Consider the following 72,089-nt stretch of genomic DNA (forward strand, 5'->3'; position numbering starts at 1 on the left):
TTTTAACATTCATGGCCACTGAACGTCTCAATTCGACCGTTGACGGTCTCAAAATACTTTTTTTAAAAAAATTAATGATATTCTAAACACTTTTAATTCTTGAAATTTTTTGTTTTGAGGTAAGTGTTGTTTGGTTAGGAAAGGGAGGAAATTTTTAGAGAGAGAAAGCTAAAAAATAGTGATTTTGGAAAATAAAAAATTTGTTTTCATGATAAAACGTCGTTCCGAACAACTTTAATTCTTGAATGTTTTCATTTTGAGGAGTTAGTTAAAGTTTAATGGCATCGGGTATTAAAAAATGTAAAATTCAGTGGTTTTTATAAGGATAAAATTAACTCATTTCCCTTTGATTTTTTTTAACACCGTTAGTCAATTTGACATGTATTCACTAACGAAATGAATCTGAAGGTATCATTTTGTAAAATTTTAAACCATAAGGATGCTGATCGAAAACAGATAAAATCTATTTTCTGCTTTAGCGGGGTAGTAAATATAGCTACTTGAAGCAGTGGTGGATTATCACTAGAATTAGTGAAATGGAGTATATAAATAGAGAAAAGTAATTGGATAAAAAATACCCTTTAACTTTAACAATATTATTACACAAAATTATTTATTTTTGTTAATATCGAAATTACATATATTTGTTACAAAAGTTTACAAGTTTCAAAGTCAAAGTGCAAAACCACATGAATTTTTTGTTTTGAACTTTTCCCTTCATTAAATAATATTCATATTATATTAAAAAATCAAAAATAATTTCTACCAGCACATTCCAGTGTGTATAATTAGAAATTTTAATTTTTGATTTTGAATAAGAAGAAGAATAAGAAAGAAAACGAAAAAGAAGAAAGAAAAAGGAAGAAAAAGAAAGAGAAGCAAGAGGAGGAAGAGAAAGACAAGAAGAAATGAGAGGAAAGAATAAAAATAAAATAAATTATATTTCATTTGTTTCATACTATATGTTTTTCTAAAGCGTTGCATAGAAATTAAGAATATTAGAAAAAAGATTTTGCTGCTTCTTATTTATTTTTATTGATTCAACTATTTATTTATTTTATAATAAGTCTATTATTTTAATTACTTTTCATAAACTCATATTTTATAGCATAATAAGGTGACTTAATGTACATTGATCGAATTAGAATGACATTTATTATGAACGAAAAAAAATCTTTAGAAAAACATGTAATATTAAACAAGGAAATATTATATAAAAGTATATTTTTGACATTTGATAAGTGAAAAAGAGAGATAAAAAAAATATTTGGATAAAAATGCCCCTTGTTACATTAGCAAATTTGATGGTTATGTGATTTTGCTAAGAAGAACGAAGGTCTTAGTCATCTTAAAAAAAAAATAAAAATTTATTTGTGAAAATGTGAAACCACATGAGTTATTTTTTAAATTAATTTTTTAAAATGACCCGACAATCAAAATATATTTATTTATTGGTAATGAAAAGTAAAACTTAAAAGTATATATTTGACATATTAATATAAAAACATATAAACTGTGATGACGAATGTGAATATTTAAGCTTCAAATTAGACATGTAGATTTGATTTAGACAATGATTAACTGAATCCTCCGACTTAGATTGAACATCCAATTCATCTTTTGTAGAAGTGTGCGTCTTTCTGAATAGAGCATCTTAATGCTAGTCTAATTTGGAGTCCTTAGAGGACATAGATAACTCTTAAATCCATGAAATTATGCATTATTAGGATTCTTTCCTATATAGAACAAAATCAATTTATTCTTTTTCTAAATAGGACTCTGCATTTCTATATAAATGGTCTTTAGTCCCTCAAACGGTACATCCTTACACATTACACGATATTACTCACTGCTTTAGCTTTCTTGAGCTTAGAATTGACTGGAACGTTGGAGAGTCCTTCATTGGGATCTTACCAATCTTTATTTGATAGGAACACTCAAAGGGCATTGAACTGGAGCTTCCAAGAAAAATTCGAGGATCCTTTAGTGATATTTAACACCAACGTTATCATTGTGTAGTGAGGGTGGACTTAAGAAATCACGGTGAATTCATCAATTCTCTTTTTGGAAATGGACACTACTTAAGAAACAAAGAGTAATTGAATGACAATGGTATATAGTTATGACATTTTGGGAATTAGAGTGAGAAAATGTGGTTGGGAACTTATGAGAATGATTTTGGTATCCATCAATAGTAATCTGAATAAGTTTATTATTATTCTTAAATATTATATTCATTAAGGAATATGACATGTGTATGTATACACAATTGAAAGACTTATCATGTATGACAGAGAAGTGTTGGCTAAGACTGGAGGTGTGCATCGGTTCAGTTTAATCCGTATACTGAATCAAAGCGATTGAATTCGTTTTTTTTGATATTTCGGTTTGGCATCGGTTTTAATTTAAAGTGTATTTCGGTATTCGGTTCGGTTTGCAAAAAAAAATGTAAAAAACCCAAACCACAATGAATTACATATATTTTACATTCTTTTATATATATATATATATATATGATTTTACAAATTTAATTTTTTTTAATATTGTTGATATAATAATCGAATATAAATATATTTTGAAAGTATTTCAATTTTTTTGAAGTAAATTTAATGAGAAAATATAGTGGTTTTTATTTGTTTGTTCGGTTTAAACCGAACCGAATATTTCGGTTCGGTTTTATTTCGATTTTACCTATTATTTGGTTCGATGTCAATTAGTTTGATCATTTCAGTATTTGATTTTTTTTGTTTGGTTTAGTTTTGCATCGATGCACACCCCTAGCTAAGATCATGCATGATTAGACAAAGTTTTGAGATATCTCGAATGTAATTGTGATTGTGAAAATGATATGAAATGGGAGAAACTCTTTGATGAATACAAAATTTCTTAAGTATATGATTTATGGATTGGTTTGATAAAACGTATATTTCAAGTTTATAATTTTATATTGATGGCTTTTCATTTATATGTAGCTATTTTGAGTATAATTGATTATTGAGATGGGTTTGCGCGAGAAGCCTCGACACATGTTAAAACTGCGACATGCCGTGTCCAAGAGTGTCGAACGCCCTCCAATGATCTCGATACGATGTGTCAGTGTACCCACCATGCCTTGACATCGCCCAGTGAGCCTCAACATCGCGGATGAATGCCTCAACACGCCATGTTCACATTGTGACACAAAGTGTCAACTAATTTTAAGGATTTGCTAGCTTTGAATTGAATATAATTCAATTACTATTTTACCCCTACAATATTTTTTTCTATATAAATTCACTTAGAATCCATTTCTAAGTATTCATATTTTTAGATTTTGTATTTCCCCCAAAGCTAGTCGTTACTTCATCCATCGACCACTCCATTGAAGAAGTTTCTATCATTCATATTCTAATAAGCGAATGGTCCTCCTACATTCATGTCGATGGAGTACTAGTACCAGGTTAGCAAGTGCTCTAAGGAAATAATTCTATTTATTTTTAGCATTTGGTTGAATCTAGATAGTACGGTTATTAACCATTCAGATGTCGTGTTTAATCGATATAATTTCACATTTTGATTTAAATACTTGTTTATTCTTTTTGTTTCTTACTTTGATTATCATGCTTGCTTTCCCTTAGTCTAATTGTATCTAATCACTTACTATGTTTATTCAAGTTTATTTTAGCCTACGACCTTCAAAAATCATAGGATTGACAACCTTCCGAGTACTTACGGGTCCTTAGTCCCGAGCTTAGGTTCGACCATTCCCTAGTGGGGTAAAAATGGTTGATTAACACTAGAAAGAGATTGACATGATTAGACTAAGACCGTTGCTTACATGAAACTAAGTTAAGGCATTTGAACACATCTTGTTGAATCAATCTTAACGCACTTCATCTTATTCGTGCTAGTTGGAAAAAAAAAACGTACTAAAAGCTTGTCTCACATAGAATAAGAGTAAGAGTAGAATTAAAATCTATTGCACTTCAACCATTCCCCGTTTATCACGTTTTGAAACATGAGACTAGGTTTGAAAATAATCGAAATCACGTGCCACAGGTTTATCAATGATGATATTTGTAGTATTTCTCACTTGCGTTTTTCTTGACTTTTCTAAACTTTTCTCCTCCCCCTTCTTTTTTGTTTGTTCTCCTTCCTCTTCTTTTGTTCAAACACTCATTTTTCGTTTATTAATATTTTGCGGGTTTGTCAGTTCTTGGGCCACGGGTGCTCACCCCGCCCAAGTTCTGTCTTGTCCCAATTTCTATAAAAAAAAAATCAAAATCACGTGATTCATTTTTATACTTTTCTCTAAAATAAAATATATATAAAGTAATGATCGGTAAGATTTATCATTGTAACATTTGAATTTTTTTTTAACTTCATCCCCACCCCTTGCGGATTCCCAGGAGTGATAGGAATACCACCCAAAAAAATATTATTTATTAATAATTATAAACAATATTATTAACTGTTTCTCTATTAACTTACTTAGGGCCTGTTTGTTTTACCTACTGTTTGTTGTTACAGTTTGCTGTTTGTTGTTGCTGTTTGCTATTGCTATTTGTTTTTGCTGTTACGATTTGCTGTTTGCTGTTGGAAAAAGCTGATTTTCCAAAAAGTAAAGATTATCTTCTCTGCTTTTCGAGTGTAAAAGGCAAATAGGAGGTCACTAACCAAACATGGAATGCTGCTTTTGAGATGTAAAAAACAAACAGGAGGTCACTAACCAAACACCCCCTCATACTTTATACAAATACAAATAAATAACCTATTAGATATATTCTTTCAAAGAAGTTGTTTATATATATATTAATCTTATGCTACTAGATTTTGAAACCTGTAATTTATCTAAACTAATGTATATTAGAAACAATCTATAATAACTCTTTTTTATATATGTAATGTACATTCCTTTAATATATCTAATCCATAAGTTACTATACTGACAGCAAACTAATATCATTTAGCTAAATTAATATCTATAGAAATATCATCAGGCAAACTAGAAAAGGGATTCCCATGTTGAATGCTTGAAAGGTACTCCATTCAATATTTAATGCAAATTAAATAGATGTGTAGCTGATCATATATGAAAACATGGATTCCAGAAAAGGAAAAAACTAGAACTAGTAGAGTGAAAATTTAAATGTACTAGCTAGCCCAACTGGAAAAGAAAAGTCCCATAAATACCAATATCCTCTCTTATTGTTATATCCAGGATAATCCGATATATCAAAACTCTCTTCCCCAATGAAATTACGCAGTCCAACTTCCTCTGCCAGGTCTTCTATCTCCCACAAGCTAAATGGTCTAGCAGTTTTGTGTGTCACGTGCACTTCTCCTTTTGCAGACAGCATCTCACGTGCATTCCTCATATAACCCCTCACTAATTTTTGATGTTCTCTGTGAATAGAAAAATATATTCGATGAAATTAAACAGAAAGTAAGAAGAAATGAAATAATTAAAGAGATGAAGGAAATTACAGAATTTGAAGCGGATTACTATCTTTCCATATAAGAGGGGCATAAGGGAAGTTAAAGACAATTCTGTCAAAAGTTGTGTGGAGAAGAAGAGGATGAATTCTCATTGTGTGAACATCCACTTGATGTATAATGGTACATCCCTTTTCTTTTAGCTCTTTCAGATTCTCTTCAGCTTTTGAATACCTTGTAATCACTTCATCTATAGAACAGCTAGGTAAAGACATATTATATATTTATCAAAACATGAAAAAATTGATAAGATTAATACGTACCTTGAGAATCAAGAGAGGTGGCAACAATGTTGGAAGCAGTAGCCAAGGAAAGAGCGAAAGAGAAGTCTCCTTCACCAACCAGAAGTATTTTGTGTATGTTACTATAATGCTTTATCCATTTTTCTGGTTCTACACTGCCACTGCCAGTGCTGCTATTTTCTCCCATTAATTCTTTTATGATTGTACTTTCAACTTCTCCATCATTATTGTTGTTAGGTTAGAATATATATAACACTTTCCTTCATGCCAATTAATTTTGATTCATTCAATTACGTACCTTTTATCAGCCCTTTCATCAAATGTCTCCTAGTTTTCTGTCTCACTTTGCCTCTTCATTTTCTATTCTTTTCTTTAACAAAAAAATAATAATACTAATGTACTAGAGATATGCAATTGACATCCGTTATTTGCTGAATACCTTGCTTATTTTAATTCTAATAATGCATCAAATGAACTATAATCTATTACAAAAAAAAAAAAAAAAAAAAACTATAATCTCTTGATTTGTCCCTATATCAATTTTCCTTCTATAAAATCGTAGGAAATTTGGCATATATAGGCCAAATACACCATCCATAAAAGATATAGAGTGAATTAGGATAATTGGTTTAGGTTCACCCATTAACTTAAGTATATAAATATACTTAAGTCTAAACCCTACAAGAAATTGGGCTATTTGTGACAATAAATATTGTCACAGAACCATTAAAAGTTGTTACATAAAAGTTTATGTGACAATAAGTAGTTATCACGGGTGTTGTCACGTAAAAGTCCGTTGCTAAAACTTTTTGATAAATGTGATTATAAAATGTTGTCACAAAAATTATTATTATTTATGATAATAAATATGTTGTCACACTACTTTCACTTGTTACAACTTTTATTGTAATTGAAAAGTAAAATGTTGTCACAAATATATAGGCTTTGTTTGGTAAAGAGCGTTTTGGGATAAAAAGAGCGGTTTTGACCAACTTTAGCGGTTTGACCACTGAAACCTCTGATTGGAGTGTTTAGTGGAGAGAGGTTTGGAAGAGAGTTTTGGGATGAAAACGCTAATTTAGAAAAAACTCATTTTAAGAGCTTTTTCAATTAGAGTTTTGCAATATTAAAATTAATGGACTTCTTTAACCCTACTTTTAGTTTGCAGGTCCTAAAATTAAAAAAAGAAATGCCCTTATTCGTCTTTTTGCACAAACCGCTATTATCAATCAGCTAATTTTTACCAAACAGGTCTACACAAACAGCTAGTCAAATCAGCTAATGTAATCAGCTAACAGCTAACAGCTAATTCCCAAACAGGGTCATAATGTTGTCACACATTATCTTTTAATTTCAACTAAAATTGTGTGATAACTTTAGTTAGATGTCACTAAAAAAAATATTTATCACAATTATTATTGTCACATGTAAATGGTTATATCTAAAATTCGGTATCCATTTTCACTGGATATTTAAAAACTATTTCCGTGATCAAATTTTCAATCAGAAACTTGGTTAACATTTGCATAGTTCAAATGATACATTACTGATACTAGGGGATAATAATTTCATCAGTAATTTAATGGGTTATTTTAACTATTGTAATTTTTTTTTTGACTCATTGTAAATTATTATTATTAATTAAATTTATTGATCATTGTATGAAATCATATTGAATTAAATAATGCAAAAAACTAATTAAACAAAAACACATTACTTACCAATTCAAAATATCCAAAAGTAAATACAAACAAAAAATGTTAAGCCTAAAAGATACAATGCCATGGACATAATCCAACTGAAAAACTTTAAAGAAATCAAAATACTATCTCAAGTGAAACTGCTCCGACTCCACCGCTACTCCTCATACCCCCATAACCTCTAATGTTTCAGTCAGTTCTGACTCTGAAACTGCTCTTGCTCATCCTTCTAATTAGCGCCTACTAGTACTCTTGGTGCTTCTGGTAAACTAAAACAATATCAAGCATAAAACGTGAGTGCTCAAACTCAAAAATGGAAAAGCTATAATAAGAAAAATATTCCCAGTTAGTTAGGATTTTCCAATTTTGAATAATCACCAAACCATCACTGAATAGTAGACGAATAAATCCAAAATTAAATAGGAAACAATAGAAAATAAAGAATAAGGGGAAACAACATGAACATAAGAGTGGTTGTAGAAGAAAGAAAGAAGATCATGAAATTGAGAATAAAGAAGTTTTGAGGGAGTAAATGGTTGGTTAGGCGAGATCCTTTAACAAACTTATAGTTAGTTGTAGATAATGGGAGTGAATGGATTGGTTAAGTGGAGAGTGAGAATAATTAAAAATAATAATTAAATTATGTATATAATACACATACCATAAAGTTTGACCTAATTATAACTAAAATAGAATTCTCAGTCTTTCCAAAAAAAAAACCTTTGTAGTTATACTGATTTGTATATGAAGTGTGTTTTTTTTTCCCAAAAGGAGGACTATATGATTGTCACGATTAACAAATCAAGGACTTTGACCTAACACAATAAAAAATGATGACATATAAAATGGCATTTTCGTTCAATTTTTTTTACCTCTTTCGACTTTTCAAAATTCAGAAATAATTTTTTTATTAATTTTTTTCTCACTCGCTCTCTCTTTCCTTTCTTCTTCATCTTCTTTTTCCTTCTCCAACCGAATTGAGGAGGACAAACGACACCAACTCTTTTGTACTCGTTGTCTTGTGCAATGAGTGAAGTGAAATGTGATCATTGATAGTGGGAGTCAAGAGAACATCATTAGTGATGTTGCGGCTCAGAAGTTTGGCTTGGTTATGGAAGTGCACTCGAACCCTTATAGTGTGGGATGGATTAAGAGCGTGGGAGAGCTGAAAGTGACTCAACGGTGCAAAGTGCCTCTTGTTATAAGGGAATATTGTGATGAGGTGTATTGTGACATGGATGCATATCACTTGCTTTTGGGCCGGCCATGGCAATTTGACTGAGATACTACACATGCGAGGAGGAGGAACATGTATCAGTTTGTGAAGGATGATGTTCGGTATGTGCACACAACTATAGTGGGGGAACCAAAAGCTAAAAAGAAGGCTTTATTAGTTGTTTGTCCAACTCACAAAGCGTTTATCAATGAGTGTGAGGAAAGCCAAATAGTTTATGTAGTTAATGGTCAAGGCGAGTGGGAAGTCACATAGTGAAGAAGAGCATAGAGAGTTTTCGGAAGAAGTGGGCCAGATCCTAGAAGAGTATAACGATCTATTTTCGGAGGAACTACCTCATGGGCTACCACCCCTAAGGGATATTCAGCACCATATTGATCTAGTGTCGTGAGCTAGTCTACCTAGTCTCCCTTATTATCAGATGAGTCCCAAAGAGAGTTAGGTGGTAAGAGAAAAGGTAGAGGAGTTGGTGAAGATGGGGTACATGAGAGAGAGTATGAGCCCTCACGTGGTCCCAGCTTTACTAAAGCCAAAGAAGGATGGTTCATGGCGAATGTGTGTGAATAGTAGGGCTATTAACAAGATCGATATCCGATACAAGTTTCTGATTCGGAAGACTTGATGACATGTTAGACCAACTCAGCAGTTCGACGTTTTTTCCAAGATTGATTTGAGGAGTGGATATAACCAAAACAGAATTAGAGTTGGAGATGAGTGGAAGTCGGAGTTTAAGACGCGGAATGAGTTGTATAAGTGGTTAGTGATGCCATTCGGGATGACTGATGCACCTAGCAACTTTATCCGGCTCATGAACTAGGTACTTCACCCCGTGATTGGGAAGTTTGTTGTGGTTTACTTCGATGCCATACTCATCCATAACAAGACTTTGGAAGACCATGTAGAGAACTTGAAGGTGGTGTTGGATTTGTTGAGAGAAAATAAGTTGTATGTCATGAAGGAAAATAGGCAAACGTTTGGCAGCGGAAATATAAATTTTTTAACCTATTTCCTTAAACCAAGATCCGTTAATCGTTATTTCATATAAAGAGTGATAGAACGAAATACCTTTATTGACGATCTATCTACAGTTGCAAACGAAGTGCCCACAACTCTTAATCCCGAGTTTCACGAACACAGTCAAAACAAACAATCAAACAAGTAAACGATTAGAATACAACCAATGAATAGCAACCAAAATAAATTGCCTCTAACAAATCAACATAAGATCAAAGATAAAGAGAAAGAGAAGAAATCAATAGAATGGAAGCGAGCGGAGCAATTTCTTCTTCTACAATAAACTGGTCGAAATTCTCTCTCTATTCGGGATTAACCAAGTACACCTATAAGGGGGGATATATATAGCCTCTTGTATCTAAACTCTAGTTAGATAGAATTAGGTTACTTCTTTTGAGTTTTATTCTAAAATAAAACTTCATAAATATTATCTATGGTTTTTAGATAACTTCTTTATAGTTTTATTCCAAAATAAAAACTTCATAAATATTATCTATAGTTTTAGATAACTTCTTTATAGTTTTATTCTAAAATAAAACTTCATAAATATTATCTAAAGTTATATCTAAATATAAAGATAACATTAGGTTGTTTGGTAGAATAATATTTAGAAGTAATTTAATCACTTTAAACCTTCTAACTTAATTATTCTATATTTAATTTATCCACAATTATAATCTAATCATAATTGACTAAAATAAATTAATTCTCACATGTATATATATAATACATGTATTTTCCCCTTTTTATTATTTGGGCCTTTATATTGGGCTTCCATCTATTAACTAACATCCATTCCTCTTTTGGTTCCAAGTCTTATGTGTGACCCATTAGGTTCTTATTGCTTCTAGCTGTATACAACCATTAAATTAATTTCTCAAAATTACATTCAATCTTTGTATGACGGAATGAGTGCGCGAACTGTGATTGGAAGATCCGAAACATTCCCCCAGAGCTATAAGAAGACAGGTTGATTCCGTCGTTGACCTTTCCGTATTAGTTACAGTATAATTCGATCCTTTATCAACTACATCCTTGAACAAAATCTTATGACTATGGATTATGTCAAGTCACATATAGCGAGACGTTCGTTTTACATGTACAGGCCGAGTTAACTCCAATTAGATAGGTTAAGTGAAATCTTCATTTCAAATCTTAAGCTATCACCTTGCAAGGATTTAGAGTCAAGTCTTCCACAAGCGATCCTTGGACGTATCAGAGAAAACGTGATATCGCCGCCGCTGCTTCGCCATCGTCTCTCTCGACTGAATACCGTTGGGTAACTGCCGCCGCCTGTGCTAACCTGGCCGCATCGTCGCCGATCGATGGTCTCCGGTGAGAGTGGTCCTTCCAATTTCAGTGAAGGTTAGTCTCTGGGTGGGAGAGCTGTGTTGTTTTTGTTGAAATTTGTGATTCCGTTTTTAGATTCGGCTTGGCTTTGAGGCGATCTCGTTTTTTCTGGACCTTGATTCAGTATTGATGTTTAGCCTCTGATTTTGGATGACCTATGCTGCTATGTGATTTCTGGTTTTACGTTTTGGTTGTGTCTTGTGCTTTGAGGCGTTTTCTGGTTTTGTGTTGTCTGTGTGGTTTTCGATTTAGATTCTGATTTGGGCTTGAGGTGATTTTGTCTTTCTTGATCTTGATATCACTGCTCAGGGGCAGAGATTTTTCTTGAGCCGGATTGCGTGGCTCAGGGGCAGAGATTTTCTTTGAGGAGCTTTGGGGTTTCTGGAATTCAAAAATTGGGGATTCTCCCTGGTTTGGTTTTAATTGAGACAGCTGTTGTTGGGGGTATTCAGAAATGGAAGGGGAATTGGAGAGGCTCAGAATAGAAGGAGATGAGGGAGGTCATCTTGACTTGATTACACCGTCGGCTCCAGTGGTGGTGTTTGATACAGGGCTCCGATTCTTAGGAAGATTTGTGGCGGACAGACCACTCAACTTCTTGAGTATGAAAAACAGGATGGCGGTTCTATGGAGACCAATGAGAGGGATCGAAATTCAAGAGGTAAGCACTAACCTCTACTCTTTTGAATTTTTTCATCCGATGGATAGGGATAGGGTGATTGCTGGAGGTCCGTGGTCATTTGACAATTACATATTGATTATGAATGTATGGAGTTGGGGTGTGCATATAGATGATGTGAATTTATTGAATTACTCTATTTGGGTGCAAATTTATGTCTGAAATAGTTGGTAAACAACTGGGAAATTTCTTAGGGACCTTTGAGGAGTATGATATAAACAATAATTCTGGTATCCACAGACAGTTTATGCGTATCAGAGTCAGTCTAAATAGTGACCGTCCGTTGAAAAGGTTTAAAAAACTAAGAAGTACTAGAAATGTATGGGCCTTAGCTACGTTCAAATATGAGCGGCTAGGGATTTTCTGCTATGTTTGTGGTTGTCTGGGGCATACAGAATGTTTCTGTGAGAGAGTTTTCAATATGCAGGGGGGTGAGATCCAGAGAGAGTGGGGGGAATGGCTTAAAGCCCCAGTAAGAAGAGGGGGAGATAACAGTGGGGCAAAATGGCTAATAGATAGAAGTGTGGTAGGGGGGATGAGGGGTTTGGGAAGTGGAAGGGGAGGGGGACCGGGAGCTTTGAGGGATATAACTAACACAGGGGGAGGGAAGGGAGTGAGGGGGACGACCAAGCAAGTAAGAGATGGGGAGAGAGAAATTATGATTTGTCCTTTCACAGGGCCTCTCTTTAAGCCTCTAGCGAATGATGAGGGTAAGGAAAAAGGGGGTGAGGAGGAGGGAGATAAGGGGGAAGATACTAAGATGGAAATAAATGATATTAGAAAGAGAAGAAGGGAGGATAAGGGGAAGGGAATGGAGGGGGAGGGAGAGGATAGGCAGGAAGGGGAAGTCTCTGTTCTTGGAAAGGATAAGGGGAGTTCCACAGATATTGGTTCGGCGAGCCCTAAAGAACAAGGCCGCCGGGGGGAATGAGTTGCTTAAGCTGGAACTGTCGTGGCCTGGAAAACCACCGGGCAGTTCGCTCCTTAAAGGAGCTTGTTTCGTCCCAATGCCCTAACATTGTATTTTTGATGGAAACACTGGTAGAGGATCAGAGAGTAAGTTTGCTAAAACAACAGTTAAAGTTTGAGGGAGCATTCCCCGTCAGTAGAAGAGGTCGTAGTGGAGGGTTAGCTTTGTTGTGGAAAGCAGGGACTCAGGTGGTGATCAAAAGTTTTTCTGATCATCATATTGAGGCAATTATCACTAATTCTCCTCAGGGGGATTAGAGATTGGTGGGCTTCTATAGGTTTGCTGATCGTAGCAGGCATGTCGAGTCGTGGGAATTACTGAGAAGATTAGCCAGGGATGATTCTGTCCCCTGGGTAGTGATTGGAGATTTTAATTGTATTCTGAACTCTGATGAAAAGATGGGTGGAGCAGTATACCCTAACCCCTTAATGCAGGAGTTTGCTAAAACAATTGAGGAGTGTGGTCTGAGCGAACTGATTCTGAACGGTAACCGTTTTACTTGGGAAAGAGGTAGAGGGTCCGAACTCTGGGTTAGAGAAAAACTGGACAGGGGTTTTGCTTCGGCTGAGTGGCTGAATTGATTTGACAACCATTACCTCAAAACTTGTATGACTGGGTATTCAGATCACCTTCCGCTCCTTCTCCATCTGGAAAGGGAGAGAAGTAGAAGTAGAGAAAGGAGATTTCATTTTGAGGAGGCTTGGCTTAAAGAGCAGGATTTCAATAATCTGGTTAGAGGTCACTGGAGAAGCCAGAGGGGCAAACCAGTTCAGGAAAATTTGGAGGAGTGTGTGCAGAAAATGGCAGTGTGGGGAAAAAGTTTCAATATGCGATTCAAAAGCCAAATTAGAAAATGGAGGACCCAAATGAAAAGATTTCATGGCTGTAGAAACAGGGATTCCATTGCTGCCTATTTCCTAGCCAAAAGAAAACTTAATGATACCCTGGAAGCTGAGGAGAGTTATTGGAGGCAGAGGGCAAAGGTTTTCTGGCTCACAGAAGGGGGACAGAAACACACAGTTTTTCCATGCCAGTGTCAAAACTAGACGTCAACAGAATTCAATTACCTCTTTGACAGATGAGAATGGGGTTGTGATTGATAACCAAGCCGAATTATTGGACCTTGCACAGAGCTACTTTCAGGATGTTTTCTCGGCTACGAATTTGAGTAGGGGTGACACTGTGCAGGTAATTAACACGTGTATCAGTCCTGACATGAACGAATCACTTGTTGCTCCTTTTAACCAGGAAGAGTTTAAACAAGCTCTATTTTCTATGAGTCCTAACAAATCCCCTGGTCCTGATGGGCTAAATCCGGGCTTCTTTCAAGCATTTTGGGACACATTGGGAGCAGATGTGGGAGCAGCCTGCGCAAAGTGGCTTAGTGAGGGGGAATTTCCAAGTGGAATAAACAATACCACAATTGTTCTGATTCCAAAGGTTGACAATCCTAGAATGTTGAAGGATTTTCGCTATATCGCCCTGTGCAATGTCATCTACAAGATAATTGCTAAGGCCTTAGATAATCGTCTGAAAAGGGTTCTCCCTAAGATTATTGGTGAAACTCAATCTTCTTTTGTTCCTGGAAGGTTTATAATTGACAATGTGCAGGTGGCTTTTGAAAGCATACATTATATGAAGAGATTGAATAGAGGGAAGAATGGGCAGGTTGCCTTAAAAATTGATATCAGCAAGGCCTATGATAGAGTGGATTGGGACTTCCTCAAAGCAGTTATGGGCAGAATGGGATTTCATGAAACCTGGATTGGATGGATGATGGCATAACAACTGTGAAATACAAGGTGGCAGTGAATGGGGAGTGCTCTGACCAAGTTGTCCCTGGTAGAGGATTGAGGCAAGGGGATCCCCTATCTCCCTACCTTTTTATCCTGTGTGCTGAAGTCTTATCTAAACTTATCAGAAAGGCTGAAGAAGAAGGGCTTATTTCAGGGTGTAAGATCTGCAGAAGGGCTCCGGCAGTAACACACCTCTTTTTTGCTGATGACAGCTTTTTGTTCTTTGGGGCAACTATCGATGAGACTAGAAAGGTCATGAACATCCTGTCTGATTATGAAGTGGCTTCGGGTCAGGCAGTAAACTTGAGCAAATCAGGGGTTTTCTTCAGTCTAAATGTGTCTGAACCTTTGCGATTACAGATCAAAGCATTATTGGGGGTGTGCACCCCTCTCGACACAGGCAGGTACCTGGGTTTACCATCACTCATTGGGCGTTCCAAACGCAGGATTTTTGCTTTCCTGATTGACAAGCTTCGCAAGAAATTTGGTGCGTGGGGTCTCAAATTCCTGTCCCAGGCTGGGAAAGAGGTGCTTCTTAAGTCTGTGGCTCAAGCCTTGCCAACCTTTTGTATGAGTACGTTCCTTTTACCTTTATCTACCTGTGATGAGCTGCAAAAAATAATGAATTCTTTTTGGTGGGGTATGAAACCTGAGGGTAGAAGAAACATTCATTGGTTTGATTGGGGTAAATTGTGTAGATCTAAAGATTCAGGTGGGATGGGTTTTAAGGATCTACATGTGTTTAACCTAGCAATGTTAGGTAAACAGGGATGGAAATTACTAAAATTCCCAAATACTTTAGTGAGTCAAATGTTCAAAGCTAAATATTACCCTAGGGAGGACTTACTTATCTCCAAATTAGGCAATAATCCTAGTATGGTTTGGAGAAGCATATGGGAAGGCATTAGTATATTGAAAACAGGGGTTAGATGGAGAGTGGAAGATGGTAGATCAATCAGAGTGTGGGAGGATGAGTGGGTTCCTAATCTATAGGGTTTTTGCATAAATTCCTTTTTGGTCCCTGGAATGGAAAATTTGATGGTAGCAGACTTGCTCCTTGAAAATGGGAGAGGATGGGATATGCAGAGACTAAACGGCTGCTTTAGCGAAGTGGAAGTGCAGGCCATTTGTGATATTATCTTGCCATACAATGCAGGGGAAGATATGAGGATCTGGCATTGGTCAAGGGATGGACATTACAATGTTCACTCAGGCTACTTGTCAGGTATGGGGCTAGTAGAAGCTAGCAGAGCCCAGGAGGGTTGGAAGAGGTTGTGGAAGCTGATGATTCTTCCTAAGCTGAAACAGTTTATTTGGCGTCTGTGTTCAAAGTGCTTACCCACTAGAGCTCGGTTGGCCCAAAGAAGAGTCCCCATTTCAACTGAATGCCCAGTATGTGTCGAGCAAGAAGAGACGGATAACCATTTATTTGTTGATTGTTGTTTCGCAGGTGACATTTGGCGTGTAGCAGGTGTTCCTGTGCCAAGAGTGGATAACAGATACCTTGACGAGTGGCTTCTCCAAATCTTGAGCAACTCGAATCTGGAAGAAATAGTTAGAATCTGCTGTGCACTCAAAGCAATCTGGGACCACAGAAACAAAGTCATGTGGCACATGAGATGGTGGCCGGCAGACACGGCGTGGCGAATTAGTTTGGAGGTTGTTCAGGATTGGAAAGCCTATCAACAGAAGGCGCCAGTTCAGGGCAATCGACACACGCTAACAACGCACATACAGACGGCCCCGCAGACGGCCGCCCAACCACTACCGCGTACACAGAACACACAGATGAGAGGTAACCACTTTTCGCCAAATCCTCAACATAGATGGATCAAGCCTAGCCTCGGCTTTATCAAATGGAATATCGACGGGGCCATTTTCAACGAATTAGAGAGCAGCGGCATGGGAGCGGTTATTAGGGACGAAAGGGGAGCACTCCTCTTTTGTAGTAGCAGTCTTATCCCAAGCATTAAGGAACCACGTGTCATTGAAGCTCTTGCAATCCGTATGAGTTTGTTATGGATTGCTAATATGGGTTATTCTGCTGTTATTTTTGAATCTGATGCTAAGGCTGTGGTAGATGCTATTCTCTCTGAAAAGCAGGATATTTCTGAATTTGGTATGATTGTGGAAGATTGTCGAGTCCTGCTAAGATCCACCCCATCTTTTAAATTAGCTTTTATTTCTCGTTTAGCGAACAGTGCGGCTCATTTGGTAGCTAGGCTTGCCTGTTCCAATGCTAGCGATTTCTTTTCAACTATTGTGCGAGACTGGCTTGTGAACACTATTCATATGGATGCAAATCCATCATCTATTTAAGTTTCACTTTCGGGTTCAAAAAAAATCTATGGTTTTTAGATAACTTCTTTATAGTTTTATTCCAAAATAAAAACTTCATAAATATTATCTATAGTTTTAGATAACTTTTTTATAGTTTTATTCTAAAATAAAACTTCATAAATATTATCTAAAGTTATATCTAAATATAAAGATAACATTAGGTTGTTTGGTAGAATAATATTTAGAAGCAATTTAATCACTTTAAACCTTCTAACTTAATTATTCCATATTTAATTTATCCACAATTATAATCTAATCATAATTGACTAAAATAAATTTATTCTCACATGTATATATATATAATACATGCATTTCCCCCTTTTTATTATTTGGGCCTTTATATTGGGCTTCCATCTATTAAATAACATCCATTCCTCTTTTGGTTCCAAGTCTTATGTGTGACCCATTAGGTTTTTATTGCTTCTAGTCGTATATAACCATTAAATTAATTTCTCAAAATTACATTCAATCTTTGTATGACGGAATGAGTGCGCGAACTGTGATTGGAAGATCCGAAACATTCCCCAAGAGCTATAAGAAGACAGGTTGATTCCGTCGTTGACCTTTCTGTATTAGTTACAGTATAATTCAATCCTTTATCAACTACATCCTTGAACAGAATCTTATGACTATGGATTATGTCAAGTCACATATAGCGAGACGTTCGTTTTACTTGTACAGGCCGAGTTAACTCCAATTAGATAGGTTAAGTGAAATCTTCATTTCAAGTCTTAAGCTATCACTTGCAAGGATTTTGAGTCAAGTCTTCCACAAGCGATCATTGGATGTATCTCCCATTTATCAAGAGTGACAAATGCTCAATCCAATGTTAACTATCCTGCAATTACTTCTTGTGATACCCAACAGCTGCCGTACACACCCTAGAGTCATCCCTATTATGGATCGTGTTACAACAGGATCAAAGCATCACATTCCATAATCCAGAATCACTAATTAACATTCTTTTGAGTCTGAGGATTACTTATACCTATTAATACCAATGAGATGAACAGGTGACAAGGATAAATCTATCCATCCTGTTATCTCAAGTCGGGTCCCTAATCCTAATGAACTCTTTCACTGGATTCATGTAACTGTCCAGATATCTGCATATCTGAAGCTTGTGAGATCAGCTCTCTGTCTTGACAGAAAATATTGTTACATGCAAGTCTCAACAGTATTATGTCAATCCCTATTCAAAATATATTACTTGACTTGGAGTGGTTTTAAGTTTATTAGTTTATTATAATGTTTTGTCTCACTTCATGCTTGTATGAACACTTTATAATCACTTTAAATAAACTTAGGGATTTCCTTTTATTTAGACTTATTTAGTTCTTAAAAAGTAATTGCCTTTATACAGTTATGAAACCATATCTTATTAAAACAAATGACATAAAGAAAAATTCATTTACAACTGGTTTATATCCTAGAAAAATTGTCTATAGGACACTAAACCCCAACATGCCAATGCCAAAAAAAATGTGATTTTGTCATCGAAAGCTTGGTATTTCTTGGGTACGCAGTGAGCGGAAATGGTATTTGAGTTGATAAAGAGAATGTGAGAGTTGTCTAGGAGTGGCCGACTCCGAGGAATGTGGGTGACATTAGGAGCTTTCATGGATTGGCTACCTTATATAGACGGTTCATACAAAACTTTAATGCCATCATGGCACCTCTAATTGAATGTTTGAAGAAGCGAAAATGCTTCAAATGGGAAGATGAACAAGAGGGTAGTTTTGCATTGATAAAAGAAAAGTTAAGCACGGCTCCAGTGTTAGCTTTTCCGAACTTTGATAAGTTATTTGAAGTGGAGTGTGATGCAAGTGGGGTAGGAATTGTGGGTGTTTTGATGCAAGAAAATAGCCTCGTTGCATATTTCGACGAGAAATTTTGTGAATCAAGACAAAAATGGGCCACCTATGATAAAGAATTCTTTGTGGTGGTCCAGACTTTGAAGATGTGGGAACATTACCTCGTGTGCAAGGAGTTCATTCTCTATACTGACCATCAAGCTCTCAAGTATTTGGGAAGCCAAATACAGCTCTGAAGTTCTATACATGCAAGGTGGGCCACTTTCGTGGACAATTTTCCTTATAAGCTTCTCCACAAGGCGGGACATCAAAACAAAGTGGTGGATGCTCTAAGTCGGAGAGTAGCACTCCTAAAAACAGTGGCCCTCGAGCTAGATTGCTTTGAGCATATCAAAGGGGATTATCAGGAGGATCTGGATTTTGAAGTTATTTGGCAGAAGTGCAAAGATCAGTCCGGGGATGAATTTTTCTGCGTTTATCATATTGTTTATTATCGATTTCAATGGCAAAAGGCGAAAAGAAAGTAAGTATTTACTGTATTTCTGTGATGTCAATGTGTAACATCCCATCCCAATACCATGTAGATATTGTCCGCTTTGGTCAATATCCTACACCTTAGGCCTCATGGCTTTAAAATGTGTCTGCATGTATTGGATTCCCATCTTACTAATAATCCCCAATCACTCCCTCTCCATTTTCGATGTGGGATTCAGTTCATTCTTGCCCCCATCGCCATCCCTTAGGGTCGTTCCTTGCTCAGGCCTTCTATCCCGGCGTCAGCCACTCCGGATCGGGTCATTACACAATGTTTTTAGGGGTTTATATTTTCGTGTTATCTGTCTGTGCGATTTTGGTTTACGATTAGTTGTGCTTTTTGTTTTTTTAGCTATATTTTATGGAATGGAACTTAGAGATAGTTCAAAATGATAGTATGTAGGTCGTTTTTTCAGAAACGACTTCACAGAATGAGTTTGCTTCGCGGTTTGCAAAAACTGTGAAACAAACTCATATTTGTCGGGTTGTATTTACCTTCGCAGGCTTCGCAATTTTGCTTACAGCGAAACGTTTCTTTCATTATTTCCCTAAAATGACTAATTTTTTTGTGAAGGTTGAATATAAAGGCATCAAATTCAAGTATCTGTTTAGCTTGAATACAAAGGCATCCATCACACTAAGGGGTGATTGGGATGTGATGAAGAAAATGAAGACCAAATTAACTAGAGACCAAATGTTGACTTTTTGGGTTTAGGATAGTAAATTGGTGCTCATGCCATTGCTGGAAGGCATACCTCTGTACATTCACTAATCAGCTACAAACTTCCTTCAATGAGCCTCGTCTACTTATTGATCCAAGAACTGATAACCTGGGAAGTACTTAGTTGAGGGTTTAGGGTTTAATTGTATTCCAAACGACAGTGATGCGACTCTTGTTGCAATGTTGTTATAAATTTTTATAATATTTTGTTTTGATGTCGTTTGATTATACATGGTTTAGGGTTTAGTTATATTCCAAATGACGCAACTCTTGTTGAATTATTAGTGCAATCTTGTTGTAAATTTTGATAATGTTTTGTTTTGATGTCGTTTGGCTATACATATTGTATACTTATGTATATTTTAGGCAAATAACAAAAGATACTAGTTTGCATTTTTCGCATACTGCGAAGGAAAATACTACTTCGCAGAATGAGTTTGTTTCGGAGTTTCACAAACTGCGAAGCAAACTCATGTACTTGAAACTGCGAAGCAAACTCATGTACTTGAGTAGTATTTCCCTCCGCATTTTTGCTCAGGCTTCGCAGTTTGTGAAAAATGCAAAGCAAAATCATATACGCAAAGTATTATCCTGGGCAAAACGTACAACATAGTATATAAATCCCATAACCTTAAAGACAATCGAAAGAAATAGCAAAAATACAATAGATACACAAATATGATTTTTAGCGGTGCCTTCGAGTTCGCAAACGAAGAAAGATACGAAGAGAGAAAAACGAAAGAGTAAGAAACTTCTAAGTTGTTATATATATAATTGAAGAGTATTTTGGGAAAATCATAAATAATATAGTCTAGATATGTAATGTGTTGTGTAATTTGTTTAAATATGTAAATGAGCCCCCAATTTGATCCAATTTTATAATTTTCCCTAATAAAAGTGAAAAGTACAAAAATAAATCATGTGTTTTGGATCATTTTCAAACATAAATGACGTGGTTTAAAAATTTGCAAACTGGTACATTGTGGTTCTTTCCGTTAGCAGATGCAGTCCAAACTGACTAATGGTGTTAAAAAAGGTAAAAGTCAAATGGTAAAGAGCTATTTTAATCTTTATATTTATTTATTTTATAAATTAACCTCTTATTATCTAATTATAAAAAAAATTAAAACAAAAACAAAATATCAAATTCACATCTCCTCTTTCTCCCACATCCTTTTTAGTTTATTTTATTTCACTTTCTAAACACACCCACTCTCCATCTCTATTTTGCTCGTATCCAAATCGGTTCGGGTAAGAATGCTCCAATCAAGAATAACCATACAAGATTCCTGTACATTCCACCTGGTCCAAACAATCGTTCTGGTCCTATTATAAGAAAAAGCATTTTCAGGGAATACAGTAAACACAAATGAGCTGTTCTAATTGGTCGCTTCTATCCTTGAGGATTTATTTGAATGTCGGTGTACCATTTTTATGTAGACTTTTAATTTATCGCAGCTGAAAGACTTGTTGATCTAAAAGGTCATATTGATTGCTAATTTATGTAGTTCATCCATATTGATGCAGAGCTGCGAAAGATAGACGGTGCGAGAGATTGGCCGTGTAAAAAGTGGGAGGATACCGAAGACCTTGTGCTTTGATGCTATGACTTCACAAACCAGAGGAGTCTTTGTTGTGAGGTTCACAAAGTCTGCAACTTACTTGAGGTTAGAATTTCCTTCTGATGTTGCAAAATTATTGAGTTATTAGGGAGCTGGGTTTGATTCCTGGTAGTTTGAGAATAAAAAATTATTAGAAGAGATTTGATTGAATTTATTCAAAGTGTGAGAGTTTAATTGATTTGTAAAAAGCAATGGCAGTGAACAGTTATTTTTCGTTAATTAAAGAGAGAGAGAATAGGAGGAGAGTAAATGTGTTTAGAGAGAGAAAATAAAGAGGGAGATGGAGTGTTTTGGAAGAGAATGAAAATAAATAGATAATAAATAGGTTTAGAGAGACGTGAAAGAAGAGGAGATAGTCAATTTGATATTTTGTTTTTGTTTTGAGATTTTTTTGTATTAATTAGATAATAAATAGGTTAATTTATAAAACAAATAAATATAAAGATCAAAATAACTTTTTACCATTTGATTTTTTGAGCTTTTCTTTAATATCGTTAGTCATTTTGAACTGTCTTTGATAATGGAATGAGCCACAGGATTACAGGGTACCAATTTGCAAACTTTTAAATCACGTAGCTTATGTTTGAAAATGACCCAAAAGGTTTATTTTCTATATTTTTTCCAAAAATAAAATTAACTTTTTTTTTTCTATAAGAGTATGTATTGAAGATCTTTATATATATATAATTGATAAATGGCAATTGTTTAGGGAAATAACCATTAGCTGATTAACAACTAATTACCTTCTTGGCTAGCTGATTTGACAAACCGTATAAACTTGTTTGATAAAATTTAGCTAATTGCTAATAGCTGTTTATGTAAAATGACAAATAAGGACATAATAAAGCTTTTTTGGGGGTTAAAATGTAATAATTAGGGATAAAAATGACATTCAAAAGAAATAAATCAATGAACTAATTGAAAAAGCTTATAAAACCAGTTTTTTCAAAATTAGTTTGTTGGACACAATAAACTATTTCAAACCCCACTCCACCAAACACTATTAAAAGTTTGACTAGTGAAGACCTAAGTGGCTCAAACCTCTAATTTTACCCAAAAAAAACTATTTATATCATTCTCAATGTGAGTGAAAGAGTGCTTTATGAGATGAAATGTCCTTGGAATAACGTCTCCATTAAAGTAACAATGGTTGCTTAGTTTTTTTATGGCAATATTGCCACTTTTTGGTACTTCTTAGCACATTTACTTTTATCTTTTTTATTGGTATATTTTTATAACAATATTTATTATTAAAATAAATAATACATAAAATAATGATTTATAAGATTACAGTGGGACTTTTAAAGTTGATTAATGTTGAAGCATTTTTTTTTAAGTTGTAAAATGGTTTGAATGCAAGAAAAAAAAATAATATATTTTAAGATGATATATTAATGGCCCATTTGTTTTACCTACTGTTTGCTGTTGCTGTTTGTTGTTTACTGTTACGGTTTGCTGTTGCCGTTTACTGTTGCTCTTTGTTGTTTGCTGTTGGAAAATGCTGCTTTTCCAAAAAGCTGAGATTATCTGTTTTTGTAAAAGGGTGCTTTTCAGGTGTGAAAGGCAAACTGGAGGTCACTAACTAAACATCTAATGCTGCTTTTCAGATTTAAGGCAAACATGAGGTCACTAACCAAACACCCAAAACTCTCCTTTTCGAAATGAAAAGGCAAACAAGAGCATGAAAATGAGTAACCAAACGCACCCTAAGTTTTTACAAGTTTTGAAATTGATTGCATGCTCCAACCAAACAGGTGCCAATATGTTAGTATGTATTTGAATAATCTTGTGGAGTACTTAAAAAGGCATGCAAAGAGAATACTCAATCAAATGGATATAAATCTCAAACGGAATTTTATTTCCTATTTTATGCCATTAATAGGCAAATACTTGATTGTGCTATGATTTTGTAGTTGCAATTATTTAGAATGCATCATATCCTTACATATTATGCACAAGATAAACAGTCGTTTTTGACATTTGACATTTGAAATTTGAACATTTGGAATATTATATTATATATATCATCAAAACTCAATTGAGATCACTACTCTACTGCACCAATTTTTACATGGATAGTTAAATTTGATTGATTGAAAATCATAGATAGATCAGCAGTTATCTTGATTATATCAAAAAATCCATCCCTGCCCCCAGCCCATGGCAATTGCAGTAGTGTACTAGTAAGGTGCAAATTTGAATGTAGAACATCTTCCAACAGGAAACGACTCGTCGTATCTCCCATATCCTCTCTTATTCTGATATCCAGGATACTGCCACATTTCAAAACCCTCTTTCCCGATAAAATTATGCAGCCCAACTGCTTCTGCCAGTCTTTCTATCTCCCAATTGCAAAATGGATAAGCATCCTTGTGTGTCACGTGCACTTCTCCTCTTACAGACAGCATCTCACGTGCATTCCTCATGAAACCCCTCACAAATTCTTGATGAAGTCTATAAAACAAAAACATTACAAAATGTAGTGATTATTTAAAAATCTGAAATGAAAAAACCCATCATATTTAATGAAACATTACCCAATTTGAAGAAGATCATGCTCCCTCCATATTAGAGAAGCATGTGGGAAATTGAAGACAATTCTGTCAAAAGTTGCAAGGAGAAGAAGAGGATGTTTGTTCATTGTGTGAACGTCCACTTGATGTATAATGGTACATCCCTTTTCTTTTAGCTCTTTCAGGTTCCTTTCAGCCCTTGAATACTTTGCAATCACTTCAACTATATATTGTAAAATGGAAATTCATATAATATGCATAGATAGGTAAAAACAAATATGTAAGTAAGTTTTTAGGTACCTTGAGAATCAAGAGAGGTTGCAACAATATTAGAAGCAGAGCCAAAAGCAGTAGCCAAGGAAAGAGCAAAAGAGAAGTCACCTTCACCAACTAAAAGTATTTTATGGAAATCACTGTAATGCTTTATCCATTTATGTTGTTTTGGTGCAGCAGCAGTGGCAGTGCTGCTAATATCTCCCATTTTTACGTTGAAACACAGTCAATGTTTTCTCACTCTCTTCTTATGATTGTTTCAACTTCTACATTAGTTTCATGTAATATACTAGTCCAGTTTTGTTTGATTCAAGATTATTAATGGCGCAGGCATGCATGAACAATTTACTGCCTCTCATTTAATTCTTACTTACTGCCTTTTCATTTTCTCTCATTATATTAAATACTATGAATTTGAACTTCTCACAAAATTTCAATTGTTTTCCAACTTCGATTTGTAACATGAGATAAAAACACTTGTTCAGTTCAGCCATGGTTTCCAATCTTTTAAGAACAAAAGCAAGCTATTCACAAGAAATTTGAAGATATGACAAGAGAGTTGAGGAGAACCTTCATTGAGAGAATTTTTAAAAAAAAAAAAATATCAATCCTTAAGGATGGAGATATGATGTACTACATTGCAAATTAATGACTCAAAGAAGATAAATTTTTGTGATGGTTTTCATCGAATGCACTCTATCATATATTACGAGGATGGTTGGTTGCTCATTTTCCACGTGAAGTTTGCGTTTTCACTTTAAAAATGAGAGTTTTAAGTGTTTAGTTAGAAATCTACTATTTGACTTTTGTAGCTAAAAATTAATTTTTTTTTTATCAAAACATAAATCAGTACAGGTAAACTAAACGGGCCATATGTACAATAAGCATATGATACCTTTGTATAAAAAGAAGGGATAAGGTAATAAAGTAGACCTGTAGTTTTTGGAGAAGTATCAATTTAGGTTTCACGTGCAAACAAAGTGACATCAATATAGGCTTAACATTTAAAAAAAAAGTATCAATTTAGATATCAATAACCGAACGAGACACGTCATTGATATTACTTCATTAAATTCTGATAGCAATAAACGAAATTTACATAGAGATTATCGTCCTTCCTATATTTGTACAATATATTATAATACAAATAAATTTTTGAACATATTATTGGTTTCAATTATTGTTCTTTTCAAAATAATTTAATATTTTTTAAAAGTATATGTTTTACACTGTTATAGAAATAAAAAAATCAAAGATTAAACCAAATAAATAGTCAATTTTCAATTTCAATTTGGATTTCGATTCCATTACATTTGGATTCTAATTCTAAAATTTAAACCAAGGAGGCTCTCTCAAATTGTATATATAATTTTTCAAGCAAATTAACCGGGTTGTCTAGAGAAGGCTTAAAGCATTGTTTGGTCCCTGACCTATCCAAAATTGTGTCATTTGGCCCCTAACCTATTATTTGGTAACATTTGGCTATTGACCTATTCCATTTGGTGAAATTTCACCCAATTTGTATTGATATTTAATGGAATAGTTATCTAATTGATAAGTAATGATATTTTGACACTTAAACTTGAAACATGATATTTCTTAAAGTTTTTTTTCTATATTATATGGAAATAATTAATTAGATTAAAAAAACAAAAAACAAAAAACAAATCATAAACTAAAATCTATTAAGTTCAAGTGTCAAAATATCGTTACTTATCAATGAGATAATGATTCGGTTAAGTTTGAATCCAAATTGGGTGAGAGTTCACCAATTTGGGATAGATCAAGGCCAAATGTGACCAAATAATAGATCAAATGATAAAATTTTGAATAGACCAAGACCAAGTAGTGCTTTAAGCCTGTAGAGAACTACTATCCCATTTTATATATATGGCCTACTTATGTACAAAATAAATTGCATTATTTTCAAAATCTCAATACATGATAAATTTATGAAGTATAAAGAGCCTTTATATCTTGTACAAACTTATCAATACAAGCATTAATAAAACCATGAGCTTCCAACATTTCTCTCCACATGCTATGATTCTGTTTCACCATTAAACCAATTTCACTATCTCTATCCATAACAGATTTAACAACACTACACAGATGTTCTTTAGAATACCATCCTGTTATATCTCTCTTCACTTCAACTCCTACTTTCAATTCTTCAACCAACAATCTTGTGTTCAATATTTGATCTCCTAATTCAGGCACCATTACTAGCTGACATTTGCTCATTAAACCTTCCCATATTGCTCCAAACCCACCATGACTTATATAACACCCTATTGATGGGTGTTCCAAGATTGTCTTTTGTTCAATCCATCCACCCCAAACCATTCCTACACCACTAACCCTGTCCCGGAACCCTTCCGGCATTCCTTCTTCCACCGTTGATGCCCCGATTGGCGGCTTTAACGCCACTAAAAATGGCAGCCCTGTTAATTCTAGCCCTAATAACAATTCTTGAAACTGATCAAGTTCAAGATTTATTTGCATTCCGAATTCACAAAATATTACGGATTCATCTTCGAATGCGCTTAACCAGTAACTCCACTGATCTTCTAGCTCTTCTTTATGCTCCGACAACAACGGACCGGTTAACAAAACCGGCTTCCCGTATTGATCCCCGAGGTAATCACAGAACTTACTTTCAATTTCGGGGAAAGTTCTAATAGCTAAAGCATCGCTTTCTTTCATTGATGTACATATTCTTTCATAGAAAGTAATGCTCTCCCCAAAAGGCTCCCCTACGAATAACAATGCGCGGACTTCGTGGCCGCGAAGAACAAGCGTGGAGGAAGGATATCCGGCGGGTGGCTCCACCAGTTTTTCCTCTTGGAGGAGTTCATTTTTGATGATATTTCGAGCCGGAACCAATACTATTGAAACTGAAGCAACGCAGACAACGGTGTAGTGTATGGCTTTAATGCCAAGAGGCTTGGTTATTTGGGGGATCCAATGAGCCAAATCGTAGATTACGAAATCTGGTTGGATGTTGTTGATTAGAATCTCAACCTGGTCCCGAGTACGGTCTAGGGCAATGGAGAGTAAAGGGGTGAGGTTAAGGGAGATTTCGGAGACGGTTTCGACACCGAAAGGGAGGCCGTTGACGTGAGGGATGTGGAGAGGATGTAAAGTGATCCGATGAGGATTAGCATTCAAGTATCGGAATTGTTTTGAAGCTTTATTTGGGAGAAGTAGAGAGATTGTGAAACCTCTCTCTGCTAGTTTGTTAGAGAGATAGAAGAATGGAGTAATATGACCACTGCAAAACCATGGAAACATTAGTATATGGAACTGCCTATCAGATTCTGGCTCTGCCATTGCTGAGAGCTTTCGCATGTAATTCAAGAAATGGTTATGTGTTGCGTTGCTATAGAAGAAATTATCTCAAGAATTGGTCAACTACTAATATTTCATTGGTGGAAGGAATTGGAAGGCAAGCCAAGAGATGGCGTAGGTTGCGGCAGATTTTAGAATAGGCTTAATACTTTATTTCCCTAATATAAAAAAGTTTGATTGATCATCTTTAGTACCTTCAACTTGTTTACAAAGTTTTGATAACTCCCCAGTAAATTACATTCGGAAGATGTGCTGTACACGTCTGAGAATGTTATTATATAATTCACAGAATAAATTAAAACATATTAAAAATATGTTCTTATTTGCTCAACTGTAAAAAATGTTCTCTCTGATATTAGAACTGCATACCCCGATCTTGGTCGTTTTACTTTTTTAAAGTACATGCAATACACCTTTCATATGTAACTTAATTTTTTACAACCGAGTGATTAATTCGCTACATTTTATGCAAAGTTAAGAGGACTAAATAGACATTTTACGCAAATTGAGGAGGTTATCCAGATATTTTGAAACTTAAGTCCATCAAAAAATTTGGATAATTTTATTGGGTAAATGATGTATTAAACCTTTAGAATATTTATAAAATCAAATAAACAATATATGTTGTGGATTTTTGAGTGATTAATACAAATGTATAAGTTGCTCCTTATGAGAGCGTTTACTTCCTCAGTAATTTTCACATGCACTTTAATGAGCAAGTGAATTTTCTCATTCACCGTTAGATATAGGCTTATTAAATCTAAGCATCGGGATGCTTTGAATCTCCACCTTAAGATTCTAATAAGCCTAGATCTAACGGTGAATGAGCAAGTTCTACATGCTCATTAAAGTATCACTATGTCATTTTCCCTTTCACATGACACAAGATACATGACAGACATTTGTTTTCGTGTCGTCTGAATATTTTTCGTGACAGTATTTTAACTGTATGTCATTTTAAGGCGAAATAAAAAATGCTCTCGATTCTCAAATGACATTACGATTACAGAATCCTATCATCCAAAGAAAACGCGCGTTTTCGTTAAATTTGATGCGCTCAACAGATGACACTTCTAATAAATGAATGTCATTGTATGCCGAAAACAAAAAAGCGGCAAATGAAATTTCACTTACGCGGCCATACCAAATTTTAGGCGCTCTATATCATTTTGACTGAAATTTCAGCTGATATATAAACCCTCTCTCAATCCCAAACCCCAGTTTAGGTTACGCAAGCTTCATCCCTCTCATCCCTCTCTATCTCCATGGTTGATTTGAACATGCAATCACTGGGTGAGCTCGAAACACGGTACTGGTAAGCCATATTTTCTTCGTTCCTAGATGTATCATTGTTCCTTACTCTATCTTTTCCTCATCTGATTTACTTTTGTGTATGTCGATTTCAGCAGCTGGTATAAGGATCTTGTGATTTCCAGACCTATCATTGAAAGGTTTAGATCTCTCGCTTAGCTACACTGATTTTATTGTATTTAGATTCACTGCTGTAAAGCTTGAGTCTTTATCTTTTTTAATCTAGGGCAAGACAGTGCCTGATACAGTAGATGGTATGAACTCATCTGATTCCTTTTTATTTGAACACTATTTGCAGGGATAGTAAGAATGCTTCAGTACATGGAAAGGCTGACTGAAGAGATTGTCAATCGGTTCATGCCTTTAGCATATGGGAAGATTTCTTTAACTTACTGAATATATGTTAATGTTATGTTGGTTTGAACTGATTGGTCATGCCTTTAGAAGTGATTGTGTATGTTTGATGTACTGTTTTGGAACCTAGAACTCATTGATTTAGGAAACTAGCCTGATTTAGTATATATATTGTTATGTGGGTTTGAACTGAACGATTACATATATGTATGATGTTTTGGGTGATGATGAAATGATTGGTATGAACTGATTGGTTAGATATAACTGTTTAGGAAGCTAGGACTCATAGAGTTTATGTATGAATGATCATTAAGCATGTGGCTGATTAGGCATACTCTAAAGCTTTGAATGTTCATTGAGATTGGCACTACTCTTACACCTATGAGTTATACTGCTAGAAGTGATTGAGTATGTGTATGTGTATGAAACATGCTTATGTATGATGTTTTGTTGATGTTTATGTTTGAGGTTCTGTATGAGTATGTGTACGATTGTTCATTTGGGCATATAGCTTATTAATCATGCATCAAGTATTAGAGGAACATTGATGAATGATCATTAAGCATGTTTTGAAATTGAGCATGACCTATGATGATAAGTAAGGAATAAGTTGTCTTGAATAAGTAAGGAATAGACATGCACGAATAAGTTGTCTACTTGTTATAGCATGTTCACTTGAATATATATGTCTACTTGAATAAGTTGTCTACTTGTTATAGCATGTTAGGCATACTCTTTAAGCTGAAAATGTTATGAACTCAACTGGCTCATTTTTATTTGAAATGATAAGTAAGGGTTCTGAATGCAATTCATTTATGAAGCATGTATGAAGCATGTATTAAAGGGTACATTTAGCCTAATTGCATGTACTGATATGGCTTGCAAATGATAAGATATATTTTGATTAGATAGAATATACATATACATACGAACTGAATAACAAGTTCTACATAAAGGGTTATGTATGTGCATTGGCCATACTCTTACTATGTTCCTTTCCACTCGGTTTGATATCGTAACAACAACATTAAACATGGTGATAGGTTTATGATGCATTCAGCACAAACAGAGTCCCTTGTTTTGACAACATCATAAACCTCATTACCAAGTTTAGAGTACCACGAGTACAACCCAAGTGGAATGAGCATTGTAAAAGGGTCAGTTTAGTCTACTTGCACATACATACAAACTGAATAGCAAAGCTCTACTTTATATTACAAAAGGGGGGATGAGTGTTGCCTTTCGGTTGTAATTGACAGTCCAAAGTTCCTTAGCTGTTCTGACTAGTGAAAGGAAATTTGGAATTGGAATGAGAACCACATTTGGATATCACATTGCCTTTCAATTCTCCTTTCACTTAGTCAAGACAGCTTAGGAGATTTGAACACCTTTCATATTCAGCACAAACAGAGTCCCTTGTGGTGACAGCATCATAACCCTCATTACCAAGTGGAAGAAGCATTATAAAAGGGTCAGTTTAGGAGCACAAAGCTCTACGTTATATATTACAAAAGCGGGGAATTAAAGGTCCAAAGCTCCTTAACTATTTTGACTAAAGAAAGGAAATTTGGAATTGGAATGAGAACCACATTTGGAGCTCACATTGCCTTCCGATTCTCCTTTCTCTTAGACAATATAGTTTAGTAGATTTGGACACCCCATATGCTCTTTGCATACTCCTCAGTCCATATCCGAGCGATCCCCTCATACTCTTCCATGTTGCTGCGGTATTGCTCAGCAACTTCTTCTTGCCTAGGAAATGGCTCCTCACTGTGGGGCTGTAGAAGTAGATCATATATGTGCCACAGACACTACAAAATGCATAGAATAATTAGAACAAAAATATGATGTTGTATGTTTATCAAATGAAATAGATAAATGGTTGCATTATACCGTGGCAGTGGAAAAGCGATGGTTATTAAAGATACGGGGAAGATGAATCGACCCCTGAGGAGCCGCGTTATGATGATATATCCTATTTCGGAAACAAAACTGAGAATAAGAGGAGAGATGTATTAGTGTATGTTTCATATAGGTGATTATATCTTACTGATCTGAGTTAATATTACTTTTGCAGGTCTGTTTGGGAAATTCGAAGGGTAGCTGATTCTGATTTCAAATACACCCCTTTCATATGGGGTGTATTGGGGGCCTTTCATCCTGATCGACCATGTGAAGAAGTTACCATTGAGAGGACCTGTACGTTATCATCCAAGAAGAATCATTAAAAATACACAGAAGAAACCAGGAAGGGTTACAGAATAACTATAGATTGACATACGTACCATTGATGGTTAGAAGCCACCCTGGGTTCGCATCGTACAACTTATTCAAGTCAGCAATTATGTCTCCTGGAGTTTCAACAAGGGGATCCATTGTTGGTAAGTTTTCTGGTTGTTGAATGTATGATTCTGAATTATGATGCATATATTTATAGTGATATGATTGTGGTAAGTGAAAGGCCGTGAAAGGGAAAGGGTCACCTAAATTACTACTGAGTTTAGGGTTGTGTGTAATATTAATGACATGCTTGGCTTTTGCAGATACCAATACCTTTGGGATTATAGGCCTAATTATTACTCCAAGATATGGATTGACTTATGGAAGATATTGGTTATTATTTTTGTGTTTTAATTCAGAAATGTATTGGTTATTCAAGATATGGATTGACGTTAGGCACAAATGTAAACATATTATGAGTATTGGTAAACAATAAAATTGAAACCATTGTTATACAGAATTTAATCTTCATATTTTAGAATGTTTCTGTATTCAGGTATAAAAACCAGAAATTCAAATGAAGAAGAAGGCATAAAGTAACATTTTAATTTTGAAAAATGTCATCTAAACAGCAATAAAAAGACATTAAAAAAATGTTTCTATCATATGAAAAAACTCCTTTGACATGGTTGATTAAGACCTGTGCCATCTAAACAGGCTATAACGGCAGAATTTATTATACAAACTATCATCTCAAATTAAATATGTCAATTTCCCACACGCTAACCTGACGGTTTTAATTGTCATAATGTCATGTGATTACATTAAAGGTGACGGCAGTAATAAATAAGCTGCATCGTAACAAGGGAAAGATGACGGTAAGAAAATAAGCTAATGTCATGTGTGATGATGAAACATGACAGAACCTGACCGTCGTCCGAAGGTGTAATAGACGGCAGCGAGCCCTGTGACAGATTTATATCTCGCACCGTCGTCTGAAGAGGGTTTTGGCGTAGTGTGGATGTGATCAAGACCGCTACTTCCTATAGGGGTTTTTACGGTTTTGTGACTAGGGTTTGATTTTGTCTCAAAGATTGTCAAGCAATGGAGGATCAATTCCTAAATCTCTCATTAGTGGATGGGGGCTTAGAGTTCACTGGCTTAGGGGTGAAACAAACGGAGAGAATTTTGATTTGTGTTTAATCGGTACCCTAATCATTGACCAATTGTATAACTTCTCTATTCTTAAACATCGAATAGCTAGTAACTGGTGTTTGGGTTGTCGTTTAACAGTCAAAGAGTTATAGGGGATAAACTGTTGCTTTTTTATTTTTTATTATCTTCGTCATGATATTCACTAGATGGTGGAGGGAAGCCCATGGACCTTTGATAATCACTTACTTGCGTTGCAAGAAAAAAATGTAGCAATTATCAGCTAGCAGATCTATTTAGGATTTACATTTAAATATTTACTTTTTATTTTTTATTTTTGTGGTAAATAAAACAACGTAGTTCTAATTAAATAAAATGACGTCGTTTTGCTTTAAAACAGAATTAAAAAAATAAAAAGAAAATATTAAATTTAAAACCATTCTTCATCCTCAATTATAGAATCAGTAAATCCTAAACCTTCATTGATGAGGGAGGGCAAAACTCTAAAACTTCAAAATTAATACCTGGGTTTTTAAAAAAATACAAATGTCAGTGGGGACAACTACCCCCAGTGCCTCCATACTGGATTCGCCCATGTACTCAACCATAAGTTCCTCAATAGTCTTTGCTTTCTTAATTATTTGTGGTGAATCCACATAATCCCCTTCGTACTCATCCCATGAGATCTCTGAATTGTTATCCCAATCAGAGTATATTGAGTTGAAGATAAGGAAACGAATGTATTGTTGGTCCCGTGTAATATAATAGGATTAGTTCCAATGGGGGGGTTAGGAACTAATGTAACTTTTTCGCTTAATTATGCTGACTTAATTTAATTCTTTAAATAACTTCACTCAGTTTTGGTCAGCAAGGCTGAGCGTGATGTAAGACAGCTTTAGTCAGATGCTGACTAGAACTATTTCACTTGTGAGTTGGGAAATAACACTTAAGGTTAGCTTCCAACTCAGCACTCTGATTACTCAGCGTCGGCTTATACAAATTATATACTGAGTAATTTAAGCAAGCAACACATACATATATATATCAAGAGAATGGTTAGAGATTACTCAGCAGTCTTATCCTGGTTCGGCCTCACCGCCTATGTCCAGTCCACAGAATCCTTCCGGGTTTTTTCAATCCACTACTGAGCTCTTTAAAGGTAGAGCACAAACCGTTTACAAAGCAATTGAGTATGCAAGAGTACCGTCCTCTATTCATCTACTCAATCCTACTGAGCGCTATAACCAAACACTCAGATTTTCTCTACCGCTGAGTACTAAAACCGAGTACTCCGCTTCACTCTCTCAACCTTTATAATTGATACAAGATTTGTTCTCTCTAAACGAAAAACACTTTAGATGAATACAAATTCACTCTAGACTTTTACACAGAGATTGGATTTGGGTGTAAGAACTTGTTTTTTCTATTTAGACAGCTTCTATTTTGGATTTTCACTCTTGTGAAGATTTGCTTTTCTGTCTGTGCTTTGTTGTATTTCGGCAAAGGATCCAAGTGATGAACTTATCCTTTTATAGCAATTTCTGAAGCTCCAATGATTTGAATTCGGACATATCCATTGAATTCAAATGGTCTTCTTTCGTCATTGATAGGTCAGCGTTCAGTAATTGCAGGCCAATCCTATCGTCTGAATTTAGCAGGCGCCAGGCTTGCCAGTTTCGTCTTCTTGTGCCAGGTTTCGTCTTCTAGCGCCAGGTTTGTCTTCTTGCCAAATGTCAGGTGATCTATGCGTCTCGAAAAGGTCTCTTGGCGTAATTCTGAGGCTTCTGAATTGGTGTAGACCTTTGTCGGACTTTGTCTTCTAGTTAACGGATCATTAGTGCTGTCCTGACGAACACTCAGCATGACTTAATTGACGTTGCCTTCGATCTTTATCTTTATCGGAGACTGAGTAACATTCTATTCAGTGTCTTCGGTCAACTTCGTCTTCAAGCGTTTGTTCTGAAGAAGACTTTTCTTTTATGATGCTGAGTTGTGTTCTACTCAACTTCTATGGCTCATGCTGACTTCGTTCTGTCTTGCTTTTTTATTTCTGTTCTCATTTATTAATATACTCAACATTGAACAAACACATTAGTACAATTAAATCAAAGCACTTAAATTTAATTATCTTAATCATGGTATTAACTTAAATAATTTTGTCAAATCAAAATCATGTGCAAAGGTGTTTCAACATGTATTTCCCATGAAACCATTTAAATCCATCTCCTTATAAAAAAAGAAAAACATCAAAAATAAATATTAACAAAAATAAAATGCTTAAATTAACAGAAATCTTTTAGATCAATATCAGATTGTACTAGTCCCCGGCAACGATGCTAAAAACTTGATGCTCGGAAAGATATAACATTATTCATAGAGAGCAAGTGCACTCTATCGCATCTTGTAATATAGTTTGAACAAGCAAGATAAAAGAATTAATCGATGTGTTGAGTCTTTGACTGGGTGGAAATCTTCTTGATTCTTTTGACAATTTTTGATTCAATTACTAAATTGTCATCAATCCATTTCTTTAACTGAAATTCAAAATTAAAATTTTCATTAATTATATTCCATTTTAAATCAACAATTAAAGATTTTACCATTTATTAAAACAAAAATCAAATTAATAAAATAATAACTAATATCTAAGAATTAAGACTAACTATTAATCATATTAAATCTTTAACCTAAACATTCAAATTCAATTAATAAGCATCTAAATCACCAACATAATGACAATTAAATTTTAAAAGGTTAAACAAGTTTGAAATGCAAAACTAAATGCAATCCTAACAAATTAAAAATCATAAGATTAATTCAAATAAATCTAATTTTATCGAATCTCTTTATCCATTTGAATTATACATGCTCTCTATTATTTTGTTATTTATATCTTTTTGGGTTTTAGCAAGAGTAGAAACAATTTATTTTGTTTGTGGATCAATAAATCTACGTGGTTGCAACAATAAAATTGACTCAGATCCAAATGTTCAGAATGGCATAAATGATGAAGATTCGATTGCAGCAGCTTTTCTACGGATTTGAATTTTCATGAAGTATATGTTTTTTTTGTATGTGTTTTATACTTTTTATGGGGGATTGCTCATTGTAGTCGTTTTCGTCCTTTTGTGGATTTGAGAGTTTTTTTCCTTAACTGTTTCTTGTTGTACTTGTTATTTCCCATCTAATGAAGATTAAGCATTTTCATAAAAAAAAAAACAAATCAATTAACTATAATTAACAAACTAATTTGTGATAAATTAAGCTAATTAATCAAAAATCAATTAATTAATTTAAATTAGTTAGGCCTAAATGTCTTTTAATTATAAAATTCGTCCTAATTAATTTTTTATATTATGGTGAAACGTTTATTTAGTGATTAGATAATGTTTTTATTTTCTTTGTATAATGTAACATATTATCAGTTTCATCTATACTATAATATATATATAAAAGTCAAGCAGGAAGAAAATACAAAAATAATTCTATAAAAGTTTTTAGATGAAGTGCCAATTAGTAAAATTTAATTTTTTTTTAATTCTAGATTTATGACAATTTATGACAATTTTCTTTTCATCTTCCTTACTGAAACCTCTTCATTTATCATTAATATTTCTTTCTTCAACACTTCATTTATTTGAAAACAACAATCAACCTATCTTAATTTATTACAATTTTACTTTCCCATAGGAACCGTACTCAAATTATAGAATTCTCTTTTAGTTCAAATCTCAAAGAACCGTCTCATCAAGATCGTGAAGTTGTTTATTCTTTAGAATTTTGACAATCTGTTCCAAAGTCTTTGGATACGTTGATGTCTTTCTAATATCTCATTTATAAACGTGTCTTCAGTACAGGTTTGTTCATTGCATGCCTAATCTTGATTAAATATTGAATAGCATATTTGAATTTCTTTTGCTATAAAAGTAAGTTTTTGTAATTCGATCAATTTTCCAAATTCAATTCTCTATTTTCGTTTTTTCCTCACTCATCAATTATTCTCACTAAATATTCTACTAAACCATTTCTTTGTACACATATTTGATGCTTTTTTTCATAGTTTTTTTATTATTTATTTTTTAATGTTGAATGTTTGAAAATAAGTTATGTATCTTATTATATAGGGTAATTAATTTATTAGTCCTTATATTTTGACAAAACACACTGTTTAGTCCCTGTATTTTCAAAAACACATGATAAAGTCTCTAACCTTTTTCTCGATGAACTGTTTAGTCCCTAATGTTTTTCTCAGTGAACTGTTTCGTCCCTGCCGTTAGACTCTCATGAAAATTTTGTTAGTCAATTTGGATTTGTGTTATTCTTTTCCTTTATTTTCCTTTCCTTTAAACTCTAATGCATCTGAAATCAACTTTGAGTGTTCTTCTTCTTGATTTTCTTCTTAATCGTTCAAAATCGTAAGCATTGGGTCTGTTCTTTTTTTGTTCTCCATACAAACGACTTCTTTTTCTAAATTGAATTTCCTCTTCTAAAGTTTGAGGGTAAATAGTAAAGGATAATTTAGTCATTTCCGAAGTCATAAACGTTAAAAAATCTAACAAACAGACAGAAAGACTAAACAGTTCACTGAGAAAAAAGTTAGGGACCTTACCATGTGTTTTTGAAAATACAGGGACTAAACAGTGTGTTTTGTCAAAATATAGGGACTAATAAATTAATTACCCTATTATATATCCTTTTTTTTTCTAATCTTAATTGTTATTTGTTTTTGTATTAAGATCTCCTCTTGATTATATCTTTTATTATTCTAAATCTTTTTATTTTATTTTCTCAATTTTAGCATACTTAACTATTAAAATGACATTCTATTTAAATTTATTGTATCTACGCTTTAGAGATTAAAACCAGGATGAAAGAATGTATAAAGATGAGAAAGATGAACAAATATGAGAAGCAGAGGTGGAACTATACTAAGAAAGGAAAATTGTCAGTCTTTTATGTGCTAAAAATCAAATGAGAAACATAGGTGATTCATAAAGGATAAATTGATATTTTTATATATTGTTGGATCTGAATATACTATGTACATCTACGTGATAATGCATAGATAATTGCATCATTCATATACTTTTTTCTAAATTATTTTTTTATTCTTTACTTCCTATTTTTAGAATGTATAAAAGTGAAACTTATATTCTATAAAAAGTGAAACTTGCACTTTTACTTTCCTTTCACAAATTTTAATTAATAGAAATTATCTTTATTTAGTTATAGTTTCTCTAATTAATGAAATTTTTATTGAAATTTTTCATTTAAATATCATAATGACCAAATTAAATGAAATACTGATGAGAAAAATAAACAAATATAATCAATTAGTTATTAATAAATTATAGATCTTATAAAAAAAATAAACTTATTTGAGTATTATGAATTTGAGTTCTTAATCTCAATTTCATGGGGTAAATTACACTCATGGCCACTGAACTTTATCCATTAACATTGTGGTCCCTGAACTTCAACTCTTAACGGTATGGTCAATGAACTTTACACTTTTTAACATGTGTGGCCACTCAACGCCTCAAAGCGACCGTTGACGGTCTCAAAATAAATATTTCGAAGAGTTAATGATATTCTAAGGAACTTTAATTCTTGAAAATTTTCGTTTTGAGGTGATTTAGGTGTTGTTTGGTTAGGCGAGAGAGAGTGTGAATTTTTAGAGAGAGAAAGCTTCAGAAAAGGTAATTTTGGAAATAAAAAACGTGGTTTCATGATCAATATTGTTCTGAACAATTTTAATTCTTGAATATTTTTATTTTCGATGTCGTTAACGGTCATTTTGAGGAGTTAGTTAAAGTTCAGTGACCATACCATTAAGAATTGAAGTACAATGGCCATAATGTTAAAATAGGTAAAGTTTCGTGGTCATGGGTGTAAGTTACCCCAAATTTCATGACATATAGATATTTAAAATAAAATTGTATCTCCGAAATAAAATATTTAGGAGCAAAACTTTTAATGGAGAAAATTGAAAATAAATTTTCATTCTTGATAATTAGTCTTGTAAAATTAATAATATAAACAAAATAGTTATTGAACACAACTAAAATTGGATTTTGTTGTTACAAAAATATATAAATTCTTAAAATTCTCATTACACCGTAGCTTCTAAAAAAAACTCTTTAAAATCTCTTAGGACCCGTTTGTTTTAGCTATTATTTACTTGTTGTTGTTGTTTGACGTTACAGTTTGCGGTTAGAAAAATCAGTTTTTCGAAAAAAGCAGGAAATCCTTGTTTTTATAAAATGCTAGAGCAACCAAACACGTCTTAGTTTATTATTCTAAAAATATTTATAAATATTAAGAACACTCGTGCATGTGCGGGCCATGCAATTATTGATAGATATAGTAATTTGTTAAAATTAATTATAATATTTTATTTAAATATTATTCATAAAATAATAAAAATATATAGATAAGGACTTCATTAAAAATCGTTAAGAATCCTATTAGGATAAGAATTACAAAATATGAAATCTCTGAATTCGTATAAGCACTTGATAGAAATCAGAACTCAATCCAAAACAAATTTACCTAATCCTTACAGAATTCATTGGTATAGGTATTAAAAAAATATTGAATTCGATTAATCTTAAGAAATTTAAAAAGAGAACCGAATAATTCTGAAGATATTGAAGGTAAAAGGTATATTTGTATTGTCTGTCTTATAGTGCCCAATTTTGTTTGCCTGGTTCATAGGAAATTTTAATTTCATGGAATTATGCAGCCTCTTAGCTTAATTTTATGATCTTGAGTATAAAATATAGATATAGCTGTCACATAATATAAAAGGTCAAAACGCAAAGAAAACATTGCAGAAAGAATGGTTTGTTTTGGTTGATCACATGGGCAGTTTGCTGTCATGAGATGGTCTTGCTGCTACTAATCAATTTTATTAGTTGTTGGAATTCAATTCACTCATATCATATATCTCTCCTACAAATAAAAATAATAATAATAATAATGAAGCATTTTTATGTCATTAGTGTTATTTATGGAATAAAATGAGCAAAAGGCACATGGAGTCCTACCCCACATATACTACCTCTTCCATTATTAGATAACAACAACAGAATACGAAAGAAAAACAAAGTCTTTTTCTGTTCTGATTACTATCTCTTTCTTTCCTTCCTTTCTTCCTTCTTTTTTTTTGTTATACAGATATGGATTCTTCTGATGATGACCCTTTTCACCCTTCCCCATTATCTTCTACTAAAGGGAGTGTCCAAGATTTACTAGAAGATGCCTGGTTCTTTGGGAAAGTTCTCTCCACCAAACCAGCAGGCATGTCCAGGTGCTACTCTGATCCTTCCCCAAACATTGATCAACGACTTTTGACAGACAATCCAACCACCATCACAACAACTTCTTCATCCAACAATCTTGCTGCTGCCAAGATTCGCATTATAGGAAGGAGAGAAGAGGTTGTTGAAGACAGAGAAACCAGCAGGAGCAGTAGTAAGATGAGCAAACTGAATAGGCAATTGTCAGATTTAAGTTTGGTTCAAAAATCCAGCAAGGAGCAAGGGTTTATACCGAATGTTTCGTGTAAAGATTGTAGCTTTCCAAGGCAGAAAGTGATGAGAGGCCAACCATCAAAGCACAAGTTACTTAGAACACCATCTCTGCCGTCCCCGTGTATTGGAATGGGAGAAGAAGAAGTTGCTGAAGAAGATGAGTCTGACATTACAATGAGCAGATTGATTCGGGAAGCAACGGTGCTTTCATCTGAAGTCTTGCCTCCTCGCTCTCATTCTTCAAAGGTAACAAAACTAACTATTCATTCTTTACTATGATCATCAATTGTGGAGATTTGGATTCGGATTGGGATGTGTATGTCTTGATATAAAATTGGTGTTATTGAACACCCTTTTGAATTTTATGACGACCATTTAGTACTAATTTGTATAAGGGGAATTTTGTTCATTGAGGAATTAATACGAACATTTAGAGTGCATTGCAGGGGATGAGCATGCAGAAGAACAGGTCAGCGAGGAACTTGAAGGAATTGGGATACCCTAAGCAAAGGAAATTGAAGAAAAACCTAAGTTTTGTTGAACCCAAAGAAGAACAAGGGTTTAAGGAATTAGGATTGACATTTAAGCAAAGAGAAAATGAAGAAAAGGTGAAAAGGGCATATCTTTTAGAGGCATGGTATGCAAAAACATGTGCTCCGCCTCCAATTCCCATATGGGGCAATAAAAGTTCAGCAGAAGACATGAAATTGCAGATCAAGTATTGGGCAAGAGCAGTTGCATCTAAGGCCAGATAAAAGGTTTGATTTGAAGAAAGTGTACAAAGATTGATTCAATTGATAGGAGATAATATTCTTTGTTTTGTTTTCTTTTGTTTAGTTGCAGTTGCTGACTTTTCTTTTTTTGTGAAAGAAACAAAAGTTTTGAGTATATTTGTGTATGCTTATCCAAATAATGAATAGCATATACCACACAGAAACAGATCAAGAATTGGTGGAATGGAGGATTAAACAAATAATGACAATAACAGTTGTTCATGATTTCATATCTTTGTCCTATTCTATTTATACGTAGTAAAAGCTCCTCTTTTTTTTAAATGTTATTTTCACTCCTGTAGTTCCACTTCCAATAATTTAGTAACTGCATGTGCTCTCATTTTACTCTCTTTCTTTTTTTTTTTAATTAATGATGCAACATATGTTTTTATTTAGCCCGCAAACAGCTATTAGCTTATTATCTTTTTGTTAAGTGATTTAGAATCTGTTTGGTTTAGCTGTTAGCTAATAGCGGTAAAATTATATTGAATTGTTGCTTTTCGGATTTAAAATGTTTAAAATGGACATGTTTTAAATTAATCAAAGATGAAATTATAAAAGGGAAAATGTGAAAAAAATGCTCATAACGTTTACAACTTGGAATAATTTTACTCTTAACGTCTAAAATGGTGCAATTGTTAGGAGTAAAATTGTTTTTGGCTGCCAACATTAGGGGTATAATTGCATAATTTTAGACGTTAAGGGTAAAATTGTTCCTGACTATAAATATTAGAAGTATTTTTGCACCTTATTCTAATATAAAATAAAATAAATGTGTTATACAAATTAATAAAAATAATTTATATAAAAATAAAAAATTTATTGAACGCAACAAAATCTTGTTCTTCCGGTAATAATATTGTAAAAATATAAATAATGTTAAAAAATAAACATATTTTGTGGAAATAAGAAGGATGATTTTGTCAATAATAAATAACTACAAATAGTTGTTTATTTTTTTTTTTTTTGGTAAACATGAAAAGAAAACACACAAAAAAAGACTAAGGCAAAATCATCCTCGGGAAGCTAACACTCAAAAGGTCGTCTAACAGCAGTAGGGATGGCAACGGGTAGGGTACCCGCGGGTAGTGTCAATCTCAAACTCTTACCCTTTTATTTTTTAACTACCCGTACCCTTCCCATTACCCTAACGGATATATGTTTTGCATTCCATACCCTTCGCATTTAATTCACGAGTACCCGCGGGCACCCTTACCCGTTAAGAATCAATAAATAAAATAAAAAATATTACAAATTTAGCAAAGTATAAATTTAATAAATCATCGATTTAAAAATTGAACAAATTGAACCTTAATCAATAAAAATAAAATAGTTTAGTGGTATCACTTAATGGTTACAGAACAAAAGTTAAGTATTCAAATCTCACATCTTACATCTAAAACACAATAATATTTTTTAATATATAAAAAATTTAAGACGGGTAACGGGTACCGGGTACCCTAGGGGGTCTTCCCATACCCGTCCCATACCCTTTTATACAGGGTACAGGTAGTTCCATTAGGGTCGGGTAGTCTCGGGTACCCGCGGGTAGAGTACCCGTTGCCATCCCTAAACAGCAGCTTTCGAACCTCATTTGGCGGGACAGAAAGAACAGAGACTTCGAAGTCAAAATCATGAGCCAGACCAGCCAAAAAATCAGCAACCCGATTCTGCTCCTGGAAAACATGACGAACCCGAACACCCTCAAAATTTCCGATAAGATGCTTAATACCTTTAAAAAGATTACGAACAATGCAACCAGCAACGCCATCTCCATTAAGAGCATCCACAATCTTAGAATTATCTGATTCAATCTCAATCAAACAGTTGTTTATGAAAAGCTCCAAATAGGAGCTTTTCGTGAAACGCTCCAAAACGTTGCAGTTTCCAGAGAAAATGATAAACGTTGCGGTTATATAAACCTAACCAAACGCTATATTTCCTGCGGTTTGGAATGAAATGCTAAACGCTCCTCCGAAAAGCTGAAACAAACACCCTCTTAGTTAGTTAGTGGTATAAATTGTTGGTCCCGTGTGATTAGTTCCAATGGGGGGTTAGGAACTAATATAACTTTTTCGTTTAATTACGCTGACTTAATCAATTCTTTGAATTACTTAACTCAGTTTTGGTCAGAACGGCCGAGAGACGTAAGACAGCTTTAGTCAGAGACTGACTAGAACCGTTTTACTTGTGAGTTGGAAGTAACACTTAAGGTCAGCTTCCAACTCAGCACTCTGATTACTCAGCGTCAGCTTATACAATTTATATCCTGAGTAATTTAAGCAAACAACACATACATATATATTGAGAGAAAAGGTTAGAAATTACTCAGCAAGATTTATCCTGGTTCGGCCTCACTGCCTACGTCCAGTCCCCAGAGTCCTTCCGGGCTTTTTCAATCCAATACTGAGCTCTTTAAAGATAGAGCATAAACCATTTACAAGGCAGTTGAATATGCAAGAGTACCTTCCTCTATTTGTCTACTCAACTCCTACTGAGCGCTATAACCAAACACTCAGATTTTCTCTACCGCTGAGTACTTAAAACCGAGTACTCAGCACCACTCTCTCAATCTTTTACATTTGATACAAATCTGTTCTTTCTAGATGAAGAATACTTTAGATGAATACAAATTCAATCTAGCTTTTACACAGAAATAGAAATTTGGTGTAAGATCTTCTTTCTTGTTTGAATGTGCTTTGTATGTATGCTCTTTTTCTTTTTCTATATAGACAAAGGATCCAAGAGATGGTCTTGTCCTTTTATAGTTGATTCTGAAGCTCTAATCATTTGAATCTGGAAGTATCCGTTGGATTCAAACGGCTCTCTTGCGTCACACGCTTGGTCAGCATTCAGAATTCACAGGCCAATCCTGTCATCTGAATTTAGCAGGCGTCAGGCTTGTCTTCTTCCTACAGGTTCGTCTTCTAGCGCTAGTTTCGTCTTTTAGCCAAATGCCAGTTGACCCATGCGTCTCGAAATTGACTCTATGCGTAATTCCAAGGCTTCTGTATTGGCGCAGACGTTGTCGGATCTTGTCTTTTAGTAAACGGATCATTAACGCTGTCCTAATGAACACTCAGCTTGACTTTGATAGACGTTGCCTTTGATCTTTGTCTCTGGTGAGGCTAAGTCACGTTCTACTCAGCTTCTTTGGTCAGCTTCATCTTCAAGCGTTTGTTCTGAAGAAGACTTATCTTATATAATGCTGAGTTACACTCCACTCAGCTTATGTTGTGTTCTCATGCTGACTTCGTCATGTCTTACTTTTTATTTCTGTTTTCATTTATACTTATACTCAACATTGAACAAACACATTAGTACAATTAAATCAAAGCACTTAAATTTAATTGTCTCTTAATCATGGATTAACTTAAATAATTTTGTCAAATCAAAATCATGTGGAAAGGTGTTTCAACAAACTCCCCCATTTTGATGTTGGAAAAAATATTTAATTGTGGAACTCAGCATCGAGATTCCCCATGATTGATTTACCTTTTATTCTTCTGAAGTTACTCCCCCGTAAGGGTTGCATCTATTGACTTAAATTAACTCTAAACCTTCTAAGATTTAATCGAGTAAAAATAAGACATGCTTATACTGACTTAGTTCAATTCTATACCTTCCAAGATCTAATTCAGATGAGCCTATGTCAGCTTTCAGAAGATTGTCAATACTTGGAACATATGTTTACTCAGTTTGATACATAGTCAGTTCAGGTATCAGAGTTATGAAAAGATGTATCAGAGCTAATGTGTACTGAGTATATTCCTTTTTAATTTTGTTTGTTTGTTCATTTAAGACAGATCAGCACAAAACACAACAAGTAAGTAAGCATCACATAAAGTTTGTCAGTTTGAATAAAGGATTCATAAATATATATAGATGGTCAGCATTAACAAAATAGAACATGCCAGATAAAACTACAAGTCAAGAACTAAGACTATTCAATCTATTTCTTCCTGTTGACTTGAGCTTGGTTAGCTATTCCTTTGCCTTTGGCGGTTCTTTGTTGCTGACCCTGATTCCCCGGCTTGAGCTGAGTTCCAGAACCAGATGCTTCTCCCGTTTTCTGTTGAGTTCCAGCAGCTTGCTTTTCATTTTTCTCCCCCGTTTTGCCAGCATCCGGTGATGGAGGAGTAAAGGTATCGTAAAGAACAGCACGAGTCAGTTTTGATGAGTACGCTTGGAGTTGACTCGTACTCTCCCGAAGACCGTCGAAGACTGCCATGCCATCGTCCAGAGTGGAAGCGGGTATCCTAATGGTGGCACTGAGCATACTGAGAAGATACTCTTGAGATTTCCCGATCCAAGTTACAGTGTCAGTCATCTTGGCATATGATTGATGATACATTTTGAGCAAAGCAGCATCATAGAACTGACGTTGAGCATTGGTATGCCGGACATGTTTAAATGTGGCTTGAGAGTACTGCAGAATCTCATTTGTCTTTACTTGGTCAGTGTCCATTTCTTCTTTACTCAAGTTGAGTAGACGAATGGCTTCACCAATTTGCTCGATAGAACCCTGGAAGGAGGAGGAGATTAGTTCACGAGCCCCGGTCAGCTCAGAGGTTAGATGGGTGAAAAGCTGATTAACCTCAGCAGAGGTTGCATAGATTGAGTTCGCAGCTGACAAGGTATTAAGTTGACCTTGAATGGAGTTCATATGATTTACCATGGTCAGCTGGAGTTCAGCCAGCTTCACTATAGATTCTTGCTTGGGCTGTTGAGAAGCAAAGGATGTCACGACACTCATCAAGTCTTTGAGACCCTTTATTTTAGTTAGAAGTTGAGTGACAGAGGAGATATGTGTTGGCTCAACATTAGCAGACCCAGCAGCATCGGCATTAGTCTGATGAATATCCTGAAGTAAGGCTTGAGCTGAGCCGATGATTCTTCGTCCAGACTCAGTGGCATGCAGGTAAGCATGGGATTCATCATTATGTGGTTCAGAAACCGGAATTGGAATAGCACCGGATGGAGGAGGTGTTTGGTGCTGTCCAGAATTAGATATGCCAGCATGGTCAGCAGCTGGACTTTTATTTAGGTCAGCATGAGGAGCTGACTGATTAGTATTCTGCGTTGAAGGATTTGGAGGAGGAGGATCAGCAGAATTGTTGACTTGCTTAGGGTCAGTCTGAAACTGAGTATTGTCAGAAGGTTGAGGTAGTTCAGAACTGATATGAGCATGATTTTCCTTTGCTAACACTTGGTTCTGAGCAGCAGGAACTTCGAGTGCTTGCTCGGCAGAAACTTGACCCTCAGGAGCTTTGGGATCGGCTTGTTCCTCAGCTTGAGAAACAGAGGCTTGCTTTTTCTTGAGTTGGTCTGGAGTTGGCTCAGTCACCATGGAGAAGAATTGAAACTGGAGTGTGGTGAGGTCAGTGATTGGTTCCCTTAGGGGAGAATCGTCCAGAAGGTCAATGATTGGAGATTTTTGAGCCTTTCGTTTGAGTCGTTTGCCTATGTTGTTCTTATTTATTGGATGAGAGGGATCAGCAGCAATGGAGTCAAGGGACTCAGAAGAGGAGTTCAGCCTAAGGTAAGTATTGAGGTCTTTCACAGCTTTGTCTTTCGCTGTGGACTCAACATCAACTGTCTTACTTTGCTCAGTTGGATTCACAGTTTGCTTAGCAGCAACTTTAACACACGGCTCGGCAGAACCTGTCTTATCAGCATCAAACTGACCTCCAATATTACCCAGTTCTTCCTCCTGGTCAGTAGGAGTCTTCTCAAGGTCAATATCTTGACTTCGTGCAAAGTGAGATTCAGGAGTGACGACGAAGTCAAGTGGGTTGGCTCCGATTGGTGTCAGCCCAGAGCTCTTCTTCTTATTTTTTAGAGGCATTTCAGGTGCATCCTCACTTTCTTCTTCAGGCTCAACTGGCCTTTTCTGTTTTTCTGCTGACTTAGGTTCCTCCTGACCTTGCTCAGCATCAGCTTTCTTCGCACTTGATACAAACCGAATCTTCTTCGGAGCTGAGTTAATATCTTTGGAAGAGGTTTGGGCAGCTTTCCTCTTTTTATCCTGTCTAGTGCGATTAGTAGGTTCCTTGTTTACCACCACTTTCTTTCCTTTCTTGGTCGGCATAGCTTGTGCTCCTTCCTCAGCATTAACTTCTTCCTTATTTTCTTCAATAACCCCCTTTCCTTTCTTAGACTTGATGGGTTGGCCGTATGCTAATCCGAACAGCAGTGCCGCTGTGATTTCCGTACCCCAAGTCTCAACTTCTTCGACCGTGCTTACTTGATGGTCCTGAAGAATTTTCGTGATGAGGGATGTTGGGGTTTAGTGTCCTATAGACAATTGTTCTAGGATACAAACTTAACATGAATGAATTGTTCTTTATATCATTTATTTTAATGAGATATATGTTTTATAACTATATAAAGGCAATCCCTTTTAAGCACTAAATAAAGTCTAATAAAAGGAAATCCGTAAGTTTGTTTAAAGTGATTATAAAGTGTTCATACAAGCATGAAGTGGGAAAAAACTTTATAATAAACTAATAAACTTAAAACCACCCCAAGTCAAGTGATATGTTTAGGATTGATATGTCACTGTTGAGACTTGTATGTAACAATGTCTTCTGTCCGACAGAAAGCTGATCTCACAAGCTTCATATATAAAGATATCTGGACAGATACATAGATCCGATGAAAAGTTGTTCATTAGGATTGGGGATCCGATTTAAGATAACAGGATGGGTAGATTCGTCCTTGTCACCTGTTCATCTCATTGGTATTAATAGGTATATCTAATCCTCAGACTCAAAGGAATATTAATTGGTTCTAGATTACGGAATGTGACGCTTTGACTCTGGTGTAACACGATCCTTAACAGAGATGACTTTGGGGTGTGAACAGTAGACGTTGGGTATCACAGGAAGTGATTGCGGGATCGTTATATATTGGATTGAGCATTTATCACTCCCGATGAATGGGAGATACATCCAAGGATCGCTTGTGGAAGACTCGACTCTAAATCCTTGCAAGGTGATAGCTTAAGACTTGAAATACAGATTTCACTTAACCTATCTATTTGAGTTGACTCGGCCTGTACAAGTAAAATGAACGTCTCGCTATATGTGACTTGACATCATCCATAGTCATAAGATTCAGTTCAAGGATGTAGTTGATAAAGGATCGAATTATACTGTAACTAATACAGAAAGGTTAACGACAGAATCAACCTGTCCTCTTATAGCTCTGGGGGAATGATTACGGACTTGCTAATCACATACTCTGTACATCATTCCGTTATGCAAAGATTAAATATAATTCTTTGAAAATTAATTTAATAACGTTGCATACGGCTAGAAGCAATAAGAACCTAATGGGTCACACATAAGACTTGGAACCTAAAAGAGAGATAGATGTTAATTAATTGATGGAAGCCCAATTGAGCCCAATAAGGCCCATGGACCAAGGGGGGGTCGAAATTCATGTAGTGATGTACATGAATTAATTAATTTGATTTTGTTAAACCTAATTAGATTGGGATTATGAATTAAATTAATTAAGAGATAAATAAGTTAGGAGTTTTAATTAGATTATTATACTCATATTATTATCCAATAAGGTTATTATTATTATCCTTAATATATTAGATGTATAATGAGATAATAATTAGGAATTCTATTCCGAATTGAATTCCTATTCAGTAACCTAATTCTATCTAACTAGGGATTAGATACAAGAGATTATAAATACCCCACCCTATGGGATTTTCGAAATCCCCTAGAGAGCAAGCCATTGAGATTTTCGAAATCCATATAGTGCAAGAGAGAGAAAACTCGACACCCCTAGTTCGAGGACGAGATTTATCTACGGCTTCCTTTGATCAATTGATTTCATCTATTTCTTTTATCCTTGATCTTGTGTTGATTAGTTAGAGGCAATCTACTTTGGTTGCTATTCAACGGTTGATTCTAAATTAATCTTTCCGTGTTTTATTTCGTGTTTGGGAACTCGGAGAAGAGTTGTGGGCACTTCATTAACAACGGTAGATTGATCATCAAGAGGTAATTCTTCTTATCCTTCTTTATATGAAATAACGATTAACGGATCCTATGGTTAAATGGAAATAGGTTAAAAATTTTATATTTCCGCTGCTATACCTTAGCCTAATTTCCAACAGTGGTATCAGAGCCATCGTTAAATCCGTTATTTCATATATGAAAATTTAGAAGTTTTCAATAGGATTGAATGAATATTTATAGTTACGATTAATTAACAAATTGTTTGATTAATTAATTCTAAAGATAAATAAGTTTTAATTAATTGTTAATTAAAATTGATTATGCATATGTTCCTAATTATTTTGGTTGATAATCATTGTAACGAAATCTATTAGTTTTATAGTTAGATTGATAAAATCAGTTTTATTAATTCTAAAGATAAAACGGAAATCTATAGTAGTTTTTTCCTATTTTCTGAAAATCGTTTTAAAACCGTTTTAGAACTGATATATATATATATATATATATATATATATATATATATATATATATATATAATTATTATTATAAAAAAAATAAATACGACAGCAGCCCGAGTCGCGCCTCGCGGCGCGACTGGCCGCTGTCGCGCGGTTGCTGCCTCGCGGCAGCAACCGCGCTAGGGCTGCTGCCAATCGGCAGCAGCCCACTCTCGGGCCCGGCCCGAGACCCACTTGATTTTAAATTATTTAAAATCGTTTTTATATTTAAATATATACATGTTTCAGAAATTGATAGTTTTCTGTTTTGATTATCGAATGAAAATTTGTTTAAAAGTTTGTTTTACCAATTTGTAAATCAAAATGTTAAATGAATTAAAATCAAAATAATTGGAACGTGCATAATTAAAGTTTTGTATAGTTATATTAATCTAAAGACTAATATAAAAGATACGAAACTATTAGAAGTAAAATTGGATGAAAGTTAATTTGATAAGTTAATGTGATTAACATAAATATTACATAAGATAGTTATGTAATCAACCAATTAAATTTATTTAATTGAGTCTATGCATGTTTGGAGTTATGGACATATTTGGACCCTCTTTTAGTCTTTTGGTATTTTTGAAATAGGGCCTGCGAGTCCTGCCTTTCTACTATCTATTGTAATTTCTCCTCTCATCTGATTCCCTTCAATTCAATTGAAGTTTTCTTTAGTAGTATAGAAATTAATATGTAATTTCAAGGCATCATGGAGAAGATGGAGGACCTAAAGAGAAATATGTAATAGTTAGTATTTCCTTAGGTTTGCCCTTTTATTCCGTCTCTGGCTCGACGGAATAATTTAGATGATATGTCCATAACGCCAATGTATGTGAATGTATGTGTCTGATGTATGCTAAAGCAAATCAAGACTAAGTTAGATTATGAGACCTAAAATAAAATCACTCATTAAAAAGTTAAGTAAATAAGCAAGTTATTAAAATCGGTTGCCCCTTCCTAATATTATAATTCAGCCGGCAGTACTGAGGGCCTTTGGGTTGTTGAGTAAACTCAAGCTCGGGGTCTTACGGTAACACCTGAATTATCGAAAATCATTTTTCATGAATATGGGGTAATACTTAAATTAGATTATGATAATTGGATGAGTAAACTCATGTTGTCATAAACTAATGGGCAATATGGTTAGGATTAATATGAATAGCATATTAGTTACTAATGTGGTTAGTAACCCAATAACCTAGGAATCACATTAAGGATGTGATTGATTACATGAATCTACCTAATGAATGAGACTAACTTGTTGAGTAAACTCAAGGCGAAATCTCAGGAGTTAGGATCCTAGCTCACTAAAGGATTTGTGAAATTCTTCGAATTAATATGGAGGGCTATTAATTTGGCAAAATAGTGGGAGCAATCTAAAATAAAATAAAAGGCCTATAATTTTAGATTGATATACTTTAAGCAAATGAATGACATACGTTTACTCTTTCTCACTCTCAGGTTTAATTAAACACACTCTTAAAATCATGACTAACACCAATCTACAAAACATTCTTACCGATAACAAATTGAATGGTTCAAACTTCACCGACTGGTATCGCAACCTCAAAATTGTTTTGAAGTTCGAGAGGAAAGGGTATGTACTTGATACACCGATACCCCCTTACCCAACGGATGATGCTCTCTACCAAGAATTTTATGCTTACTTGAAGCATAAATCTGATGATGATCAAACGGGAGACATCATACTTGCATCCCTGACACCGGAAGTTAAAAGGCAACTACATTCAGATATGGATGCCTATTCCATGGTCAAGCACCTAAAAGAGTTATTTGTGAATGAAACTCGGTGCGAGCGCTTCGAAATAACAAAGGAGTTATATAAAAGCAAGATGCAGGTGGGCACATCTGTAATGGCACACTGTGCCAAGATGATCAGCCTTATCACCAAGTTTTCTAGTATTGGAGATGCGATGGACCATGAACTAAGTGAAAACTTACTTCTTCAGTCCCTCCCCGAGAGTTACTCACAGTTCATCATGAACTACCAAATGAGTGGCTTGCAAACCTCTCTTGTAGAGCTTGCACATATGCTAAAGTCAGTCGAGCCTATTATAAAAGAAAACGAGGAGATACTGGCCCTTGCTATTGAAGGATCTAGAAAAAGGAAAGGGGTCTCTCCCAATCCAAACCATCTTGATAAAAGCAAGGGGGCTGTGCTCACCGAAACGAAGGGAAAGGAATTAAAGAAGCCCAAAGGAAAGTGCTACTATTGTGGTGACTTGGGGCATTGGAAGAGGAACTGCTTGGAGTACCTAACCTTCCACGAGAAGGAAAATAACGGTGCTTCAGCATCTGGTATGTTTTATATTGAAATAAATACAGTTTCACATTCTGAATCTTGGGTACTTGATACCGGATGTGGATCTCATATTTGTACAAATATGCAGGAGCTAAAACAGACTAAGGAACTAAAGAAAGAAAGCATAAACTTGCGAGTGGGAAATGGAGCAAGAGTTGTCGCCCTCGCAATTGGAGATTATGTTTTAAATTTTCCATTTGGGCTTGTAATAGAATTAAGGAACTGTTTGTACGTTCCGCAAATGTCTCGCAACATTATTTCTATTAGCCGTCTTGTTGACGACGGTTTTCATATTTCAATAAAAGACAAGAGTTGCAATTTTTATAAAGATTCAATCTTTTATTTTTCAGGAATATCACAAAATGGGATTTATGTGTTAGATGACAAAATTCATGTTTTTGCAATTGATACCAAAAGACATAAGCTAGATAATTCAACTTACTTGTGGCATTGTCGTTTAGGCCATATAAGCAAGAGACGCATGCTAAAGCTACATTCAGATGGGTTTATAGATCCAATCGATCCCGAATCATTGGAAACATGTGAATCATGTTTAAAAGGTAAAATGACAAAGACCCCCTTTAGCAATAAAGGTGAGCGTGTATCAGACACTCTAGGACTCATTCATTCAGATGTATGCGGTCCTATGTCAGTCCAAGCAAGAGGAGGATTCAGATTCTTCATAAGCTTCATAGATGACCATACCCGATATGGTTACATCTACTTGATGAAGCACAAATCAGAAGCTTTTGAGAAATTCAAATGCTTCAAGAATGAAGTAGAAAATCAATTAGGAAAGAAAATAAAGACGCTTCGATCTGATCGAGGTGGCGAATATCTTTCAGATGATTTTCTGAATTATCTAACTGAATGTGGGATATGCTCACAATGGACACCTCCTTATACACCACAACACAATGGTGTATCCGAGAGGAGAAACCGTACCCTACTAGATATGGTACGATCCATGATGAGCATGGCCTTACTTCCAAAGATGTTCTAGGGCTATGCCTTAGAAACTGCCCTCTTCACCCTAAATCGAGTACCAACTAAATCCGCTAGTTCCACACCATATGAATTATTCGTTGGTAGGAAACCCGTGTTTTCATTTATGAGAGTATGGGGTTGTTCAGCATTTGTCAAACGCATTGCGTCCGACAAACTAGATTCGAAATCTGATAAATGTTTCTTCATTGGATACCCTAAGGAAACTATCGGATATTACTTCTATCATCCAGATGATCAGAAAGTAATAGTATCCAAGCACGCAACCTTCTTAGAGAAAGAGTTTCTCGAAGAAACACAAAAGGGAAGCATGATTGAACTTGACGAAGTTCAAGAAGAAGAAACACCGATTGAAACAACAGAGGCGGTTGAGGTACCCGAAGAAGTCCCATTAGATGAGACTCCAGTGCCACCTATTCGTAGATCACAAAGAGTTCGTGAACTCCCAGTTAGATATGGTTTTCTAGTGGGAGATGATAATGAGGTTCCCGTGTTAGACGACGAACCCGAAAACTACGAAGAGGCTCTTACTAGTCCAGATTCTAAAGCATGGCTTGAGGCCATGGATTCTGAAATGGATTCCATGTATACTAACCAAGTGTGGACTTTGGTTGATCCACCCGAAGGGATAATACCCATTGGGTGCAGATGGATCTTCAAAAAGAAGACAGACATGGATGGAAAGATTAGCACCTACAAAGCTAGGTTAGTAGCGAAAGGATATCGTCAGAAGCAAGGAATTGATTATGACGAAACTTTCTCTCATGTGGCTATGTCCAAATCAATCAGAATCATGCTTGCAATTGCCGCTCACTTCGATTATGAGATTTGGCAAATGGATGTGAAAACAGCTTTCCTAAACGGAAACCTGCTTGAGGATGTATATATGATGCAACCTGAAGGTTTCATATCGAAGGATGCAAATAAAGTTTGCAAACTTCAGAGATCCATTTATGGACTCAAGCAAGCATCAAGAAGCTGGAATAAGCGTTTTGACGAAACCATAAAACAATTTGGTTTCGAACAAAATTGCGAAGAAGCTTGCATTTACAAGAAAGCAAGTGGGAGCTCTATAGCATTTCTCATACTATATGTGGACGATATATTATTAATGGGAAATGACATTGCTCTACTACAGTCGGTAAAAGTATGGTTATCTGGTAACTTCTCAATGAAAGACCTTGGTGAAGCAGCTTATATACTTGGTATAAAGATCTACAGAGATAGATCGAGAAGACTGCTTGGTCTTTCACAGGCTACATACATTGAAAAGGTGCTAAATCGGTTTAGCATGCTTGAATCGAAACGAGGTAACTTACCCATGCTACATGGAGTAAAGTTAAACAATCATCAATGTCCTAAAACCGATGATGACAAAAGACGCATGGTTGTAGTCCCGTACGCCAGCGCAATCGGTTTGATTATGTATGCTATGCTATGCTATGCACTAGACCTGGCGTAGCGTTCACGTTATCTGTAATGAGTCGTTACCAAGGAAATCCGGGAGACGAGCATTGGATTGCCGTCAAGAACATTCTTAAGTACTTGAGAAGAACTAAAGATATGTTCCTAGTGTACGGAGAAGGTGATCTGAAAATAGAAGGATTTTCAGACGCAAGTCATCTCACAGATGAGAATGATTTTAAATCCCAATCAGGATACCTGTTTATCTTGAATGGGGGCACGGTCAGTTGGAAGAGTTCCAAGCAGGGAAGCGTAGCTTTCTCTACGACCGAGTCAGAGTATATCGTAGCTGCAGAAGCAGCAAAGGAAGCGGTTTGGATAAGAAAGTTCATTACAGAACTTGGTGTGGTGCCTGACATTGTAAATCCCATTACACTGTATTGTGATAACAATGGAGCCATTGCGCAAGCAAAGGAACCATGGTCTCATAATGCGTCCAAGCATTACCTTAAGCGATACCACATCATTAGAGAGATTGTGGCTAGAGGAGATGTGAGAATAGAAAGAGTACCTACAGAGGACAACGTTGCAGATCCGTTGACAAAGCCTTTAACCCAGAGAGTACATGATCGTCATTTAACTTCTACTGGGATAAGTTTTAGAAACAATTGGCTTTAGTCCAAATGGGAGTATGTTGGGGTTTAGTGTCCTATAGACAATTGTTCTAGGATACAAACTTAACATGAATGAATTGTTCTTTATATCATTTATTTTAATGAGATATATGTTTTATAACTATATAAAGGCAATCCCTTTTAAGCACTAAATAAAGTCTAATAAAAGGAAATCCGTAAGTTTGTTTAAAGTGATTATAAAGTGTTCATACAAGCATGAAGTGGGACAAAACTTTATAATAAACTAATAAACTTAAAACCACCCCAAGTCAAGTGATATGTTTAGGATTGATATGCCACTGTTGAGACTTGTATGTAACAATGTCTTCTGTCCGACAGAAAGCTGATCTCACAAGCTTCATATATAAAGATATCTGGACAGTTACATAGATCCGATGAAAAGTTGTTCATTAGGATTGGGGATCCGATTTGAGATAACAGGATGGGTAGATTCGTCCTTGTCACCTGTTCATCTCATTGGTATTAATAGGTATATCTAATCCTCAGACTCAAAGGAATATTAATTGGTATTCTGGATTACGGAATGTGACACTTTGACTCTAGTGTAACACGATCCTTAACAGAGATGACTTTGGGGTGTGAACAGTAGACGTTGGGTATCACAGGAAGTGATTGCGGGATCGTTATATATTGGATTGAGCATTTATCACTCCCGATGAATGGGAGATACATCCAAGGATCGCTTGTGGAAGACTCGACTCTAAATCCTTGCAAGGTGATAGCTTAAGACTTGAAATACAGATTTCACTTAACCTATCTATTTGAGTTGACTCGACCTGTACAAGTAAAACGAACGTCTCGCTATATGTGACTTGACATCATCCATAGTCATAAGATTCAGTTCAAGGATGTAGTTGATAAAGGATCGAATTATACTGTAACTAATACGGAAAGGTTAACGACAGAATCAACATGTCCTCTTATAGCTCTGGGGGAATGATTACGGACTTGCTAATCACATACTCTGTACATCATTCCGTTATGCAAAGATTAAATATAATTCTTTGAAAATTAATTTAATAACGTTGCATACGGCTAGAAGCAATAAGAACCTAATGGGTCACACATAAGACTTGGAACCTAAAAGAGAGATAGATGTTAATTAATTTATGGAAGCCCAATTGAGCCCAATAAGGCCCATGGACCAAGGGGGGGTCGAAATTCATGTAGTGATGTACATGAATAATTAATTTGATTTTGTTAAACCTAATTAGATTAGGATTATGAATTAAATTAATTAAGAGATAAATAAGTTAGGAGTTTTGATTAGATTATTATACTCATATTATTATCCAATAAGGTTATTATTATTATCCTTAATATATTAGATGTATAATGAGATAATAATTAGGAATTCTATTCCGAATTGAATTCCTATTCAGTAACCTAATTCTATCTAACTAGGGATTAGATACAAGAGATTATAAATACCCCACCCTATGGGATTTTCGAAATCCCCTAGAGAGCAAGCCATTGAGATTTTCGAAATCCATATAGTGCAAGAGAGAGAAAATTCGACACCCCTAGTTCGAGGACGAGATTTATCTACGGCTTCCTTTGATCAATTGATTTCATCTATTTCTTTTATCCTTGATCTTGTGTTGATTAGTTAGAGGCAATCTACTTTGGTTGCTATTCAACGGTTGATTCTAAATTAATCTTCCCGTATTTTATTTAGTGTTTGGGAACTCGGAGAAGAGTTGTTGGCACTTCATTAACAACGGTAGATTGATCATCAAGAGGTAATTCTTCTTATCCTTCTTTATATGAAATAACGATTAACGGATCCTATGGTTAAATGGAAATAGGTTAAAAATTTTATATTTCCGCTGCTATACCTTAGCCTAATTTCCAACAAGGGAGCCCATCCTGAGTTTCCCAGTACTCCGTTGGAATGCGCCGACAAGAAATACGGGCATGGTGAGCGGTTTGTAGGTCAGCATGTGCCAGATAAAGCACTGCTCGAAATTGGAGGCTGGTGAGGTGGAGTTGACCTTAGGGAATATGAAGTTGGTCAGGATGTAATGAGCCATTTTTGTGATTCTGACCTATACATGTGCTGGCTATTTCACCTCTGTGGGTTTTTGGCTTACAGAACTCAACAGGATAGTCAAGTTTGGCGTTTGTGGTCCTGAATTTTGTACCTTTGGCCGACAGCTTTAGCAGAGTTGCTTGATAGGATGGAGTGATCGTGATGTCCTTGTCTTTGACCTTGGTCACCAGAGGTCAACATTGTCCTTGTTAACTCTGAGGTTTGTGTAAAATTCCCTCACCAGGTGTGGATAGGTGTTACTGGGGAGAGAGAAGAGTTGGGTCCATCCGTTCTTGGAGATCCACTCATAGAAGGGTTGCTCTGCCTCTACGAACCCTTTAGAGAACCAACGACAGCGAAGTACCTCACAATCCTTAACGCTGTTATATACAGAAAGGAATACCTCTTCTTTAGGCTGCTTGTCTTTCTTCTTTTTCTGTTTCTTTGACGGAGTTGCCTGGTCAGCTTGTGGGTTCTTGCCGGAGGTGCTGACCTTAGTTTGGTCATGCTGACCATGTCCTTGAGACTCAGTAGAAGTCTCTTCGTAGTCCTGCTGAGCAGGGGAAGGAGGATTTTCATTGGAGCGGTTGTCGTCGTAACCGGCATCGGAGATATTTTGTAAATCGTCAGACATGATTCCTTGGAAATTTTGAGAGGTTTTGGGAAGAATTGGGATTTAAGATAGAGATGGAAATCAATTGCCAAAGATTTCGAGTGTAAAGAGAAGTTAGTGGGAAAGCGTCCACTATTTATAGAGATGTCGAGTTGATCTGATACGTTGGAGTGGCGGTTTGACCTCGAGATGATCAATCGACAACAATCCCTGGCATTTATGACATAATCGGCGCATGTGTTTTCTAATTATTGCACTTACGTCATCCTATGTGGCTATTAATGCGCGTGCTAGCATTTATTGTGCACGAGAGTTTTACTCAGTTTCGAGAATACTAATCGTTTTGAGATTCTAGGAAGTCAGTTTTACGTAGAAGGAATTTTGTCATGCTTAATCACTCAGTATGTATGTCTACTCAGTCATAAGGTGATTTTGTATTATTCATATTAGCACAGCATGCAAGAGTTACACATTAAGCATAAATCACTCAGCATGTAATAATCACTCAATATATATTAAGCATAGAAGTTTATTGGAGAGGATTAGACATACCGATAGCTTCCCTTAGTATGTTAAATTGCTCACGAGCCAGAGGCTTCGTAAAGATATCCGCAAGCTGTTCATCTGTTGGAACATAGGTCAGCTTGATCTCCCCTTTGAGTACATGATCTCTAATGAAGTGATGTCGGATACTGACATGCTTCATCCTGCTGTGTTGGATTGGATTTTTGGACAAGTCAATAGCACTCTTATTGTCGCATTTGACTTCAATTGTGTCAGTTTGTACTCCATAATCCTCCAGTTGTTGATTAATCCATAGGACCTGGGCCACACAGATTCCAGCAGCAATGTACTCAGCTTCAGTTGTTGACATGGCCACTGACGATTGCTTCTTGCTGAACCAAGATACTAGACAGCTTCCAAGGAAGTGACACCCTCCTGAAGTACTCTTACGCTCTAGCTTATCTCGTCCATAGTCAGCGTCAGTGTATCCAATGAGTGTGAAGTCATTTGTATTTGGATACCATAAACCTGCATTAACTGAGCTCTACAAATATCTAAAAATTCTTTTTACAGCTATAAGGTGAGATTCCCTGGGGTCAACTTGATATCTTGCGCAATAACATACTGAGTACTGAATGTCAGGTCTACTAGCAGTAAGATAAAGTAGAGAGCCAATCATACCTCGGTATAACTTACTATCTACTGACTTACCCTTCTCGTCATCGCAAAGGACAGTGTCAGTATCCATTGGGGTAGATATGGGCTTACATTCTTCCATATCGAATTTCTTCAACATTTCTTTGGCATATTTAGACTCACTGATGAAGATGTCGTTCTTCCCTTGCTTTATTTGTAGTCCAAGGAAGAAGTTGAGTTCCCCCATCATTGCCATCTCGAACTCAGTTTGCATCTGTTTACTAAATTCTTTGCACATAGATTCATCAGTAGCACCAAAGATTATATCATCTACATAAATTTGTGCCAGCAGGGTATTTTTATCCTTTTTCTTAATGAATAAGGTTGTGTCAGCTTTGCCTCTGACATAGTTCCTGGTCAGCAGGAAACTGGTCAACCTTTCATACCAAGCACGTGGTGCTTGTTTTAGGCCGTACAGGGCCTTCTTGAGTTTATAAACGTGGTTTGGAAATTTTGGATCTTCAAACCCTGGAGGCTGACTAACATATACCTCTTCGTTTATAAATCCATTAAGAAAAGCACTTTTGACATCCATTTGATATAGTTTGAAGTTCATGAAACTAGAATATGCACATAATATATGTATAGCCTCTAACCTAGCAACGGGAGCAAAGGTCTCACCATAGTCAATGCCCTCTTGCTGACTATAGCCTTGGGCTACAAGTCGGGCTTTGTTCCTGACTACATTGCCTTGCTCATCCAGTTTGTTTCTAAATACCCACTTAGTTCCTATGGTCTTTTGATTCCTAGGTTTTGGTACTAAATCCCATACCTCATTTCTCTTGAATTGATCAAGCTCTTCTTGCATAACATTGATCCAGAATTTGTCGTGCTCAGCATCGGTGAAATTCTTTGGTTCATGTACTGAGACGAACGCAACATTACTAAGATATCTCCTGAGTTGATTTCTTGTCATCAGGTTGTTCTCAGTAGCATCAAGAATGGACTTCTCCGAATGTCCTCTTGGAATTTTGATTTCTCTGGGTAATGTTGAGTTGTCAGCAGCAGGTGTTTCAACAATCTTTGCAGTTTTAGATTGGTCAGCAAAGGTAATTTCAGGTTCATTTTTACCTTTGGTCAGCCCGTGTGGTAATGACTCAGCGGCTCTATTTTGGTCAGCGGAAGCTGAGCTTGGGTCATCTTCGCTAGACTGACTTGACTTACCTGCAGGGTCAGTTTCATCGAACTCTATATGGACAGACTCTTCTACAACTTGAGTTCGTTTATTGAACACCCTATATGCTTTACTGTTAGTTGAGTACCCTAGAAAGATTGATTCGTCAGCTTTAGAATCAAATTTGGCTAGGTTGTCTTTCGTATTGAGTATAAAACATTTACAACCAAAAGCACGAAAGTATCCAATATTGGGCTTTCGTCCTTTCCAAAGTTCATAGGGGGTTTTCTTAAGAATAGGTCTAACTAAAGCCCTATTGAGTATATAGCATGCTGTGTTGACAGCTTCACCCCAGAAATACTTTGGAAGCCTATTCTCATTCAGCATTGTCCTAGCTATTTCAACTAGTGTTCTATTCTTCCTTTCAACAACCCCATTTTGTTGAGGAGTTCTAGGAGCAGAGAAGTTGTGGTCAATGCCGCTGACTTTACAGAATTCATCAAACTGTTGGTTTTTGAATTCTCCGCCATTATCACTACGGATGTGAGCTAGTTTTAAATCTCTGACATTTTCAAGTTTTCTTATCAATGTTGAAAACATCTCAAAGGCTTCATCCTTGCTACTCAGCAAGAGAACCCATGTATACCGAGAGAAATCATCTACAATGACTAAGGAAAATCTCTTACCGCCCAAGCTGAGTGGCTGGACAGGTCCGAAAAGATCCAAGTGTTGCAATTCCAATGGTCGTTTTGTTGAGACAACGTTTTTACTTTGAAAAGACTTTTTAGTTTGTTTACCTTGCTGACAAGCATTGCATAATTGATCTTTCTCAAATCTAAGTTTGGGCAAACCCTCAACTAATTGCTTTCTTGCTAATTTGGCAAGGAGGTCCATGCTTACATGACCAAGTCTCCTATGCCATAGCCAGGAGTTGTCCTCCTTTGACACTAAGCATATGTTTTTCGAAAAATTCTTTTCCAAACTCAACATGTACATATTGTCAACACGAGGGGCAGTTAAAATCAAATCGTTTGTTTTTCCCTCGAGTATATGACACTCAGTGGCATCAAATACAACCTTTCTACCACTGTCACACAGCTGAGCCACACTCAATAGGTTATATTTGAGAGCCTTGACTAAGGAGACTGATTCAATGGTAGGGTTACCTCCGATAGTACCTGAACTGACTATCTTACCCTTCTTATTGTCTCCAAAGCTTACACTTCCACCTCGTTTATGCTCAAGTGTGATGAATTGAGTTTCATCACCGGTCATATGCCTCGAGCATGCGCTGTCAATATACCAAAGCTTTGACTTCTCCACGCATCTCAGGCTCACCTACATTTTGAACTATTCGTCTTTAGGTACCCAATTCTTTTTGGGTCCTCGTTTGTTAGCATGAACAGGTGAAGCATCATATTTTAATTTGTGACGACATATGTTTATGGTGTGGCCAGCTTTACCACAGAAGTCACAATAGGTTACCCTTTGAGGGTGATTTTATTTTTGGTCAACACGATTGTGCTGAGCATGCCAACATACCTTAGTGGTATGGCCTTTCTTTCCGTAGAAGTCGCATTGGACATTCCGCCGAGTATACCAACACACATCAATGGTGTGCCCTCTTTTCCCACAACAGTCACACTAACTGTTTTGCTGAGTGTACTGTCTATGCTGACCAGTACCTTGAAACTCAGCATTGGGATAGAACCTTTTCTTGGCCGATGTACTCAGCTGGTTCTGTACGGTTGTGATGTCCTTTCTCAGTTTCTTTGACTCAGTTTGGACTTCCGAGATAAAACCATGCATGACTTTTAGATTTTCATCTTGCCTGGTGTTGTCTTGGAGAAGATATCGGAGGTCACTCAGTTTGACCTCTTCAATCTCATCACATCGCCTGCTGAGGGCCTTTACTTTCTTGTTACACTTTTTAGTCAGTGTATATAAATCACTCAGGGCATTAACCATTTCATTTCTAAGCAAGAGTAGAGATGTTACCTCATTGGAGTGTTCCTCTAGATCAGAACCATCAGAGGGGTCAGCTTGCTCAGATCGACATTGGTCAACAGCTTCGTCAGCCATGAAACATATGTTCGCCGACTCAGTGGCATCAGCTTCTGATGAGGTTGACTCATCACTATCGCTCCATGTTGCCACCATAGCTTTTCTGCTACCTTTCTTATCTTTCTTCAGTGTGGGACAGCTTGATTTGATATGGCCAGTTTGATGGCATTCAAAGTATGTGACAGGCTTGGAGCTGTCCTTTTTGTATCTATTGTCACTGGACTCAGCTTTGTATTTGTCACTTCGTCTGCATGGCCTTTTGCTGTTCTTATCATTCTTTCTGAACAACTTCTTCATTTTCCTGGTAAACATGGCCATCTCCTCATCGTCCGATGAGTCAGCTTCTGTTGAGTCAGCTTTCATGACAAGTGATTTTTGCTTCTTATCTTCAGACTTTTCTTTAGCTTCAAAGTTTTTCAAGGAGATCTCGTGGGTCAGCAGAGATCCGATCAGCTCATCATATTTGTACGTGGTCAAGTCCTGAGCTTCTTGCACAGCTGTCTTCTTAGCTTGCCAGCTCTTGGGTAGACTTCTCAAGATTTTCTTCACCTGCTCTTCTTCTGTGAAGTTCTTGCCGAGTCGTTTAAGCTCATTGATGATATTTGTGAACCTTAAGTTCATCTCCGAGATATCCTCATTTTCATTCATCTCGAACAGCTCATATAATCTCATGTGTTGGTTCACTTTTGATTCCTTGACCTTGCTTGTGCCTTCATAGGTCACTTCGAGCTTCTTCCATATTTCCTGTGCTGACTCACAACCTGAAATTTTATTGTACTCTGCAGCATCTAACGCACAGTGAAGCATATTGATAGCCGAAGCGTTATTTTGTAATTTTCTAAGGTCATCTTCTGACCACTCAGTTTCACTCTTAACAACTTTCTCGTTGTTAACCATTTTATAAGGCACAAATGGGCCTTGAACTATTGCAAGCCACGCACTCATGTTTGTAGCTTGAATAAATTTTTTCATCCTGTTTTTCCAAAATGTATAATTTGATCCGAAAAACAAGGGAGGCCGACTAATTGATAATCCCTCAAGGAGAATCTGTGTTGTTTGATTTCCTGGAAGGAAACGAGTGCTATTCTCAGCCATTTATAGGGATCAGATCAAGATAGTTATATCTCTGAGTAGTGAGCTACTGAGCTCTGATACCACTTGTTGGTCCCGTGTGATTAGTTCCAAGGGGGGGTTAAGAACTAATATAACTTTTTCGTTTAATTATGCTGACTTAATCAATTCTTTGAATTACTTAATTCAGTTTTGGTCAGCACGGCCGAGAGACGTAAGACAGCTATAGTTCATTTATACTAATAAAATTTATGTATGCTCTTTTTCTTTTTCTATTTCGGCAAAGGATCCAAGAGATGGTCTTGTCCTTTTATAGTTGATTCTGAAGCTCTAATCATTTGAATCTGGAAGTATCCGTTGGATTCAAACGGCTCTCTTACGTCACACGCTTGGTCAGCATTCAGAATTCGCAGGCCAATCCTGTCGTCTGAATTTAGCAGGCGTCAGGCTTGTCTTCTTCCTACAGGTTCGTCTTCTAGCACCAGTTTCGTCTTTTAGCCAAATGCCAGTTGACCCATGCGTCTCAAAATTAACTCTGTGCGTAATTCCAAGGCTTCTGTATTTGCGCAGACGTTGTCGGATCTTGTCTTTTAGTAAACGGATCATTGACGTTGTCCTGATGAACACTCAGCTTGACTTTGATAGACGTTGCATTTGATCTTTGTCTCTAGTGAGGCTAAGTCACGTTCTACTCAGCTTCTTCGGTCAGCTTCGTCTTCAAGCGTTTGTTCTGAAGAAGACTTATCTTCTATAATGCTGAGTTACACTCCACTCAGCTTGTGCTGTGTTCTCATGCTGACTTCGTCCTGTCTTACTTTTTATTTCTGTTTTCATTTATACTTATACTCAACATTGAACAAACACATTAGTACAATTAAATCAAAGCACTTAAATTTAATTGCCTTTTAATCATGGATTAACTTAAATAATTTTGTCAAATCAAAATCAGGTGTAAAGGTGTTTCAACATAAATTTGTTTGGTAAAATTTGTTTATTACTCTTTTTGTTAACTGATTTGATTAATTGACTGTGTAAACTTGTTTGGTAAAATTTAATTGATTGTTAATAGTTGTTTGTGTAAAATGGTAAATAAAAAGATAGTAAAGCATTTATTTGGGGTTAAAAGGTAGTAAGGGGTAAAAATGTCATTTAAAAGAGATGAAACAATAAGCTAATTGAAAAAAAATAATAAAACCATTTTTTTCAAAATTATCTTTTTGAACCCAATAAGTTCTTTCAAATATCTCCTCATTAAACACCACTATTAGAGGTTTGACTAGTCAAAAACTTTAAAATGGCTCAAATCTTTAATTTTACCTCAAAAAGCTCTTTACCAAGTAGGGACAATGATATAGAACAATGTTACTTTGTTTAGGGTTGTAAATGAGCGGTTCGGTGTTCGGCTCGATAAAAGTTTGACTACATTCGTCTTGATTTATAAATGAGTCGAGCTTGATTGCGCTAAATTTTGGCTCGAAAGCACGCGAACAGACTTGATTATAGGTTTATGAACAAGCTCGATTATGATGTTCATGAACACTTTTTTTAATAATCGTATTTCTATAAATGGTAAAATAACTACAGTTTTGTGTAAATTTTAGTTTCGCATATTTTATAACTATGTAGTTTTGTGTTAAAATGAACAAAATTAATGAACCGTTCGCGAGCGAAGTTCATGAACAGAATAAACGAGCTGCTCACGAGTAAAGCTTGTAAGCAAGCTCACGAGCAGCTCAAAAACAAGATGTTGAACTTGAGCTCGTCAATTTTTTGATGAGCTGAGTATGAATAGACCAAAATTTGGCTCGGCTTAGCTCGGCTCTATCACAACCCTAGCCTTGTATTGTTTATTCTCAATTTCCATGTTTATATATTACGGTTAAATAACAAAACTAATCATTTATGAAAATCTTGATAGATAAAGTTCCATTTCCCTTATATAAATTGCTTAATTATTTAATAAAGGGATAAATATGAGAATACCATTACCATTCCTGGTCGTAAAAAAATTTACTTTTCAATGATAATTGAGAGTTTAATATTGGTAAATTAAACCAATTTCAATAGTATTAGCAGGATGCATGTGAAAACAATTATCGTACTAATTGGATATTTGCGCGTTGTGTGGGATGTATAATATTTTATCAAATACTCTGAACATATTATTTGGATTTGAAAATATATATTAATTAGTGTTTTGAAATTTCAACTATTTATGATAAAAGTATAAAGGTTAACTATATAAAAAAACCATTAAAAATTAAAATTCATTCGAAACCCCCCAAAACCCTCCAAACGAACTCTGATTGACTTACGTGATGTTGGATTAGGAAAAATAGATTTTATTGATGGGAATCCACTCATTCAAAATATCATAATCGCCCCCAATTGGTCGATGAATGGCCCAAAGCATGGACAGATGCCTTGATCGTAAAGCTATTGGGACGCAACATTGGCTTTATTACTCTTCGGAACCGTGCCTTATAACTTTGGAAACCTAAATGAACTATGGATATTATGGATTTAGGGCATGGTTTATATCTTATGAATTTTGAACTAACTGAAGATAGAGAACATGTTATACAAGATGGTCCATGAATGGTCCAGGGCCACTACCTAACGGTGAGGACTTGGTCACCCTCGTTCGTGACTTATATACACTAACTAAGAAGTGTAACAAAAAGATTAAGGCACTCAGCAGGCGCTGTGATGAGATTGAAGAGGTCAAGCTGAGTGACCTCCGATATCTTCTCCAGGACAACTCTGACTTGCATACCAACATGCAAATCTTACATAAGTTTGTCACGGAGGTTCAATCTGAGTCAAAGAAACTTAGAAAGGATATCACAACGTTACAGAGTAAAGAGAAGGGCTCAAAAAGAAATAAAGCTCATGCTGAGCACGCAAATACTAGTCAGCATAAGCAAGTTACTCAATGTGAGTGTTGTGGAAAAAGGGGACACACAAAGGATGTATGTTGGCATAACAAGCGGACTGTCCAATGTGACTTCTGTGGAAGAAAAGGACATACCACAAAAGTATGTTGGTATGCCCAACACAATAATGCTGACTATACTCAGTTCAACCCACAAAGGGTACCTTTTTGTGATTTCTGTGGTAAGCCAGGACACACCATAAAAGTATGTCGTCACAAGCTAAAATATGATTTTGCACCTGTTTATACTAACAAGAAAGGACCCAAAAGAAATTGGGTACCTAAAAATGAATAGTTTGAACTGCAGGTCAGCTTGACATGCGTGGAGAAGTCAAAACTATGGTATATAGACAGCGCATGCTCAAGGCATATGACAGGTGATGAAACTCAGTTCATCACACTAGAGCTTAAACGAGGTGGAAGTGTAAGCTTTGGAGACAACAAGAAGGGTAAGATAGTCGGATCAGGTACTATCGGAGGTAACCCAACTATTGAGTCTGTCTCCTTAGTTAAAGGTCTCAAATACAATATGCTGAGTGTAGCTCAGCTTTGTAAGAGTGGCAGAAAGGTTGTATTTGATGATACTAAGTGTCAAATACTCGAGGGAAATACAAATGAATTGATTTTAACAGCCCCTCGTGTAGAAAATGTATATATGTTGAACTTAGAAAAACAGTTTTCTAAAAACATATGCCTAGTGTCTAAAGAGGACAACTCCTGGCTATGGCTGATAACATCGTGATATTAACTTGAGGACTAAAAGGGATATTCACCTCAAGAACGCCGCGTAGTGATCCCCAAAGGGGAGCTGGCAGGTGGATCTCTACGGATCTGTTCTGAGAGATCCGCTGGCGGACCTATGAGGCGTATCTCTTCATTCACCTGATTCACCATTATAATGGCTGGCCGCCGACTCGGCCATAAAGGTCATTAATGAGTTATCAATTAGCTAACTGCCAGGTTAAAGATAACTCGTAACCGCCATTAATGGAATATTAATGGAGACTTTCTAGTTACCTGAAGGTTACGACTCCACAGCTATATATAGCCTGATTCCCTAGGCTATCAAGGTACACATTCTCACAACCTTTGTCAATTCAGTTTGTTTCCTTGAATCATCTTACTGACTTTGGCATCGGAGCTTCCCCCCGTCGAACCCAACGACGCCCCCACAGGGACGGAAGTTGATCCGAATTTCTCTACTTGTTATCAATTGGTGCGGTGAGCGTCGAATCCTTAACCAAACAAAGGGTTTTTCGTTCACACTAAAAAACTATGACAAACGGAGATCAAAATCCCTCTTCAGGGATTGAAACACCATTAGTTACACCATCTAGTGCTGGCCGCACTGATTCAACTGCTCCTGCAACGCACGTCGAAAATAGTATGCCTCCAGATGCTTTCATCAATATGTGTGCCCAAGCAATTGGAGAACAGTTTGGAACTGAGACAGGGAATCGCCTGTGGTCATTTATGACCCTCCCTCCACATTGGAGCATGGCGTCCACATCGGCCGTATCATCTTGGCCTTTGTTAAGCTTTGGACCGGGCGCCCAAAGTTCTTCATTCCTCCAAGCTCACAACACGGATTCTATGATAACCACCACGACGTCGACTGGCGAACGGAAAATCAATCGTGAGTTATTTCCTGATGGCGCTGAAGGAAGTCAAAGAAATAATTCATCCTTACCGGGTGGATCCGCGGGACCTGGATTAAATCTGGCGGATCCAAAGGGCGAACACACAAAAAGCATAGAAAGGAGAAAGGCAAGCGGTCCAGGTCACCTTCGCCCCGACGACCGAGATCCTCCCATCGTGGTAGATCACCCCCATCTACTGGTCGTGGACGGAGTAAAAGGCCAAGAGGGACACCCCATCCAAGTGGACCACCACCACCACCACCACCTTCGGGAACTGTTGGACACATCCCGTTAGGAAGCCAGGGGGGAAACGGGCCGGCTCCCCCTGGCGGAGGAGGCGGAGGTGGAGGTGGCGGAGGAGGAGGTAGTGGAGGAGGAGGCGGACGCGGTAATGGGGGAGGGCGTTCGCCATCAGATCCATCGTCTGATTCAAGTTCTTCTTCTTCTTCTCCAAGCAGATCGCCACGAAGAGGTCGTCCCATGGCGGATCCAGAAAATTTTGATGATAGAGTTAGGGCCTTGGTGCTCCGTATGAATGAAGAAAATGCTAGGCATAACCCGTTCGCCAATAGGGATTCGCCTTTCGCAGCTTGGATTGAGGCGAAGGAAACAGACAGAGCTTTTAAAATTCCCAATCTTGCAATATACACAGGAAGTGACAATCCAGAAGCTCACGTTAGAAAATATCGAATATTGCTTAGGCTCAACCGTGCCACCGAGCCCGTGCTCTGCAAAATGTTTGTTACCACGCTGGGGGGCCCAGCCTATTTGTGGTTTCAATCTTTGCCTCCAGGCTCAATAAACAGCTTTGATCAATTGAGCAGGGAATTTTGTGCTAAATTCGCTGGCTGTATTCCTGCAGTGGTGAAATCTGGGAAGCTTTTTGAGTTAAAACAGAAGGCGAATGAATCCCTTCGAGAGTATGTGGACAATTTCAACCAGCTGTGCATACAAATCGTTGATGTGGATATCTCCGTAGCTGTGGAGTGTTTCGTAAGAAACACCACCTGTAAGAGTTTGCAGGAAGATCTCATTCGAAAGAAACCCACCAGCATGGCAGAGTTGATGGAGCGTTGTAAAGATTTTATAGAGGTGGATGACATTCGCCGAGGATCACCATCGTCGCCTAGAAGGGACAAAGGCGAATCTCGTCCCCGAGATAGAGACAGGGACAAGCATCAGGACTCTTCCTCTAGAAACCGGCGAAGAGATTCTAAGAGCAAATCAACGTTTGTCACCTCTTTCACACCTCTCAATGCTTCTAAAAGTGAAGTCCTTATGTGGATCGAGAACAGTCAACACAAACGGAGCATTTCATACCCCGAACCGAAGGGAGGGGAGTACACCAATAATGGTAAAAATCCTAAAAACTATTGTAAATATCATAGGAAAAATGGCCACGACACTGACGCATGCTGGGAGTTAGCTCGAGAGATCGAGCGTCTCATAGAGAGGGGCAAATTGGATCGGTTCATCCAAACTGAAGGCAAAAAGGAGATGGTGATAGACCCAAGGAGGACCCAAAGAAGAAAGGAAAGGGTACCATCAATGTCATAGCAGGCGGACCTGGATACCAGCCAATGCTAAAAAAGGCAAGGACTGCGGCCCTTGACAGGACGTCGTTAAATCGCCCCTTTTCCGATGTAGGTCCTGAAATATCCCCCCATGCGGATGCACTGGTTGTCACTATGATGGTGGAAGGCTGGGAGATGAAAAGAGTAATGATTGATACTGGGAGTTCATGCAATGTCATCACCAGAGGAGCTTTCGCCAAACTCATGATTGATCCCGTTCAAGTAGAGCCAACGGTGGTCGATATCTTGGGAGTGACGGGACATACTATCCAAACAAAAGGCCAAGTCACTCTGGATTGTGAGCTTACAGATGATGATCAAGTCTGGAAGGGTGATCTGGAATTTTCTGTCTTGGATGGTCAGTTAGCTTACAATATCATCCTCGGACGGCCCTTTATCTCCGAAGTTGCAGCCCTTATCTCCATACGCCACTTAATACTTTACATTCCCACGGGCAAGGGAGGTGTAATGATCAGAGGTAGCCAAAAGGTGGCCTAGGAGACATATTCGGCATCACTAATGATTCGCCCACAATCTAAGGAGGAAGATGAAGAGGAGCGCATCACAATGGCCTTGGGCGAGACCGAAATGTACCTTATGGCGGATGAAAAGCAGGTGCGAATGGCTAAAGGGCTCAAAGGCGAAATTAAAAATGCAATCACCAAGGTACTCTGTGAGGCGGAGGATGTCTTCGCATGGAAGGATGAAATTCTCCCCGGAATCAGTCCAGACGTGATCACTCACAAGCTCAACATTGATAAAGATGCAGTTCCCGTGGCTCAGAAGCGGAGAAATCATAGCCCGGAAAGACAGAAGGTGATAGAAGAAGAGATCACCAAGCTCCAGCGGGCGGATGCCATTGAAGAGGTGCTTTACACACAGTGGTTGGCGAACGTCGTTTTGGTGAAAAAAGCAGGCGGATCTTACTGCATGTGCATTGACTTTACGGATCTCAACAAAGCTTGCCCCAAAGACAACTATCCTTTGCCATGTATTGACATGCTTGTAGACGGAACTGCCGGTCACACCATGTACTCCTTTACTAATGTGAAGTCAAGTTATCATCAGATCCCCATGGAGCCCTCAGATAGAATCAAGACCTCGTTCGTAACACACCAAGCCACTTATTATTTCAAAGTTATGCCCTTTGGGCTTAAGAACGCGGGTGCAACTTATCAGAGGATGATGAATAAGATATTCGCAGATAGTAAAGGGGATAACTATTCTGTCTATATGGATGACATGATCATCAAAAGTACGACCATCGAAAAGCATGCGGATGATATAAAGGAGGTACTGGACGTACTCCGACGCCACAACATTAAGCTGAACCCGGAGAAGTGCACTTTTGGTGCGACGTATGGAAAATTCTTAGGGTTCATGATCAGCGAAAAAGGAGTTAGCCCAAATCCTGACAAGGTTAAGGCTGTCCTAGAAATGCAAGCACCACGGAATATCAGAGAAGTACAACGCCTTAATGGGCGTATCATAGCCTTGGGCAGGTTTATCTCTTGTTCAGCTCGCAGATGTCAGCCCTTTTACGAGGTCATTAAGAAACAAAAGGCATTCGAGTGGAATGAGGATTGTGAAAGGGCCTTCGAAGGAATCAAGCGGTTCCTCACGGAACCACCCATGATGAGTCGACCTTTGAAGGGAGAGGACCTCTACATGTATGTATCGGTTACGGATAAAGCCGTATGCACGGTCATGATATGAGAGGAGGATGGCCAGCAATTTCCGATTTATTATGTGAGCAAGGTTCTGAAAGACGCCGAAACCAGATATTCCAAACTTGATAAAATGGCGCTGGCTGTTGTCACCACGGCAATCCGCCTTAGACCATATTTTCAGGCGCATATTGTAGTGGTTCGAACAAATATACCAATGAGAAAGGTATTGCAGAAACCAGACACTTCAGGAAGGTTGATGGAATGGGCGATTCGCTAGGCGAATTCGATGTAAGATATGAAAGCAGGTCAGCTTTAAAGAGTCAGGTCCTGGCAGACTTTGTGAATGAATTCACTGATGAAGGGATAGATCATCCCAAGCCTCCAATAGAGGAATGGTCAATGTACACCGACGGTGCTTCCTCGGCGGAGGGAGCTGGTGTAGGCGTTGTGATTAAGGGTCCCCAATACATAAAATTACGGTACGCAGCAAAATTAAATTTCCATGCAACTAATAATGCTGCTGAATATGAAGCTCTAATATTGGGATTACGCCTACTCAAAGAAATCACTCCTGAGCGGATTGTGATCTATAGTGATTCTAAGCTAATGGTCAACCAAGTAATCAAGAATTACGAGGTGAAAGATGAAGTTCTGGCCAAATACGTAGCGGAAGTCAAAAAATTACTGGATCACCTTGAGGCTAAGGAAACTAAATGGGAACTGATCCACGTACCAAGGGAGTCCAACACAGAGGCGGATTATTTGGCTAAAATGGCCTCTTGTGAGGAGAACTATACAGATCCGGATTGTCCCTTCGAAGTTAAAATAGCTCCAGCCTTCGCCTCAGAGGAAGTATCCCTACTCACAACAGTAGAAGATGATTGGAGATCAGTCATCCGCCAATATCTGCTAAATGGAATCTTACCTGAGGACAAAGAAGAGGCACGGCAGATAGTTAGGAGAGCGGCTTATTTCTCCATGATCAATGACGGCCTTTACAGAAAATCCTTTAGCCATCCCTGGTTGAAGTGCATTCTGCCGGAAGAGGGACAACAAATCCTCAAGGAGCTACATGAGGGATCATGTGGGGCTCATGAAGCATCCGTCGCCATCTTGAAGAAATCCAGGTTAGCGGGTTTCTACTGGCCCACGGCTGAATTGGATGCCCAAAAATTGGTAGAATCTTATCACAGTTGCCAGATTCATACGAATGAATCACATACTGCCAAACATATCCAGAGGCCCATCATAGAAGGATGTCCATTTGCCCTCTGGGGAATAGACATTGTTGGCC

The 72,089-nt window shown here is 36.5% G+C and overlaps 3 protein-coding genes across 4 annotated transcripts; 1 reads left to right on the forward strand and 2 right to left on the reverse strand.

Annotated features, from left to right (window-relative positions):
- Positions 1-23,542: 23,542 nt before the first annotated feature.
- Positions 23,543-24,592, reverse strand: LOC136216494 (uncharacterized protein At4g26485-like). The gene is made up of 3 exons (XM_066003014.1): positions 24,305-24,592; positions 24,029-24,227; positions 23,543-23,945 (listed from the first exon to the last, which is right to left on the reverse strand). Exons 1-3 carry the CDS (start codon positions 24,483-24,485, stop codon positions 23,672-23,674), a joined length of 654 nt encoding a protein of 217 aa, XP_065859086.1. The 5' UTR covers positions 24,486-24,592; the 3' UTR covers positions 23,543-23,671.
- Positions 24,593-26,227: 1,635 nt separating this feature from the next.
- On the reverse strand, positions 26,228-27,610 carry LOC136217654 (UDP-glycosyltransferase 79B3-like). Its single transcript, XM_066004269.1, has one exon. The coding sequence runs from the start codon at positions 27,608-27,610 to the stop codon at positions 26,228-26,230; it is 1,383 nt and encodes a 460-aa protein (XP_065860341.1).
- A 12,157-nt stretch (positions 27,611-39,767) lies between these two features.
- LOC136220654 (uncharacterized) lies at positions 39,768-41,203 on the forward strand. 2 transcript variants are annotated; one of them, XM_066008452.1, is made up of 2 exons: positions 39,768-40,446; positions 40,635-41,203. In XM_066008452.1, the coding sequence occupies exons 1-2, from the start codon at positions 39,847-39,849 to the stop codon at positions 40,953-40,955; spliced, it is 921 nt and encodes a 306-aa protein (XP_065864524.1). In that variant the 5' UTR covers positions 39,768-39,846; the 3' UTR covers positions 40,956-41,203. The 2 variants fall into 2 exon arrangements, with proteins under 2 accessions (XP_065864524.1, XP_065864525.1); XM_066008453.1 differs by having other exon boundaries at positions 40,647-41,203.
- The last annotated feature ends 30,886 nt before the right edge of the window (positions 41,204-72,089 follow it).

This window comes from Euphorbia lathyris, chromosome 2, assembly GCF_963576675.1.
Source record: "Euphorbia lathyris chromosome 2, ddEupLath1.1, whole genome shotgun sequence".
In the NCBI taxonomy this organism is placed as follows: domain Eukaryota; kingdom Viridiplantae; phylum Streptophyta; class Magnoliopsida; order Malpighiales; family Euphorbiaceae; genus Euphorbia; species Euphorbia lathyris.

Coding starts and splice junctions, on each gene's coding strand:
- LOC136216494 (XM_066003014.1), bottom strand. CDS start 24,485: ATGGGAGATATTAGCAGCACTGCCACTGCTGCTGCACCAAAACAACAT. Junction 24,228..24,304: donor AACCTCTCTTGATTCTCAAG/GTACCTAAAAAC, acceptor TACAATATATAG/TTGAAGTGATTGCAAAGTAT. Junction 23,946..24,028: donor CATGATCTTCTTCAAATTGG/GTAATGTTTCAT, acceptor TTTGTTTTATAG/ACTTCATCAAGAATTTGTGA.
- LOC136217654 (XM_066004269.1), bottom strand. CDS start 27,610: ATGGCAGAGCCAGAATCTGATAGGCAGTTCCATATACTAATGTTTCCA.
- LOC136220654 (XM_066008452.1), top strand. CDS start 39,847: ATGGATTCTTCTGATGATGACCCTTTTCACCCTTCCCCATTATCTTCT. Junction 40,447..40,634: donor CTCGCTCTCATTCTTCAAAG/GTAACAAAACTA, acceptor ACGAACATTTAG/AGTGCATTGCAGGGGATGAG.